Source organism: Neovison vison, chromosome X (assembly GCF_020171115.1).
Source record: "Neovison vison isolate M4711 chromosome X, ASM_NN_V1, whole genome shotgun sequence".
Taxonomy (NCBI): Eukaryota; Metazoa; Chordata; class Mammalia; order Carnivora; family Mustelidae; genus Neogale; species Neogale vison.
In genome coordinates, this window is record NC_058105.1 from 87,490,405 (window position 1) to 87,562,493 (window position 72,089).

The following is a 72,089-nucleotide window of genomic DNA, read 5'->3' on the forward strand; positions in this document are numbered from 1 at the left end:
GGGCCCCCTCTCTTCAGTAAACCCTCAGGGAAAAGCAATCTTCACTTTTGTGTACTATAGATTCCCGTGGTGCACACCAGTATGAATCCTCTTAGGGGAGGGAGGTGGCTTGCTGTGTTTCTGCCCCTTGCAGGGCCCCTGCGTGGACAGCAGTCAACAGATCATACCACAGTTTGTGGTTTATGGCAAACTGAGCTGAGAGCACACTCCTGGGCTCACTGACCATAGCCAGTTTTCCTGATCCAATGCTTGGGAACTCTGCCAGCTCAGGCACCCCCATTCTTTCTGTGACCATGGGGATCCAGTGTCCACATTGTCCCACCTATAATTCTACCCCACTTTTCCACTTGAGCACCTTTCAGGCAGGGATGTCTCTCATGGGAGCAGGCTCATAAAAGTTCCTATTTTGCAGTCTGGGGTTATATCACTTTCCAGTCACTGGCTTACAGAGGTTCCCTCCCCCATCATTTATCTTCTGATATATCCCCTCTGCTTCACTTCTCTGCATCTTTTACCTTGCAAAAAGTGGTCACTTTTCTATTTGTCAAATTTCAGCAATTCTTTTCTTCTTTCTCAGGTTGAATTCATAGGTGTTCAGAATGATTTGATGGTTATCTAGCTTAAATCCAAGGGAGCCGATGAAATAAGGTCCCCCACTCTTCTTCCGTATATTCTGTTATGAATATTTTTATGATATTCTGTTATGATTGTTTTAAACCACATATATCATAAAAATTGAACATACAAATTAATATAAGAAATTAGACTGTGTAATTCTTAATTTTTATATTTTTATACTTTATTGCAATATGCATAAAGTACATTTATACTCATAAAAACATTAAAAATGTAAAGAGACTACTTTTCTTTGGTTCATATTAAGCATGGCCCTAGGTCTCTAGAATTAAATCTAGAATTCAAATTCCTAAAGTAATAGGGCCTGTTGTTCTTGGTACCAATGTTATTTGCAGTTGTCTAGAGTTGTCTTAGCCTGTGGCATTTGGAACTTGACAAGGCAGCATGACAGACAACGAAGATAGCTCATTTGATGGGAGGCTAGTGTTCTTTTCCAGGCAGCTGACATTAGCTACAGTCTGCTTTATTTAAAAAGGAGGTGCCACAGGAGCCTCTATTGAAAATAAAGATCCAATCCTAGTATTGGAGACATTGGTCTCTATGATACAGGGATAGGTGGGGCAGGATATCAGGCCACAGAGAAGGGTCTTCGTGGGCCCCTAAAAGCTGCCTGATAAACCTAGAGCCCTACCCTTCTTGAGAAGTTTGGTCACTAGGGTGTTGAGTTTGAAGATGTAGATGTGAACCTCATAATCTAACTCTCCTCCAATAGATCTGTCATTTACTGTCTGGGCTTGCCACTTGAAAGTTATAATTACCTTGCCTGGCATTGTGTCCACCCATCAGGATATGAAGTGCACCAGAAGCTTAGGATTGGGTAAGAAGAATGCATCAAATGTGTAAGGAGGGCAATAATATCCTGATTAAGAGAACTGTGAGAGAATACCCCTCTTCTTATACATCTCTCTGGAACATTACATGCCTTAAAGACATGGGAGAATACCTTCTTTCAGGAATTTAACTGGTTTTCCAAATTTTTTAAAGGTGTATAATTGTCACCAGAAAATATTCTTTGCCTTTTTGCTTCCCAAGAATGATCAAAATCAAAATCTAAATTAAACAAAACAAGCACCTCCCACTATTATTATCTTAATTCAACTGTAATTTCACCAACTGAGTCCCCCCAGTTTAAACTGTAGAATTAAACTTTACTTGGAACGATGTCTGTCTTCTTGAAAATTTACATAAATCACAGTTGTTCCTTTGGTTATGTATTCATTCAACACTTCTTTAGCCCCAACTGTGTACCAGGCAATATTCTAAGCACATGTAACCGTGTAAAGAAAATTGACTGAAGACGATTCTTGTCTTGGGAAGGAAGGTGGACCAAGATCCTTTTAAGTTACATATTTTGGGATTGTATAAAGTAACCTCAGATCAATCTCTTTTATAAACCACAGTCTCTCACACTTTATTTGAAAAATCTATGTCTTTATATATTTTGCTTAATCATGGGCTACCTGCCTTTGTTCTTTTAGTAAAATGGAAAATATGTGTGTATGGGGGCACCTGGGTGGCTCAGTGGGTTAAGCCACTGCCTTCAGCTCAGGTCATGATCTCAGGGTCCTGGGATCGAGTCCCGCATCGGGCTCTCTGCTCAGCAGGGAGCCTGCTTCCCTCTCTCTCTCTCTCTCTCTGACTGTCTCTCTCTCCGTCTACTTGTGATCTCTCTCTGTCAAATAAATAAATAAAAAAAAATAAAAAAAGAAAATATGTGTGTATGTGTTTGTGTGCTATTAGACTACAATCTTAAGAGGTAGAAAGGACCTTAAGGTTCTCTATGCAATCCTACCCAATGAATAATTCCCTTCCACAACTCCCTGAGGTAGACATTTAATTTCTGTTTGAATATATCTGGTGACTCACTACTCAATACAGAAGCTCACTACTGTAAAAACATTTTGTTTTAAGACTGCTCTTCTCCTTAAAATGATCCTTGAAACTTACAACTAGAATGAAATTGTGAGTGTGTTGGGTTTTGATCTAGAAAATGAGGAGACTAGTAACTCGTGGCCAAGGGATGAACACTATGTAGAGGAGCTTCAAGAAAGGAAAGAGGGTACGGGGGAAGAAGACACTGAAGGTCAAAGAAACGTGTGAGTACATGGAGAGGTTGCTAGAGATTGGTGGAGGTTCCCTGGGTTTCAAGAATTTAGTTGGCTGACAGGGATGCCTGTGTGGCTGGAGCAGAATGAGAAGAGGAGCAGGCAAGAAATCAGGTCAGAAAGGGAGAAAGGGTCTGGATTATACAAAGTTTATAAACCTTGGTAAGGGATTTGGATTTTATTTTAAGTTTGTGGGAAGTACTTGGGAGTGTTTAAGTAGAAGTGTATTTTTTTCTTTTTCTTTTTTATAGTATATCCCCATGACTTACTTATTTTATAACTGGATTATGAAAGTTTTTTCCTTTTGACCTTTTTTTATTTGCTTTTAAAATATCACAATTCTATCTAGTAATTTTCTTAACATTCTTCCTGCCCTGTCACTTTATACTTCATTCCAGAAAACCTGAACTACTCATAGTCCCCTGACTATACCAGATGAAAGAAGCATATCATGTTTTCTTACAATTATATGCACATCCACTCCCCTATTTTTACAATTCCCTCTTCCTTGCCCTTGTCAATCTGACAAAATGCTTGCTTTGCCACCAGACTTGGCTCAACCATTACCTCTTCTAGGAAGTCTTGTACTTTCTCAAGCCAGTCTGGATGCTTTGTGTTTCCATTATTTCAGCTAGTTACAAACAGAAATTTATATGATGCCCCTGAGGGCCAGGGCAGTATCAGCTTATCTCTGAAGCCCAAGAATCTAACACTCTGTCTGGATTAATTAATCCACTGATAACTTGTTGGACTCTTATAAAATGAAAAAAAAAAACCACAACATTTTGGGAGCAGATATCCTCCCAAGTATAACTAGTTTACATGCAATGACACCATACAGTACATTTTTAAAGTTTTTCCTGGCTATATTTTGTAACTATTTCATCCTGGTGGTATCATCTAGAAATAGCAGAGTTCAAATAAATTGTTCTCTGAAAGCATTATGAAGTCTTTTCTAGAGCTTTGAGAAATGGCCACTCCCACCTAACTTAAAAAATGCCAGGTCAAAATCATCTGTGCCATTATTTAAGGTATAGAACTTCGGGGCCCTTGGGGTGCCTGGGTGGCTCATCGGTTAAACATCTGCCTTTGGCTCAGGTCATGATCTCAGGGTTCCAGGATTGAGCTCTGTGTCAGGCTTCCTGCTCAGCGGGAAGCCTGCTTCTCCCTCTCCCACTTCCCTTGCTTGTGTTCCCTTGCGGTCTCTCTCTCTGTGTGTCAAATAAGTAAATAAAATCTAAAAAAAAAAAAATAACTTGGGACCCTCACTAATTGTTTATATAGCTATAAAATGTAGACTTAACAAAAGTAACTGAAGAAAGTAACCAGGGTAAGGAGCTTTAGACCAGTAGCAATGGTCTTGGTGAGTAGTGGTAGGAAACCTAGTGAGGTCATGACCTCTGGAACCTCCATACCTAGGTTTGAATCCTACTCCTTCACAAGCAAATACCTCACTCTGCTGTGTATCAATTTCTTTGACTCTAAAAGAGGAACGATGATAATAATAATACTTAGCTCACAGGATTTTTATAAGGCTTAAATTAAGTAATTAGCCTAAGCACAATCCAGGCTATGGCTGGAGGGACATATACACTGTTCCAGAACACCTCAGAGAAGGGTGGGGCTGACTGCTGGGTTGGTCAGCTAGGCTTCTTAGAAAAACTTAGAAAACATCTGAGCGGGAGCTTGAAAGACTGAAAGAAGACTTTCCAAGGCAGGAATCATTCATTTCAAGATAACCTAAGCCAAAACTTTGAATTGTTTTTTCCAAAGGGAAAAATAAAGCCTACATTAAAGATGCCTTTTTCCAGGTGTTCTATTAATCAAATCCCTAGGTTCTAGTTTGTACATCAGCAAGATGGCCACCAGGTGGCAGCACAAAGTTATAAAATCTTGTATCCCAGCGACACTACAATCCCTTTGCTTACAGTGCTCTCATAAATCAGGATGCTTTAATTAATATAATGCAGGGGATAGGATCAGCTCTCTAGAATACTTGCAAAGTCCTGCTAACCAAGATGAGGCGAAGTGTAGCTTTACCCAGATTAGGTCTACAAAGGTCTGTGATGGAACTTGAGGCACTGACACCTATTCCAAAAGTTCCTGGGCTGGGAGATCCCGTAGAGCCTACTGGGTACAAGCAGGCAGAATGACAGATTAGTTGGACCTGTCAGTCAAGGCTTTTCAGATATTGGAAGCAGCAGGTACCCATGTCGAAAATGGCATTCCAGGGCAGTGGCACTAAAGGTGTATAACTACACTGAGGATGTCTGGTTGATAGAGCGGGCAGCAATGACTTTACCAGTTCCCTAAAGTCATAGGCCCATAGGATAGGAGAGCTGGACAGGGCCTCATCTATCAGAGTCCAGTCCTTCTATAGGAGATGCTGTAATACACAGTCCAAATACTCCTTCAGGGCTAAAGGAATTATTTCCCTAGCTGCTGAAAGTGCTACGTGAAGATAGCTTGTTGGGAATTGCCATTCACTGGAGAGAGCTCACTTGCCCAAAGCTGCATTCCCAAGACTGCCTGTATTTAATGACTGCTTTATGTGATGGGGCAAAAAAACAACCCTAACACCTGGTACCAATTCAGGAGGGTCATTCTAATTTTGGAGTTCCCTTACGGGGTTACCCAGACCTTTGTTGAGGCTGTATTGGAATGCAGCTTCTCTCTTTGCCCAATCCTGCTTCTTTCCTTCACCCCACAGTTGTCAATTCTGAGAGCATCTCCAATAAACTTCCTGCACACTAAGCTCTAGTTCAGGGGCAGCTTTTCTTGGAAACCCAATCCCACCTTTGTTTTACTTGGGGGAAAACTGAGGCAATTTTGAAAGTGATACACTGAGGAAGAAGTGATCACTTTCAATGATCAACAACCTCAAATCTAAGCAGAGTAGTACTCAAAGACATGCTGAACATGAAGTAAGCAAATCCCCAAGAGCAGAGGTTTGTCTTTTTCCCCACTATATCCTTAATGCCTTCACACAGTAGGCACACAATAGATATGTGTCCAGTGATTAAATGAATGAGCATTGGCCTTTAGATGGCAGATATAAGCAGAATTCCCTTAGGGCTCTCCAATAAGAAACTATTGAGACTATTGAGAAACTATTGAAACTATTGAGACTACATTATACTTCTCACTCTCTATGGCCAAGTGTTTTCTTCTTGAAATCCTATAGTTGGCCTCAAAGGAAATATTCCTCTCAGTCCCCATTGAGAATGGTAGGAAGCTGTAAATCAGCATGACTAACCCTATGTTGGTCTTTGGATACTTAGACAATATTGACTTCATAAGACCATCCAATTGAGAATAGATCCCCAAACAATCTTCATGAACCCTAAGCTGTAAAACTGCAAATATTAAGACAAGCTACATCTGTATTATTGAAGCCTGGAATAAAAACCAAGAGAAATTAATTTTATTATATCTTAGTCATTACAGAGAGCATTCTTCTGACATTGAGATTGACCTTGCTAGTCCACTCTTAATACTGTCATTTTTTTTTAAGCCGTGTACATCTGGGAAACAGAATGACCTAAGAAAAACAAAATGTTATAGACCAGAGAAGATTGATTATGAGCATTGTCTTGGCAATCAGATATGTCTTTGTTCAAATTTCATTACTGCCACTTTAGTGGCAGTGTGACCCTGAGCAAATCACTTAATCTCCCTTTACCTCAGTTTCCTCATCCATGAAATAGGGGAAAAAGCAATAATATCCCCCAAAATTTTTCTGTGAGGTTACTTGTGTTAATATATATACCATGCTTAGAGCAATGCCCCCAATACTAAGCATTTTATAAGGCTTAGCTATAATTTACATGTAGAATCCTACCTTGCCACATTTCTAAAGAGAATCTAGATACTGAATTGTGTATTTCAGGGAGCCTGTGGAGTCCTGGATGCCCTTTGCTTTAGGATTATCTGTCTCTGTGGCTACAGTTTGTGTAGCTGCATAATTTATTAGAAGCTGAGGTTTCTGGTTGGAAAATAAAGCAGATGCTTTATGTTAGCCACACTCAAATTACTGGTAAGCCGTGTTTTTTTATTGTAGTTCTAGAAAGCACAGGGTGTTTCTGCTTACAGTTACCTTCATTCTACAAATGCCTGCTGGAGATACTTACAACCCTGGTCCCAGTCCACTTCTTAGTTCTTGTGGCAAAAGGGTGAGGGTGGAATCTGTAGAAATTCCGCACAAACTGAATCCCCTCCTCAAGCAATTCTGGATGTAAGGAGATGTCCCCTCAAGTACTTCTGAATGTAGGGACATGTAGGACATTGGAATAAACAAACTTGTGTAATTATGTAATTATTGGCCCTCTGCAAGGTGCACTTACATGGAATCTTCTGATTGTTCAAGACCACTTGCCTGCTAGTTAAGATGAAATTCAGTTTTATATACTTCCCAAGTTTTCTTCAATGATCATCTGAGAATTAAGAAAAGTGGAAGGAGCACCTGGGTGGTTCAGTCTGTTAAGCACCTGACTCTTGATTTTGGCTCAGGCCACCATCTCGGGGCCATGAGCACTAGCCCCTCATCGTGATCTGTACTCAGTGGGGAGTCTGCTTAAGATTATCTCTCTGCCCCTCCCCACTCTCTCTCTCTCTCTTAAATAAATAAATCTTTAAAAAGAAAAAAAGTGGTGTTTTCCATTGAGCATCTCTCCTTGGATAGAAATACACATCCAATTCCTTCTTTTATTATCTTGGCATAGGAATACCTTAGGGAAATCAAAATTAAAACCACAAGAAGGTATCTTCTTACACTTGTTAGAATGGCTATCATAAAAAAGACAAGAGATAAGAAATTCTGACAAGGATGTGGAGAAAAGAGAATGTTTATCTACTGTTGGTGGGAATGTAAATTGGTGCAGTCACCATGGAAAACAATATGGAGGATACTCAAAAAAATTAAAAACAGAACTACCATATGATCCAATAATTCCACTTCTGGGAATATATCCAAAGGAAATGAAAACACTAACTTGAAAAGATATCTGTACTCCCATGTTCATAGGAGCATTATTTACAATATCCAAAACTTAGAAACAACCATTAATAGGTGAATGAATAAAAAAGTTGTGGTATGGGGTGCCTGGGTGGCTCAGTGGATTAAGCCTCTGCCTTTCGCTCAGGTCATGATCTCAGGGTCCTGGGATTGAGCCCCACATCAGGCTCTCTGCTCAGCTGGGAGCCTGCTTCCCCCCCCCACCCCGCCTGCCTCTATGCCTACTTGTGATCTCTCTCTCTGTGTGTCAAATAAATAAATAAAACCTTTTTTTAAAAAAAAGTTGTGGTATGTATGTATGTATGTATGTATGTGTATAATGAAATACTATTTTCAACCATAAAAAATGAGAATATCCTACCATTTGAGACAATGTGGGTGAATCTTGAAGGCATTATGCTAAGTAAAATAAATCAGAGAAAAACAAATATTGTATGATCTCACTTACACATGGAATCTAAAAAAAAAAAAAAGGTTAAAAAAAACTTACAGAAAAAAGAGATCAAATTTGTGGTTACCAGACGTAGGAGTAGATAAGGAGGAATAGGAAGAAAGGGTCAAAAGGTCCAAACTTCCAGTTATAAGATAAATAAGTATTAGGGATGTAATGTACAACATGATGACTATAGTTAACACTGCTGTGTGAGATATAGGAAAGTTGTTAGGAGAGTAAATCCTAAGAGTTCTCTTCACAAGGAGACTTTTTTCCTTTTTCCTTTTCTTTTTATTGTATATATATATGAAGATGGGTGTTAGCTGAACCTATCATGGTAATCATTTCACAATATATAAAAATCAAACTGTCATGTTACATGCCTTAAATTTATATAGTGATATATGTCAATTATTTCTCAATAAAACTGGAAGGAAAAAGGATCAGGGTAGAGGATGTTTCATATGGGAAAGCCTAGAAACTTTACCTCAACTAATGAATTTTCAAAAAGATGGAACACATTTTCTCAAAAGGGAGAGAAAAATGTCAGATATTAACATGTATATTGGGGCATAAACAACCTCCCCATTTCTAAGCAGATAGTCATAGTCAACATACCAAAAAAAGGAGAAAAGAAAAGGGAAGAAATGACTGTTTACAGTCTATGAGCTCCTACTGTTTACTGGAAACTATGCTAGGCTTCTTCTTTTTGTTTTTTGTTTGTTTGTTTGTTTGTTTTATTTCTTTTCATCGTAACAGTATTCATTGTTTTTGCACCACACCCAGTGCTCCATGCAATCCGTGCCCTCTATAATATCCACCACCTGGTTCCCCCAACCTCCCACCTCCTGCCCCTTCAAAACCCTCAGATTGTTTTTCAGAGTCCATAGTCTCTCATGGTTCACCTCCCCTTCCAATTTCCATCAACTCCCTTGTCCTCTCCATCTCCCCTTGTCCTCCATGTTATTTGTTATGCTCCACAAATAAGTGAAACCATATGATAATTGACTCTCTCTGCTTGACTTATTTCACTCAGCATAATCTCTTCCAGTCCCATCCAGGTTGATACAAAAGTTGGGTATTCATCCTTTCTGGTGGAGGCATAATACTCCATAGTGTATATGGACCACATCTTCCTTATCCATTCGTCCATTGAAGGGCATCTTGGTTCTTTCCATAGTTTTGCTACCGTGGCCATTGCTGCTATAAACATTGGGGTACAGATGGCCCTTCTTTTCACGACATCTGTATCTTTGGGGTAAATACCTAGTAGAACAATTGCAGGATCATAGGGAAGCTCTATTTTTAATTTCTTGAGGAATCTCCACACTGTTCTCCAAAGAGACTGCACCAACTTGCATTCCCACCAACAGTGTAAGAGGGTTCCCCTTTCTCCACATTCCCTCCAAAACATGTTGTTTCCTATCTTGATAATTTGGCCATTCTAACTGGTGTAAGGTGATATTTCAATGTGGTTTTAATTTGAATCTCCCTGATGGCTAGTGATGATGAACATTTTTTCATGTGTCTGATAGCCATTTGTATGTCTTCATTGGAGAAGTGTCTGTTCCTATCTTCTGCCCATTTTTTGATATGATTGTCTGTTTTGTGTGTGTTGAGTTTCAGGAGTTCATTAGAGATCCTGGATATCAGCCTTTTGTCTGTACTGTCATTTGCAAATATCTTCTCCCATTCCATGGGTTGCCTCTTTGTTTTCTTGACTGTTTCCTTTGCTGTGCAGAAGATTTTGATTTTGATGAAGTCCCAAAAGATCATTTTCGCTTTTGTTTCCTTTGCCTTTGGAGACATATCTTGAAAGAAGTTGCTGTGGCTGATATCGAAGAGATTACTGCCTATGTTCTCCTCTAGGATTCTGATGGATTCCTGTCTCACGTTGAGGTCTTTTATCCATTTTGAGTTGATCTTTGTGTACGGTGTAAGAGAATGGTCGAGTTTCATTCTTCTACTTATAGCTGTCCAGTTTTCCCAGCACCATTTATTGAAGAGACTGTCTTTTTTCCACTGTATATTTTTTCCTGTTCTGTCAAAGATTATTTGACCATAGAGTTGAGGGTCCATATCTGGGCTCTCTACTCTGTTCCACTGTTCTATGTGTCTGTTTTTATGCCAGTACCATGCTGTCTTGGTGATCACAGCTTTGTGGTAAAGCTTGAAATCAGGTAATGTGATGCCCCCATTTTATTTTTGTTTTTCAACATTTCCTTAGCGATTCGGGGTCTCTTCTGATTCCATAAAAATTTTTGGATTATTTGCCGTAGCTCTTTGAAGAATACCGGTGGAATTTTTATCAGAATAGCATTAAAAATATAGATTGCTCTAGGCAATATAGACATTTTAACAATGTTTATTCTTCTGATCCAAGAGCATGGAATGGTCTTCCATCTTTTTTTAAAATTTTTTAATACTTTTTTAATTTTTTATAAACATATATTTTTATCCCCAGGGGTATAGGTCTGTGAATCGCCAGATTTACACACTTCACAGCACTCACCAAAGCACATACCCTCCCCAATGTCCATAACCCCACCCCCCTTCTCCTAACCCCCCTCCCCCCAGCAACCCTCAGTTTGTTTTGTGAGATTAAGAGTCACTTATGGTTTGTCTCCCTCCCAACCCCATCTTGTTTCATTCATTCTTCTCCTACCCACTTAAGCCCCCATGTTGCATCACCACTTCCTCATATCAGGGAGATCATATGATAGTTGTCTTTCTCTGCTTGACTTATTTCACCAAGCATGATATGCTCTAGTTCCATCCATGTTGTCGCAAAGGGCAAGATTTCATTTGGACCATTTCCTTACACCACACACAAAAATAGACTCAAAATGGATGAAGGACCTCAATGTGAGAAAGGAATCCATCAAAATCCTTGAGGAGAACACAGGCAGCAACCTCTTTGACCTCAGCTGCAGCAACATCTTCCTAGGTCTTCCATCTTTTTGTGTCTTCTTCAATTTCTTTCATGAGTGTTCTGTAGTTCCTCAAGTACAGATCCTTTACCTCTTTGGTTAGGTTCATTCCCAGGTATCTTATGGTTCTTGGTGCTATAGTAAATGGAATCAATTCTCTAATTTCCCTTTCTGTATTTTCATTGTTAGTGTATAAGAAAGCCACTGATTTCTGCACATTGACTTTGTATCCTGCCACGTTGCTGAATTGCTGTATGAATTCTAGTAGTTTGGGGGTGGAGTCTTTTGGGTTTTCCATATAAAGAATCATGTCATCTGTGAAAAGAGAGAGTTTGACTTCTTCATTACCAATTTGGATACATTTTATTTCTCTTTGTTGTCTGATTGTTGTTTCTAGGACTTCTAATACTATGTTGAACAAGATGGTGAGAGTGGGCATCCTTGTCGTGTTCCTGATCTCAACGGGAAGGCTGCAAGCTTTTTCCCATTGAGGATGATATTTGCTGTGGGTCTTTCATAGATAGATTTGATGAAGTTCAGGAATGTTCCCTCTATCCCTAACCTTTGAAGCGTTTTAATCAGGAACGGATGCTGGATTTTGTCAAATGCTTTTTCTGCATCAATTGAGAGGACCATGTGGTTCTTCTCTCTTCTCTTATTAATTTGTTCTATCACATTGATTGATTTGCAAATGTTGAACCATCCTTGTAACCCAGGGATGAATCCCACCTGGTCATGGTGGATAATCTTTTTAATGTACTGTTGGATCCTGTTTGCTAGGATCTTGTTTGAGAATTTTAGTATCCATATTCATCAGTGATCTTGGTCTGAAATTCTCCTTTTTGGTAGGGTCTTTGCCTGGTTTGGGGATCAGGGTAATGCTGGCTTCATAGAAAGAGTCAGGAAGTTTTCCTTCTGCTTCAATTTTTTGAAACAGCCTCAGGAGAATAGGTGTTATTTCTTCTTTGAAAGTTTGGTAGAATTCCCCAGGGAATCAGTCAGGTCCTGGGCTCTTGTTTTTTGGGAGGTTTTTGATCTCTGCTTCAATCTCGTTATTAGATATCGGTCTATTCAGGTTGTCGATTTCTTCCTGGTTCAATGTTGGTATTTTATAGTTTTCCAGTAATGCATCCATTTGATCTAGGTTGCTTAGCTTATTGGCATATAACTATTGATAATAACTTCTGATGATTGTTTCTACTTCCTTGGTGTTCATTGTGATCTCTCCCTTTTCATTCATAATTTTATGAATTTGAGCTTTCTCTCTTTACTTTTGGATTAGTGTGGCCAATAGTTTATCGATCTTATTGATTCTTTCAAAAAGAATCAATCAGCTTCTAGTTTCATTGATACCCCTTTATTATTTTTGTCTCTTTGTAACAGTATTTGTTTTAAAGTCTAGTTTGATATAAGTATTGGTATTCTGGCTTTCTTTTGACATCCATTTGCATGTTACATGTTTCTCCATCCTTTCACTTTTCATCTGCAGGTGTCTTTAGATCTAAAAGGTCTCTTATATGCAGCATATAGATAGGTCTTGTTTTGTTTTTTTTTTTTTTAAATCCAAACTCTGTCACCCTATATCTTCTCACTGGAACATTTAGTCCATTGACATTCAGAGTAATTATTGATAGATATGTATTTATTGCTATTTCATTACTTGTTCTGTGGTTGTTTCTGAAGATTTCCTCTGATCCTTCCCTTTCTCTTTCATGTTGTGTTGATTTTCTTTCATAATATACTTGGATTTCTTTCTCTTTGTTCCTTTTACATTTACTAATGGTTTTAGATAAATGGTTACCATTAGGTTTGGATATAATATCTTCTGCAAATAGCAGTCTATACTTAGTTGATGGTCATTTAACTTTGAACCCATTCTTTTTTCCTCTCCTCCCCACATTTAGGTATATGGTATTATATTTTATAACTTTTTCTTGTCAGTTACTTGACTGATTTTTATAGAAATATTCATTTTTACCACTTTTATGTTTTTCCTACATTTATACTTTCACTTTTGGTCTCTCTTTATCATTCAAAGAGTCCCCTTTAATATTTCCTGCAGGGCTGGTTTAGTTGTCACAAGCCCCTTTTGTTTTTGTCAGGGAAACACTTTTTTTAAATAAGATTTTATTTATTTGACAGACAGAGATCAAAAATAGGCAGAGAGGCAGGCAGAGAGAAGGGGCGAAGCAGGCTCCCCACTGAGCAGAGAGCCCAATGTGGGGCTCGATCCCAAGACCCTGGGATCATGACCTGAGGGGAAGGCAGACTCTTAATGACTGAGCCACCACCAAGGCAACCCTTCCCTTCTATTCTTAATGATAGTCTTGCTGGGTATATATTCTTGGCTGGAGATTTTTCCCATTCATCACTTTGAATCTATCATGCTTCTTTCTTCTGACTTGCCAAGTTTCTGTAGAAAAATTTCCTGCTAGCCTTATGGGCTTTCTCTTGTGAGCTGCTGACTTCTTTGTCTTGTTGCTTTTTTTTCTTTTCTTTTTTTTTTTGATTTTTTTCTTTTCTTGTTTTTTTAAGATTTTATGTATTTATTTGGCAGAGAGAGAGAGAGAAAGCACACAAGCTGAGGGAGCAGCGACAGAGAGAGGGGGGAGAAGCAGTCTCCCCACTGAGCAGGGAGCCTGATGTAGAACTCAGTCCTAGGACCCTAGGATCATTACCTGAGCTGAAGGCAGCTGCTTAACCAACTAAGCCACTCAGGTGTCCCTAAGATTTTTTCTTTATTACTATATTTTCAAATGTAACTATCATATGTCTTGGTGTCGATTTGCTTTTGTTGACTCTGTTGGGGTTTTCTGTGCCTCCTGGATCTGGGTATCTTTTTCCTTCCCAAGATTACAGAAGTTTTCAGATATTATTTCTTCAAATAAATAATCTTCCTCATTTTCTCTCTCTTTTTCTTCTGGAACTCCTATAATACAAATATTTTTACCTTTGATGGAGTCACTGAATTCTCTGTATATTCTCATTTTGCATTTTTCTTTTCTCTCTCTTTTATTTTGGCTTGATTACTTTCCATTACTGTCTACTAGGTCACTGATTCCTTCCTCTGCTTCTTCCAATCTACGGTCCATTCCATCAAGTGTGTTTTTTTTTTTTAATTTCATTTATTGATCTCTTTATCTCTCCCACGTTATTCCTTTTCTCTGTGGTGGGTCTCTCTCATGTTTTCCACTGTTTTCTCAAGTACGGCAAGTATCCTTATGATCATTGCTTTAAATCCTTTATGAGGCATTTTACTTATATTTAGTTCACTTAGACCTCTGGCTCTGGCATTGTCTGTTCTTTAATTTGGGATAAATTTCTCTATTTTCTTGTTTTGTTGCCCTATTGTATCTATTTCAGTGTATTAAAGTCACTTGTGTCTTCTGTTCTTGAAAGTAGCAACTTTGAAGAAGTAGTTCCGGAATACCCTCTGTTCACCAGAATCTGGCACTTCAGGAAAGTATCCTATGTGTGTTGCTTATGTCCTATTTTTGTGTCTATGCCGCTTTTCCTTTCAGTGCAGTTTTTGGCACTGATTCTGTGTCTGCTGTGGACTGTGCTTGCTCTCTGTAGTATTCATGGGATCCAGGCAGGCCAGCTCTGGAGGGGGGAGGGTAAGCCGACCAGGGAATGTGGAAGTAAGATGGCAGTGTTACAAGATGTGTGCTGGGCCATTAATCCTATGCTAGATCCTTTGAGGTACTACAGTGCCTAGGGATTCATGCTGGGATCGACAGTTGTGTATGTCTGGGGGCAGTGCACAGCAGTGGCTGGGGCATGCAGCTGGGCATGGTGTGGTGTTTTGGCTCAGTGTGGTGGCTGGGCAAATCACAAAAGTGTGGCTGGGGGTAGGTGACTTGGTGCATTGTGCAAGGGCATCTGTGGGTGCCTGGCTGGGCATAGTGCATGATGGCAGCCAGGAGTGTGTAGCTGGGTAAGACACAAGGGTGTCTGGGGGCATACAGCTAAGCCAGGTGTGGTGGATGTGTGTGGTGCTCAGTGGCAGCTGTGCACCCAGCAGCTGTGCAGGGCACTTGCTAGGCTTTAACCAAATTTGCCCTGAGCCCAGGGCCAAGGTCAATAGATTTGGTGTGAATGAGTCCTCAGAACTCTTAGGGGGCACACTGTCAGGGGGTTAGGTAGCAAGTTTCGGTGCAGTCCTGCCTTCTGCAGATATTTCTGTGCTTATGCTGGAGGATGGGGGAAGATAATGACACCTACCAGCTCCTTGCTTTTTGGAGAGGTCCCCCAATGTGCTCCGAAATCAGTATGAACAGATTTGTCTCCCATTTATCCTGGGACGGTTATATTAACTGCCATTTTTATGTTGCCTGTCTCTTTAAGGGTGGCAACCCAGGTATCACGTGTTTTCTGAGTGCACCCATTGCTGAGTCAGGTGACCTCCAAAGCTCCAGGTTCCAGGGCCCACTGGTTTTTACAGACTCATGGAATTCAGGCTCTCTGCTAAAGCCAAAGGCTACAGGGATCAGTCTTCCTAGTGTGAGCTCCCTGATGCAAGTGCTCATTTCTCTGTCCTTTCCTCACACACAGCTCCCTTTCTTCTGTAGGCACTCTTACTCCATCTTTCTGACCTTCCTAACCCTTCAGATGTAGCTTCTTCTCTGTAGTTAGCTGTGGAGTTTGTTCTGCCAGTCTGGATGATGTTACCTAGTTGCAAATGTGGGACAGGGTGAGCTCATAGTCCTCCTATATCCACTATATCTCAAGCCCCTATTTGTGTTAATATTTTAAAGGTTTGCCACAATTCACTACTGAAGTCATCTGGTTCTGGGTTTTTCCTTTGGGGATGTTTTTGATTAGCACTTAAATCTTTTTTGCTTATTATAGGTCTGTTCAGATTTTCTATTTCTCAAGTCTGTTTTGGTAGTTTCTAGGAATATGTATATTTCACCTAGGTTGCCTGGCTGGCATACATTCTTTCATAGGGTTTTCTTTAAAGATTGTATTTATTTGTATGACACATAGAGAGAGAGAGAGAGAGAGAGAGACCACAAGCAGAGTGAGTAGAAGAAGCAGGCTCCCCAGTGAGCAGGGAGCCTGATGTGGGACTGGATCCCAGGACCCTGGGATCCTGACCTGAGCCGAAGGCAGATACTTAATGACTGAGCCACCCAGGAGACCCTCATAGTGTTTTCTTATAATTTTTTTTATTTCTGTAAGGTAAGTAGTGATGCTTTGCTTTCACTTCTGATTTTAGTTATTTGCATCTTTTCTCTCTTTTTAAAATTGCTCATTCTAGCTAAAGGTTTGTCAATTTTATTGAGCATTTCAAAGAACCAACTTTTTATTCCATTGATCTCCTCTACCATTTTTCTATTATTTTATCTATTTCTGGGCTAATCTTTATTATTTCCTTCCTACTACTAGCTATGGCTTCAATTTGCCTTTTTTAGTTCCTCAAGGTGTAAAATTAGGTTATTGATTGGAGATATTTCTTCTTTTTTAATGTGGTTGTTTACAGCTATAAATTTCCTGCTGAGAACTGCCTTTGCAGTCTCTGCTAGGTGTTCATATGTTGTCTTTTCTTTTCCATTTATCTCTAAGTATTATCCATCTTCTCTTGTGGTTTCTTCTCTCATCCATTAGTTGTTTAGGTATGTGTTAATTAATTGCAACATATTTGTCAACTTTCCATTTTCTGTTATTTCTACTTTCATTCTATTGTAGCTGGAGGAGATGTTTTGTGCAATTTCAGTCTTTTAAAATTTATTGACATTTGTTTTGTGGACTAAAATATGGTCTATTGTGGAGAATGTTCCATATGTATTTGAAAAGAATAAGTATTTGGCTGCTGTTGGGTAGAATACTCTGTATACATTGTTCTGTATAAGTGGGTCCACTTATACACAGAATTTTTTAAATAAATGAACTATAGTACCGAAAATGTATTCTTCTTATGATTTTGTTAATAACATTTTCTTTTCTCTGTTTATTGTAAGAATACATATAAGAATATATACTATACATATTACATACAAAATATTTGTTAATCAACTGTCTATGTTATTGGTAAAGCTTCCAGTCAATAGTAGGCTATTAATAAATAAGTTTGGGGAAAGTCAAAAGTTTTGTTTGGGTTTTCAGCTGTGTGGGTGATCAGCACCCCAACCCCTGCATCCTTCAAAGGTCAACTGTATCTCTGTTAGGTCTAGTTGATTCATAATGTTGTTCAAATTCTCTATTTCCTTCTTCACCTACTCTCTAGGTGTTCCACCCATAATTAAAAGTGTGGTATTGAAGTATCCAACTACATATAATAGAAAAATAGAACTATTTTTATTTGTTTATTTATTTTATTTTATTAACATATAATGTATTATTTGCTTCAGGGGTACAGGTCTGTCAATCATCAGTCTTACAGAATTCACAGCCCTCACCATAGCATATACCCTCCCCAATGTCCATAATCCAGCCACCCTATCACTAGAACTATTTTTAAGTGAGCATATAATTTTAGTGTCTTTTTGGTGGATTAACCCTTTATTCAATATATAATGTCTTCATCTCTTGTAGCAATTTTTGATGTAATCTATTTTATCTGATATTATTATAGCCAGCTCTCTAAACCTTCTCACTTTTAATTTATTTTTTCCTTTGAATTTAAAGTGTATCTTTTGTAGACAATACATAATAGGATTCATGTTTCTTGTATCCATCCTGCCCATCTCTGCCTTTAATTCAAAAGTGTAATGCATTTTACTTTTAAAGTAATTACTGGCAAGGAAGTGCTTACTTCTACCATTTTGTTATTTGTTTTCTGTATATCGTATACTTTTTGTTCATCATTCCCTCAATTACTGCCTTCTTTTGTGTTTTTTTTTAATATACAGTTTTATCCCCTTCTTACTTATTTTCCTGCATAATTTAAGGTTATTTTTTTAGTTAGCCTAGAGATTGCAATTAACATCTTAAATTTATAACAATCTAATTTACATTAATATCAGCATAGCTTCATTATTACACAAGAGCCCTGTTCCTATACAACTCTGTTCTTACCCCATTATGTTGTTATTGTTACATATTACATCTTTATATATTGTATCCGCATCAACAGACTTATAGTTATCATTTTATATATTTATCTTTTGAATAATATAGAAAAACTAGGAGTTACAAACCAAAAATACAATAGTACTAGCTTTTATATTTATCTACTGTATTAGATTCCTAGGGCTTCCATACACAAATTACCAGAAACTTAAATTTGTGTGACTTAAAACAACAGAAATTTATTCTCTCACAGTACTAGTGGCTGGAAGTTTGAAACCTGGGGCAAAGAGCTATAGTGCTTAATAAGGCTCTTTCTTCATCTGACACTCACCCTCAGCTGGATTCCACAGACAATTTTAGACTACTAGACTTGAAGAACACAATAAGGGCTACAGAAGTCACATACAGGTTTTCTTCCCAATCATTTACCCATTCCTGGCTTACAAGGGAATATGGAGAATAAGACAGCAGTGTGTGTATACTCTAGGAGGGGAAAATACACTCATCTCATTGGGAGATATAAAATCTGAAAAGCAGAGAAATATGGAGTATGATGGAGAGGTCTGCATTCTTGTGGAATGAGGAAATTTGTGAGCTAATGGTAAATGCATAGATCTAGAGAATTTCCATAGAACCACAGCCCTTCTTCCTCTCTGTGCTACCCAGCTACTGACAGATATAACAGACATGTGTATGCATTGGGTTGAGAGGTAGGGTAGACAAAAATATCTCTTCCACCTGGTTACACTAAAATATTCAAATTCAGAGCCATCTTCTGTTCATTGCAATGTTGTTTTGATAGGATCCTACTACAACTAAGACATAATCAGGGTGGTCCTGGGGTACAATGGACACAGACTGATAGAGACTAGTGGTTTGATCTTTTACTTATTTCCATATAATTCCTAGGCATACCTAACCTGATACAAAACATATAACATTCAAGTAAATTGTAATAAAATATGCTGTAGTCAAAAAAATCAGTAATGCCAGGAATTATTTAGGTCAATTGGTGCAGAAATTTTAAGACACCAAAGGAATTGCTCTGCACAAGTGGCTGTATCTCTTCTCATGCTTTTATGTCTACTTTTTCCATGGTCTCAATACCAAAGTTTTTGACTACACAGTATCCATTCCTAAAAAGACAAAACTGGGAGTCATCTGAACCCTGGGAATCCTGGAGTTAGTCACTTTAGCCATGAATAGGCAGAGACTGAAACAAAACTCTTACCTGCAGTATTTGGTTACACATTCCAAGTGCAGGTAATCCCAATAGGTTTGCAATGAAAGCTTCTCTAGGAATCATCCTAATCACCTGAAGATGACTGGCAGACCCATGCTATCTAATGATTTTGCCACAACCTCACTGACAGTTTCAGAAACAACAGTATCTTCAGCTGGGTAGGTAAGGGTCTAAAAAAAGGGGGGGAAAGAAATTAGACTCAATTTAATGTTCATTTCTCATCTCACTTATCCCCCACGCATTAGCACTGTAAAGTTCTATCTGACTTACCAACTGACGTGCCAGTAGCAATAACATCAGCAAAACATAGCTTGATTCCACTAAGGTACAATATGTAGGTAGTGCCAGAAAAGAATCCTGGCAGATATGAGCTGAACTGTCATTTTGGTGAAAAGTGGTAGAGGTAATAAGCCTCCTTATACTCTGTAGCCATTTTTGAGATTACTCCTTCTAACAGACATTAAGGATTTGATACATTTCTGGTGTGTGGGAATCCATTTCCTCTACCTCTCTGACCAAAACCCCCTGTCGTCTCGTTTTCTTTAGCATCTTTCTGTCGACACTCCCAGAGTGAGATAAAAGCACTAGGTTCAAGGTCAGTTTTCTGCTTACTGAACATAAAAGCACTCAAATCCACAAAGATGAGAAAGTGATAAAAAGCATTTAATGAGGCAACAACCCATTGTGTAGGGACACCATCTTTCTCCTCCACATTAACTCCAGTTGCCAAAAAACTCTACTTACAAATGAAATTGCATGTGGAACAGATGGAGGATAGATTGAGATGTATATACATTGAGGGTGGGGTGCATGTGTAAATACACACACACTCATACATACATACATACATACTCTGGTTCAAGGTCTGTTTAAAACTTTATAGGGTAGTGAGAAATAGTCTATTATTTCTGGAACTCCATTTATATCTGTTGAACAAAAGAATGAGCAGAGAAGGCATGGAGCTATGAATCTCTGGGACAAGTCACAGTAAAATGAAGCTTAATAGAGGAGCATTTCAGGAATGGTGGAGCAAGGACCACCAAAAATCAACTCCTCAATAAAATCAGTGAAGACAGCAAAAAACAAACAAACAAACAAGAAAAAAAAAAAACACTTTTTCAGAACTCGGGAATTAATCTAAAGCTTGCACCAATTCAAGGAGGATTTATTCAAGAAAAATGGCTGAACATCTATGACAAGAGTGAGCTTTGGGACGTTTTAGCTTGCCTTATTCCAATCTCCTCAGATCCACAGTAGCCTTGAAAAATAAGAGCCTGACAACACTGGTAGTTGTGAAAATCAGTAGTCTAACAGCCCCTGGAGGGCAAAGACCAGATTTGACAGTTTGAGGTTCCCCAAAAGTTACATTTCTAAAGAATTGTCACTGACTTGTATGGCAATTCTTGGAAACACCCACACCCATGACTCATCTTTATTTGACCTGCCTCAAAGTCACCCCATGTAAAAAGCCCTTTTTGTTTTGACAGACCTTATTATTTTAGAGCAGTTTTGGGTTTAGAGAAATACTGAAGAGTTAAGTACAGACAGTTCCCATATACTGCCATTCTTTCCTCTGCCCACTCCACAGTTTTCCTCTATTATTACATCTTGCATGAGTGTTGTGCATTTCTTACAATCAAGGAACAATACTGATATGTTATTATTAAAATCCATAGTTTATAAAAAGGGTTCTCTCTTTCAATTGAAAGAGAACATTCTGTGGGTTTTGAAAAATACATAATGTCATGTATCTACCTCTTTAGTATCATACAGAAAAATTTCACTGCTCTAAAATTCCCATGTGCTCTATATATTCATCCCCCCTTCTTTTCTTCTGATCTGATGACAATCACTGCTCTTTTTACTATCTGTGTAGTTTTGCCTTTTCCTGAACGTCATATGAATGGAATCCTACAGTATGTAGCTTTTTTAGATCAGCTTCTTCTCTTAGTGTTTGTTTCCTCCATGTCTTTCATGATTTGATAGATTCTTTTATTGATGAATAATATTCCATTGTATACATCTAATAAAGTTTATCCATTTAACTATTGAAGGACATTTTGGTTGTTTTCAAGTTTGGGCAATTATGAATAAAACTGCTATAAACATGAACATGCAGGGTTTTGTGCAGACATTACTTTCCAACTCATTTAAATAAATAAGAAGTGTGATTGCTGGATTGCATGGTGAGACTATATTTAGCTTTGTAAGAAATTGTTAGATGGTCTTCCAAAGTGGCTGTACTGTTTTGCATTCCCTTTCTGAACCAAGAAACTGTCTATCCCCAGACCCATCTAAGCAGACATACCCTCTTCCGCTAGCAAGTTATCTCCTTCATTCCAGAAGAATGTGTGAGGGGTGTGTGTGTGTGTGTGTGTGTGTGTGTGTGTGTGTATATATATATATATATGTATATATATATATATATATAAAATCTTAGTTCAGACTTGAGAAAGAATGCTGAGATGAACATAGTATTTCAAAAGAAAAGAGAACCCATAACATACCATCAGCCACAAATGACTCCATCCTGCCAGTGTTTTCCTTGGGTATTCTGACAACTCAAGGCTTAGTTGTCCGGGGAGGGGGGATAGGATACTTGGATGCGTATAGCCATAAGGCAAGAGAAGAGGAAGACTGTAGTGGAGAAAATTCAGAATCAAGGGTCACATGACTACAGGGACCAGCTCAGATGCACGTATGTGTACCTCTAGTCATATATCTTACTTATTTTTTAATTGGGTTGTTTTCTTACTGTTGAATCTTAATAGTTCTTTGTGTGCTTTGGATAAAAGTCCTTTATCTAATATGTATTTGGCAAATATTTCCTTCTACTCTGTGGCTTGTCTTTACATTCTCTTAACAGTGTCTTTTGCAGAGCAGAAGTTTTAATTTTAATAAAATCCAACTTAGCAATTTTTTCTTTCTTAGACCATGCTTGTGATGTTATATCAAAGAAGTCATCGCTACAGCATCAGACAGATTTTGATTAGGATCTGAATATCTACTCACTTGCTATGCTTTGTGACCCTAGGTAAGTCCAGAAACCTTTGTTTCCACAAATGTAAAATGAGATACTTGTTCAAGCCAAGATGAAATCTTTTTTTTTTATTTCTTTTCAGCGTAACAGTATTCATTGTTTTTGCACCACACCCAGTGCTCCATGCAATCCGTGCCCTCTCTAATACCCACCACCTGGCTCCCCCAACCTCCCACCCCCTGCCCCTTCAAAACCCTCAGATAGTTTTTCAGAGTCCATAGTCTCTCATGGTTCATCTCCCCTTCCAATTTCCCTCAACTCCCTTCTCCTCTCCTTCTCTCCTTGTCCTCCATGCTATTTGTTATGCTCCACACATAAGTGAAACCATATGATAATTGACTCTCTCTGCTTGACTTATTTCACTTGGCATAATCTCTTCCAGTCCTGTCCATGTTGCTACAAAAGTTGGGTATTCATCCTTCTGATGGAGGCATAATACTCCATAGTGTGTATATGAACCACATCTTCCTTATCCATTTGTCCATTGAAGGGCATCTTGGTTCTTTCCACAGTTTGGCGACCGTGGCCATTGCACTACTGGGTATTTACCCCAAAGATACAGATGTAGTGAAAAGAAGGGCCATCTGTACCCCAATGTTTATAGCCAAGATGAAATCTTATATGAAAATCCCTAAAATGTAAAACAAAATATATGGGGCAGGGTCATCACTAAGCCAAAAGTTACCTAGATTTTCTATATTATATTCTTAAAATGTTTTAGTTTGACATTTATATGATCCATTTTCAGTTAATTGTTGTGATGGGTATAAGGTCTTTGTCTAGATTTCTTGGCATGTGGTTGTACAGTTATTCCAGCATAATTTGTTGAGCGATTATCCTCTATCAATTGAATTAGCTTTGCATCTTAGTCAAAGGTCAGTTGACTATATTTGCGTGGGTCTATTTTGGGGCTATTCCATTCCAATGATCTGTCCATTTTTTTTTAACAATACCACACTGTGTTGATTACTGTAGCTTTAGAGTAAGTATTGAAGTTGGGCACCTATGAAAAATCATAGCTACCATCAAACTTACTGCTAAAAGACTGAATATTTTCCTCCTAATATTGGGAACTAGAATGTCTGTTCTCACTACTTCTATTATCTTTGAATTGGAGGTTCTAACCAAAGTAAAGAAAAAAAAGGCACCCAGAAAGAAAGAAAGAAAGAAAGAAGTAAAACTATATTCAACAGATAACATAAACTTGTATATAGAAAATTCTAAGAAATCCACCCAAACTGTTGAAGCTAGTAAAGGCGTTCAACAAAGTTGCAAGGTACAAGTTCAATATACAAAAATCTATTTTAATTCTATATACTAACAATTAATGGTCTGATAATGAAATTTAGAAAAATTCCTTTTATAATAACATCAAAAAGAATTAAAAACTTAGAATTAATTTAAAGTGTAAGACATATACTGAAAAATGACAAAATGTTATTGGAAAAAAATAAAGAAGGTCTAAATAAGTGAAAAGACATCCTGTGTTTACAGAGCAGAAGACTTAATACTACCCAAATACTACCCAAAATTATCTACAGATTCAATGCAATCCCTATCAAAAAAGAGGTGGTATCTTTTCAGAAATTGAAAAGGTGATCTTAAAAATCACATGGAAATACAAGTGACCCAGAATAGCCTAAACAATCTTGGTGAAGAAGAAAATATTTGGAAGAATTACATTTACCAGTTTCAAACCTTATACAAAGCTACAGGTATCAAGACAGTATTATATTCTGTTGTAAGAATAGACATGTAGATCAATGAAACAAAATTGAGAGTCTAGAAACCCCTTATATTTACGGTCCATTCTCTTTCTTTCTTTCTTTCTTTCTTTCTTTTTCAATTTATTTACTTTCCGAAAAACATTATTCATTATTTTTTCACCACACCCAGTGCTCCATGCAAGCCGTGCCCTCTATAATACCCACCACCTGGTACCCCAACCTCCCACCCCCCCGCCACTTCAAAGCCCTCAGATTGTTTTTCAGAGTCCATAGTCTCTCATGGTTCACCTCCCCTTCCAATTTACCCAAATTCCCTACTCCTCTCTAACGCCCCTTGTCCTCCATGCTATTTGTTACGCTCCACACATAAGTGAAACCATATGATAATTGACTCTTTCTGCTTGACTTATTTCACTCTGCATAATCTCTTCCAGTCCCATCCATGTTGCTACAAAAGTTGGGTATTCATCCTTTCTGATGGAGGCATAATACTCCATAGTGTATATGGACCACATCTTCCTTATCCATTCATCCGTTGAAGGGCATCTTGGTTCTTTCCATAGTTTGGCGACTGTGGCCATTGCTGCTATAAACATTGGGGTACAGATGGCCCTTCTTTTCACAACATCTGTACCTTTGGGGTAAATACCCAGGACTGTAATTGCAGGGTCATAGGGAAGCTCTATTTTTAATTTCTTGAGGAATCTCCACACTGTCCTCCAAAGAGGCTGCACCAACTTGCATTCCCACCAACAGTGGAAGAGGGTTCCCCTTTCTCCACATCCTCTCCAACACATGTTGTTTCCTGTTTTGTTAACTTTGGCCATTCTAACTGGTGTAAGGTGATATCTCAATGTGGTTTTAATTTGAATCTCCTTGAGGGCTAATGATGATGAGAATTTTTTCATGTGTCTGATAGCCATTTGCATGTCTTGATTGGAGAAGTGTCTGTTCATATCTTCTGCCCATTTTTTGATGTGTTTGCCTGTTTCGTGTGGGTTGAGTTTGAGGAGTTCATTATAGATCCTGGATATCAACCTTTTGTCTGTACTGTCATTTGCAAATATCTTCTCCCATTCCATGGGTTGCCTCTTTGTTTTCTTGATTGTTTCCTTTGCTGTGCAGAAGCTTTTGATTTTGATGAAGTCCCAGAAGTTTATGTTCGCTTTTGTTTCCTTTGCCTTTGGAGACGTATCTTGAAAGAAGTTGCTGTGGCTGATATCAAAGAGATTACTGCCTATGTTCTCCTCTAGGATTCTGATGGATTCCTGTCTCATGTTGAGGTCTTTTATCCATTTTGAGTTGATCTTTGTGTACGGTGTAAGAGAATGGTGGAGTTTCATTCTTCTACTTATAGCTGTCCAGTTTTCCCAGCACCATTTATTGAAGAGACTGTCTTTTCCACTGTATATTTTTTCCTGTTTTGTCAAAGATTAATTGACCATAGAGTTGAGGGTCCATATCTGGGCTCTCTACTCTGTTCCACCGGTCTATGTGTCTGTTTTTATGCCAGTGCCATGCTGTCTTGGTGATCACAGCTTTGTAATAAAGCTTGAGATCAGGTAAGGTGATGCCGCCAGCTTTATTTTTGTTTTTCAACATTTCCTTAGCGATTCGGGGTCTCTTCTGATTCCATACAAATTTTAGGATTATTTGCTCCAGCTCTTTGAAGAATGCCGGTGGAATTTTGATCGGAATGGCATTAAAAGTATAGATTGCTCTAGGCAGTATAGACATTTTAACAATGTTTATTCTTCCGATCCAAGAGCATGGAATGGTCTTCCATCTTTTTGTGTCTTCTTCAATTTCTTTCATGAGTGTTCTGAAGTTCCTCAAGTACAGATCCTTTACCTCTTTAGTTAGGTTTATTCCCAGGTATATTATAGTTCTTGGTGCTATAGTAAATGGAATCGATTCTCTAATTTCCCTTTCTGTATTTTCATTGTTAGTGTATAAGAAAGCCACTGATTTCTGTACATTGACTTTGTATCCTGCCATGTTGCTGAATTGCTGTATGAATTCTAGTAGTTTGGGGGTGGAGTCTTTTGGGTTTTCCATATAAAGAATCATGTCATCTGCGAAGAGAGAGAGTTTGACTTCTTCATTACCAATTTGGATACCTTTTATTTCTCTTTGTTGTCTGATTGCTGTTGCTAGGACTTCTAATACTATGTTGAATAAGAGTGGTGAAAGTGGGCATCCTTGTCTTGTTCCTGATCTCAGAGGGAAGGCTGCAAGCTTTTTCCCATTGAGGATGATATTTGCTGTGGGTCTTTCATAGATAGATTTGATGAAGTTCAGGAATGTTCCCTCTATCCCTATACTTTGATGCGTTTTAATCAGGAACGGATGCTGGATTTTGTCAAATGCTTTTTCTGCATCAATTGAGAGGACCATGTGGTTCTTCTCTCTTCTCATATTAATTTGTTGTATCACATTGATTGATTTGCGAATGTTGAACCATCCTTGTAGCCCAGGGATGAATCCCACCTGATCATGGTGGATAATCTTTTTAATGTGCTGTTGGATCCTGTTGGCTAGGATCTTGTTGAGAATCTTAGCATCCATATTCATCAGTGATATTGGTCTGAAATTCTCCTATTTGTTAGGGTCCTTGCCTGGTTTGGGGATCAGGGTAATGCTGGCTTCATAGAAAGAGTCTGGAAGTTTTCCTTCTGCTTCAATTTTTTGAAACAGCTTCAGGAGAATAGGTGTTATTTCTTCTTTGAAGGTTTGGTAGAATTCCCCAGGGAATCCGTCAGGTCCTGGGCTCTTGGTTTTTGGGAGGTTTTTGATCACTGATTTAATCTCGTTATTAGATATCGGTCTATTCAGGTTGTCGATTTCTTCCTGGTTCAATTTTGGTAGTTTATATTTTTCCAGGAATGCATCCATTTCATCTAGGTTGCTAAGCTTATATATATATAACTGTTCATAATAACTTCTGATGATTGTTTCTACTTCCTTGGTGTTAGTTGTGATCTCTCCCTTTTCATTCATAATTTTATGAATTTGGGCTTTCTCTCTTTTCTTTTGGATTAGTGTAGCCAGTGGCTTATCGATCTTATTGATTCTTTCAAAAAACCAGCTTCTAGTTTCATTGATACGTTCTACTGTATCTCTGGTTTCTACCTCATTGATCTCAGCTCTAATCTTGATGATTTCCCTTCTTATGTGTGGAGTTGGTTTGATTTGTTGTTGATCTTCCAGTTCTTTAAGGTGTAGAGACAGCTGGTGTGTTCTGGATTTTTCAATTTTTATGAGCGAGGCTTGGATGGCTATGTATTTTCCCCTTAGGTCCGCCTTTGCTGTATCCCATAGGTTTGGGACCGAAGTGTCTTCATTCACATTGGTTTCCATGAATTGTTTCAGTTCTTCTTTGATCTCCTGGTTGATCCAAGCATTCTTAAGCAAGGCGGTCTTTAGCTTCCAGGTGTTTGAGTTCCTTCGGAACTTTTCCTTGTAATTGAGCTCCAGTTTCAAAGCATTGTGATCTGAGAATATGCAGGGAATCATCTCAGTTTTTTGGTATCGGTTGAGTCCTGATTTGTGACCCAGTATGTGGTCTATTCTGGAGAAGGTTCCATGTGCACTTGAGAAGAATGAGTATTCTGTTGTTTTAGGGTGGAACGTTCTGTATATATCTATGAGGTCCATCTGGTCCAATGTGTCATTCAATGCTCTTGTTTCTTTATTGATTTTCTTCTTCGATGATCTGTCTAATTCTGAAAGAGGCGTGTTAAGATCTCCTACGATTAGTGTATTCATATCAATATGACTCTTTATCTTGATTAACAGTTTTCTTAAGTAATTGGATGCTCCCATATTGGGAGCAGAGATATTTACAATTGTTAGATCATCTTGGTGGATAGTCCCTTTAAGGATTATGTAGTGTCCGTCTGTATCTCTGACTACAGTCTTTAGTTTGAAGTCCAATTTATCTGATATGAGAATCGCTACCCCAGCCTTCTTTTGAGTTCCACTGGCATGAAAGATGCTTCTCCATCCCTTCACTTTCAGTCTGCGTGTATCTTTAGGTTCAAAATGGGTCTCTTGTAGAGAACATATGGATGGGTCCTGTTATTTTATCCAATCTGCAACCCTGTGACGTTTTATGGGTGCATTTAGGCCATTCACATTGAGAGTGATTATTGATAGATACGTTTTTATTGACAGCGAGTTACCTTTGAAGTCTTTCTTTCCGTAGACTGTCTCTATATTTCTGTTCAATGCTATTCTTGGGATTTTTCCTCTTTTATAGAACCCCCCTTAATATTTCCTGCAGTGTCGGCTTGGTGGTTGCATAGTCTTTTAAGCCTTGCCGGTCTTGAGAACTCTCTTCATCCATTTTGAATGTCAGTCTTGCTGGATAAAGTATTCTTGGCTGCATGTTCTTCTCATTTAGTGCCCTGAATATATCTTGCCAGCCTCTTCTGGCTTGCCAGGTCTCTGTGGACAGCTCTGACGTTATTCTGATGGGCTTCCCTCTGTAAGTAAGGAGCCTCTTTGCCCTGGTGCCCTTCAAGAGATTATACCTACAGTTATAATTCCTCAATTTGACTATCAGGTGTCGTGATGTTTTTTTGGAATGTATAATCTTTAGTGGAGACCATTCAGTCTCTATTACATGAACGCTGGTTTCATTTGCGAGATTCGGAAAATTTTCATGAAGGACTTGTTCCACGATATCTTCTAGACTTCTTTCTTTCTCCTCCCCTTCAGGGATTCCAATAATTCTGAAGTTGGAACGCTTCATGGCATCATTTATTTCCCTGATTTTGTTTTCGTGGTTTCTAAGCTGTTTGTTCCAGGCTTCCTCCTGATCCTTTCTCTTTATCTATTTGTCTTCCAGATCACTAATTCTATCTTCTGTCTCAGTTACCCTAGCTTTGAGAGAGTTTAGATTAGATTGGAACTCATTGAGAGCATTGAGAACCTCCTTCCTGGTAGCTTTAAGCTCCGCCCTAACATTGTGAACATCCTGTCTGGTCGCTTTCAGTTCAGCCCTAATCAATTCTGTTTGGTCATCCATGGCTTTCTCCAACCTAGCTATTGCCTGGATAATTGTTAGCCTGAATTCTCTTTCTGACATATTGTCTATGTTGATAGCCGTTAGCTCTGTTGCAGAAGGTCCATCCTCTGTATTTTTCTTCTGTTGGGCATTCCTCCTCCTAGTCATTTTGGTGGGAGAAGACTGAACAGATGTAGCTGGATGTATCAACTCTGGTGCAGTCAAGGTGCACCCTGGAACACTTCTGAGCAATCAGGATTCCCCACCCAAACGAGAGACAAAAGAAAAGTAAAAGAAAAAGAAAAAAAAAGGAAAAGAAGAAAAAGAAAAAGAAAAAAGAGAGAGAGAGAGAGAGGAAAGAAAGGGAAGATGAAAAAGAAGGTTCAGTCCAGATGGGCCGCAAGGTAAGATATATGAAGTAGACAAACAAAAAGAGATAAAAAGACTGATACAAGTATATGGCAAGAGAAAAAATATATATATATGCAAATAAAGAAAGAACCTCGTCAAAAAGAACCACAAGTGTAAAATTTATATGCTATCAGGACAAACACAAAAAACACAGAGACACTGGTGGAAGAAGATGGGAGAGTTCTTATAAATTCTCAGTGTGTGCGAGGAAGGTTGTTTTGATTCTTCCTGGATGTATCTTGATATCTTCGTTAAAGGACTCAACTTTCCTAAGATAAAGGGGATTAAAAATTGGTTTACCTATAAGGGTAGTATTGACTGGGGAAAGGGGATTACTTTGAAGTTAACTCTATATGAATATTAGAGGATAAAAATAAAAAGGAATATACTAAACTAAACTAAAATTTTTTAAAAAGGAATTCAAAAAATAAAAATGCAAAAGAAAAACATAGGTGTATGTATCAAAAAGTTCAGGTTAGAAAGGTATTATGGAATTTGATGTACTGCACAGCTCGCTGTGATGGTAAATAGGTTAAAAAAATTACCTATATGTAAAAAAAAAATATGAACCGGAATAGTGGAAACGAGTGAACAATACAAGTTTTCCTATGAAGTAGTGGTGGTTCTCTTGTAGTCCTTTTTTTTTTCTTTCTTGGTTTGTTTTCTGGAGGAGGGGCCTTCCACGTGGGTTGTCAGTCAATGATGTTTCCTGAGTTGAGTCCCCCCGCCCCCCTCAAGGGGGTGGCCTCTGGGGAAACTGTTTTTTTTCAGGCTTTTGTTCTCTGGCGGTTTTTTTGCTTGTTCACTTTTTTCCCTCTCACCTTGACCGCCTTTGATGGTTTTTGTAGTATTAGAAGAAATCAAACTGCACCCTGATCTCCGTCTCAGAGAGAAGCCTCAGTCTTGGTGCAGAAGCTGAATAAATTCCCCCTTGGCCGCTGGCAGCGCAGGTTCCAAGTTGCAGACCCTGGGGGCGCAGGATCTTTTGCTCGTCCCCAAAGCCAAGGCAGTGGCGGCTGTCTGGGAGCTCCCTACCGCCAGAGAGGTTCCAAGCAGTGATTGTACACTGAGATTTTGCCGCCGGCCCGCGCTGGGAGTGCCCGTCTTGCGCGCACCTCTTTTCAGAGGCGGCTATAGGTCGGGCGCGCGTCTGGGGCACTGAGAACGGGGCGCTGGTCCGTAAGCCCCAGGCTGGGCTTTTGCGCGCCTGTCAGGGGAAGAGTTTCGTGCCTGCACGGCTTAGGCTTTGAAACAATGGCGCCGGTCAAGGACCGCCGGCCAGGCCTCTGTAACTCAGGGGAGCTTGAGGGACGTGCGCGCATATCTCGAGCTTTGTGGTAGGGCTAGCACGCATTCTGCAGACCGGCGCGGCTCCCATCCCCTCACAGGAGCCAGAACCCACGCGCTCTGGGGCGCGCTGGCGGCTTAGGGACCAGGAGCTGGTATCTCCGCCGCACTCTCTCTGCCTCTGCGCCGGTGAGGCCATCTGGTACCGGGGACTTAAGCCCCTGTCCCTAGCCACCCCAATTCCCACAATTTCCCCCCGCGATCCTTTGCTCTTTTGGAGTGCTTTCAACCAGTCTCCAAGTTAATGCTGGTCCCCAGATGCAGGGCACTCTCGCTCGTATTGGGGTATTACTTTCCCACCGGTCGCCACTGGTGGCTCCCTCCCCCTTTTGTTTATCTTCCGGTATCAGTCAGCCGTTCCCATTCTGCTTTACCTGCCCACTGGCGTCTTCTGCCCCTGTAGAGGTCCAGACGTGTATAATTCTGATCTCAGGCTGATTTCATGGGTGATCGGAGTTCCCTAGGTAATCAGCTCACTTTGGGGTACCAGCTGAAAAGGCGCCTCTTCCTATTCCCCCGCCATCTTGTCCCTTCCCCCTATGGTCCATTTTCAACCAGAGTCCCAAGACAATTCAATGGGGGAAGATTAGTTTTTTCAACAAATGATGCTGCAGCAACTGGATATTCAGGAGCAAATGAATGAAGTTAGACTTTCCCCCTCAAACTATATTTATAATTAACTAAAATGGATTAAATGCTACAGCTCAAATTATCACAAACTTAGAAAAAGACATCAATCAGTGTTCATCTTCAGGGCCTTGATTATTCAATATTTTTAGATGACACCAAAAGCATAAGCAACAAAAGATGAAAATAGTTGACTTGTTTTCCAAATTAAAAACTTTTGTCTTTCAAAGGGCACCATTAAAAAAGTTAAAAGAAAATCTGCAGAATTAGAGAAAATGTTTGCAAGTCATACTTCTGATAAGGGACTAACATCTAGAATATTTAAAGCCTTTTACAATTCAACAATAAGAGATAACTCAATTAAAAACTGGGCAAATGACTTCAATGGACATTTATTGAAAGAAGATATGCAAGTCTCAAATAATAAGTACATGAAAAGATTCTCAACATCATTAGTTATCAATGCAATGAAAACCACAATGAAATACCACTTCACTTCCACTAGCACAGCTAAAAAAAAAAATCAATAAGAAGTATTGGTGAAGATGTAGAGAAATTGAGACCTTCATACATTGCTGGATTATAAAATGGTATAGCCAATTTGGAAAACAGTTTAGCAGTTACTCAAAATGTTAAAAAGAGTTACCATAGGATTCAGCATTACTACTATATATTCATATATAGATATATTCATATATATATATATGAAGATTGAAAATATAGGTCCACACAAAAACTTGCACAAAAACATTCATGACAGCATTATTCCTTTTTTGTTTTTCTTCCAAGTTTTTAATTCCAGTTAGGTAACATACAGTGTAATATTAGTTTCAGGTATAGAATCTAGTGATTCAACACTATATACAACACCTAGTGCTCATCACAACAATATAGCATCATTATTCACAATAGCCAAGAAGTAGAAACAACTCAAATGCCTATCAATTGTTGAATGGATAAAGAAGATGTAGTATATTCTACAGTAGAATTTTATTTATCAATTACAACACAAACGAAACTTGAAAGCATTATATTAAATTGAAGTCAGTCACCAAAAGCCAAATATTGTATTATTTGACTTATATAAATATCTATAATCCATAGACAAAGAAAGTGGATTAGTGCTTACCAGGGCCTAGGGTTGGGGTAGAGGGATGGAGATTAATGGCTACTGGGCAAGGGCTTTTTAATGTGGTAAAGTTGATTGTAGTGAATTTTACCCAACTTTGAATATACTAAAACCACTGAATTAAACACTAAAATGGTGGCTTTAATGGTATGCAAATTATATCTCAATAAAACATTTCTATTTTTTTTCTTTTTAAATGGGGTGAATACCTCCTGTTTCACAGTGCTGGGAGAATTAACTGAAGATATAAAACCTTCTTTTACAAAATGAAGTACCCAAGTATTTGGTGGAACTGAAGATAAATTTCATGTGCTTCCAGCTTGGCCCATTGGATACAACATACTACCAAGGTAAATGCAACAGACCTCCAGGATCAGAATTAAGCTTAAATGCCTGCTCCTTTTACAACCATACATTGAATGAAGTTCTGATCTATTCATAGGGAAAGCTGGGACAAGGTGGGCTTTACTCCCTGCTTTCCCTCTCTGGCCTAAGTAACCATTTCTTCCCACCCACCTGGGCTGAAATACTCCTACATGCCTTCCCCCACTAGTAAGTTATTTCCTTCCTTCTGAGAGAACGTTTGAGTATATATATATATATATATATATATATATATAGTGTATATTTTACTTCAGACTTGAGAAAAAAATGCTGAGTTGAAAGCAGTGTTTCAAAGGAAAAGAGAATCCATAACACCAGCCACCAACGACTCCATCCTGCCAGTATTTTCCTTGGGTATCCTGACAACTCAAGACTTAATGGATAATGTGGCCAGTTAACCCTGAGCCTTCCGTAAAAAGACTAAGTTTCAGATGTATTTAGGACTCATAAAGCTAGCGGACCATGATTTTCTGGAAATTCTGAGCACTGAAATGCTGAATTCAGAATCTGGTCCTGAGAACAAGGTCTGTCTTCAGGCCTGTTAGGTATTTGTGTATACCCCAAGCAGGCTAGGGAAATATCTAGACTGGAAGCGCACATTTATTCTGTCAACTTGCCACATATTACAATGATTCTGAAACTGCCTCATTCAGGAACATAGTTGTCACATTCTATTGCAACTTGGTTGATGGTTTTGAAATAGTGGGGTATAAAAATAATCTTTATGTACAAGGGATATCATATTACACTTATTCCAATGGAAAATGAATGAAATGTGAGCATTAAAATGTTTGTTAGGAAGAGTGGATCACAGAAAGAGTCACTGTCTTATGTTTATATTCCTTGAAGACCTACTATGTGCCAGGATCCAGTAATATGGAAATGGGTAAAACAGTTTAAAATCCCAAAAGCACTTCACCTTTGGCAACAAATACAGTTACACTAGAATGTGTTAAAAGAAAGCAAATAGTACTTATGTGAGTACAGAGGTAGGGCACGTACCCAAGTCTGGAGTGTCATGAGGGACATTCAGGAAATAAAAAAAACATCTGTACTGATTCCTAAAGATATGATAGATGGATGAAAGGATGTTTAAAAAACAGCTCCTCCAGAAGAATAAAATTTCTATATTTATAGATGTGTAAGATATTTTATCTAGCCAGAACCAATTATTGAGAAGGGAATGGTAAGATGAGTTAATCTGATAGATAAATGAAAAAAATGGTGATGGTGGGGAAGGGGTTTACATTTGGCAAAGATACGCACCTACCCTAAATCAGTTCCATCCCACTGTGAATGGTCATAAGACTAGTCAAGGAAAAGTTGGGCAGGGTAGATGCCTTACTGGGCTTCCTCAAAGAGACCCCTTGGGAAGGGCTGATCACTAGCAGTTTTGCCTTTAAGGAGAACCTCATAGGAGTCTGCAGCCCCACCCTTGGAGATTAGGATTGAGCTCCAGATCATAGTTAAAGGGAACAAAGGAAATAAATTCCTTCCACCCACTCCCAATCCTTCAAACATTCAAGATTCTCTTCAACAACAAAAGATTTATTTGTAACACAGCCCAGTCTCCATCACTTCAGCACAGTACAGGAGTAGAAAAGAGTCACATTGCAAGCATCATTTAGTTTAAAGCAGGACTTCATGCCTCCCCAAACAGCAAGCCCATCTCCCCACAGAGATCCAGCCCAGAGCCAAATTGAACTCACAAACAGGCAAGGCTAGAATGAAGTTGGTCTCAGGCTTCAGAACATCTCACCCTTCCCCCAAAGCCCTTCAAGCTTCTGGGATGAAACCTTCTACTCCTCCACCCCTGACCAGGCCAACTCCTAGCCTCTGAGCCACCAGGGAGATTTTTTTAATGATAATTAACAGAGATTTAAGTATTATATAAAACAATGCACTGTGAAATCCATTGTTCCCTAGAAAGCTTAAAATGACTCCCCCATACATAATCCTAAATGATAACTCTTCCTCTCACCATAAATGCAGGTGGTTTTGAAGTGATTATCCTCAGGTCCATATTCAAGTTCTCCTATCAGTCTTATCAAAGGCTGTTCTCCTTACCCCAGAAAAGGGATCCCATATACTTTCCCCAGGTTCAGAGGCTGAGAGGAAAATCCCTGATATTTTAGAAACACTGTTTCCTGCCAAAGATTTCAATGGAGATTATTACCTAAACATTTTTTAATCCATCTGAGAAAAGTTAGTTTTAGATTCAGAGGGCAATGCAAACACAGATGCAGGCAGTCTTTCTGATGACATACTAGTTTTGAGGATACAGGAGGCAACATAAAGGAGTAAAATCTCAAGTGGCTTTCTTAAACCATGGTCTTCTAGAAAGCCTCAAAAAGATGACTACTAGGAAGATTTAATCTTTGCAGACCTTGGTAGGACAATTCCAGAAGTTCTACTATCATGGATTAGTGACTTTTAACAAAGCCAACATAAAGAAAAAAAAAGAGAAAAGAAAGCTGGGTATCTCCAAAAGAACATCTTTAAGGGCTCTGACTAGCGGTCAAACTGTACTAATGTTTGGTATCAGAACAGTTTGTATAAAGTGAGGACCTCATACATGGGGAGAAGAGACTTAAGTAACATTTAGGGCAAGGAATGGAACCCAAAGAATTGGTAGATGACCACAGGTAGAACACTTGCAGCTTTAACACGGATATTTGTTTTGTTATGTTAAACATTCTTCCAATTTCTCAGAACCTGAGCTAGATTTACTTTTGCTATCACCTGCATGTACAGGACTGAGCAATCATATCCTCATACTCCTTGTACAAGATACTCCCATTTGCCTCAACCAAAAGGATGCTAATGGGAACATACTTATTAGGAATACAGGAGGGCTGAGGGACACTCTGGTCCACCAGCTCATTGACAAGGTTCTGGATGATGGCATGATTGGGAGAATTGAGACCATAGTGTAGTACTCGAGGGCAGGATCCTTTACAGTAGTTTGGGGTATATAGGTAGGGAGCAATAATCCAGTGATCCCAGCCCAGCTGGTGGAAGCTGACCTGGAAACGTTGGAGGGAACACTTTTTACTTTGAGTCCTATCATGTTCCCCAGAGAGGCCAGGGACCCCAGATATGATACTGTCTGCTTGGCGGGCCCTCCGCAAGAGAAGAGAAGAGTCCCTTTCCATGAATTTCTCCAGACCTCTGGGGTGAAGTTTGGCCTTCTGAACACTCTCATGAGTGTCATTGAAAGAGAGTAACAAAAAGGCAGTGTCCAAGGATGAAGTGCCATGCCACTGAAGTTCAAGAATCTCACTACCTTTTTGATGCTGGCACATGAAGCGGAGTCGTAGAACCCTGCGTCCTTTGGGATTCCAGAGCCTTTGGCGAACATGTTGTGTGATATCCACTTCAGTCCAAGCTTTGGACAGAAATGAAGGCTTTGAGAAACCTCTTCCTGAAGAAGGAAAGTGATTGGTTTGGCTTTTCTGGAGCCAGGGTTGCATGTGGCAGAAGAGATGGAAATGAGCTCGGTGGAGTTCATGGCGGTAAACCACAATGGCTCTGACTAGCTGGTATGCTACTCGGTTTGGTCTCAAAGGAAAATCCAGGGTCTTTATATGCCAGGGGCCTGCATAGGAGGGGACAAGAGCAGAAGATTAGCTTCTTACCTGGAGCCTGAATCTCCCTCACGACTCTGCTCAATACAAACTAACAGCTGTAAGCAGCCCTTAAAATAAAGCAAGACCATAATAATCACTATCATTTGTCAAGCATTTACTATTAGATGTTTTAAAGCATTAGCCCTTTAATCTGAAGTAGCCTTATGAGATAGTAATTATCACCACTTTGCAGACAAAGAAATTGAGGCTCAGAGAAGTTATGCCAGAGTACATACAAAGCCAGTATATGGTAGAATCAAGATTTGAGCCCAAGTAGGATTCCCTTAAAAAGATATCGTGTTCCATTTTTAGATCACTCACAACAGAGGATGAGAGAAAAAAAAACCAAATATGGAATTATTTTGTGTGTATGGAAGAAGATCAGTATTAGTTGACTATTAAAAGTGATCAATTAAGAGAATTGTTGAGACATGCATGAATTAAGAATGAGTTCTCCTGTCATATCATTATACAGATGAAACTTTGAAGTAACAGCCCAATATTGGGGGCTATCTATGGCCTGCCATCACTTCAAATCTGGGACCACGATGCCACAAAATAATTTTGTCTATTTTTCCCTAGTGGGGGCAGCTGTTTTGCCATTTCCATCTTCTACATTAAGAATTGCTTCTTGAGCAGCTGTTCCTTCTTAAACCATTTTCCCCTTAACCCTCAGGCTCTCCTTGTTCATTTCTTACTGGAAATGATTATTCATGTGCATTCATTGTACCACCAGGCCCCTAAATACCATTTTCAACAAGGCCTTGTTCAGATAAATATTTTGCCTGCTAAGAATTCTACCAGAAGCTGAAAGCCTCTTGGGGATTAATCCAGACTGTAATGCTGACACCCAGTGGCCAAAAGGTTGGAGAGCTGGGTCCACAGTGCTCTGAATTTCTGCACCCTCTCCTGAAAAAAAAGGTCCAGAGCAAAGATAACAAAAAACAGGCATTGCAAGAAAATGGCTGCTTTTATCTTCAAACATCTTACTGCTAAACATTTGCGTGTTAATTTACATATTATTTACCTAACCTTCCTCCTTCACTGAATACACAAGCTTGGATTTTTCAGTAGGCCTGGACTGGTCAATGTAGAAGTGCTTTAATATCTTGAGTCATCAGGATATTTTTTCATAGCTCAGATTCAACTTATGCTAAATACACCCTCAAGTTTGGGTCACTAGACATCATTCACACAGAGCCCAAGCCAAACTTGTATTTGCTTTCTCAAGTTACTCTACACTCCCATCCTATAATCTTCTTTCCAAGAGGCCCACCCATATACCTGCCCCACCCTGCCTGAGAAAGAGCCCAACCCAACCTCTAGCAGACTGTCTGGTGAGGAACTGCCCTTTCCTTTCAGACCTTGACATCACATATTTCCAGAAGCAGGGTGGAGTGGCTAAGGATCAGAGCCAGGAAGGGTCTGCTCAGAATTTTTCAGGGAAATGGCTGACTCACACATCCTGTGTCATTGAACCTGGCATAGCTCTCCAGGCAAGTTCAATTCAGCTGGGTCATCTCCTAATGGAGAGATCTGTCCCTGTACTCTTGTCATCCATTTCTGGATCCTTTCCAGAGTCCCTAGATGCCAGTATGTTCAACAGTCAGACCAAGACAGTGTTGTAATTCTAGGCATCCTCCTTTCTAGCCCCTTATCATCTCTACAAACTGTGCAAATAGTGCACAGCTTTCTACTGCACTCAGAATGAAATCCAGATTCCTTACAATGACCTGTAAGTCTCTGCCTCTCATCAGCCTCGTTTCCTGCCACGCTTCACAGTGCTCAATACACTTCAGCCATACTGATCTTCCTTCTAATCTTCAGGTCAGACACGCTTGTTTCCACCCTCTAGGCCATAGCACACATAGTTCCCTCTGCCTAAATCAGGCTTTTCTCTACTCTTCTCATGCCTAGTTACTTATCTTACAGGTCTCAACTCAAACGTCACCTCTTCAAAGATGCATTCTCTGACAATCCCACGTAAAGGAAGGATCCAGTTATTATCTATCAAAATCAATTTCATTCTTTGATAGCACTTACCACAATTCGCAATTACCTGCTTTTACTTATCTGTCTCATCCATGAAAACCATGCCTGTCTTGATCATATCTGTATGCCAGCACCTAAAATAGTGCCTAGCTTTCAGTAGGTGTTAAATATTTGTTGAGTGACTCTCCACTAACCCCAAGCTATTTTCCCTTTCCTCAGTCAGAATGCCTGTCTCTCCCTCTACACATAGTCTCTTTACTCCTTCCTCAGGGTCCAGCTAAAATATTAGCTCTTCAATGAAGTATTTCATTATCTCCCTGCTTCCCTTCGCTGGCTTTAAACAGTGACCTATTTCTTCTTTCATGTCCTGGGAGCCCTACTGCTTATCCTTGTCAAATGTCAAAGCATCGGTCATGCTCTAACACCGTTACCTATCTGTCCATTATACCTTAATGGGAGCTTCTAGAGGTCAGGGGAACCATTATTTGCCCTTTCAGACCTAACCCAAACACTGTGCCTGGTGCGCAATTAAAATCTGTTGAGTCAGCACAGCAGGATGATTAAGAGCACTGGCTCTGGAGCTTGAAAACCTGGGTTTGACACCCAGCTCTACCAATTACTAGCTGTGTTAGATTGAGTAAGTTACTCTGAGCCTCAATTTCTTCACCTACAAAATGATTATGTTAATAGTACCTACCTCCTATGCTAGTGGTGAGGATTAAGGAAGATGTTTGTGAAGTATTTTGCCCAATGCCTGGCACATGGTAAACTCACATAAAGGTTAGCTAGGGGAATATTGGTTGCTTCATTTAAGAGAGAGAGTATAAACTAGCAAAGACCCAAAATTAATCTCACCGGGTTCCCAAGATTTCCTTGAAGTTGATGACTTTCTGCATTCCCTAGAAAGCCCTGTACTTCAGAAGCCTACTGGTTTTCTGAATCAGTATCTAATGAAGACTTTTTTAAAATCAAGCACGATGGGAACAAAGAAAATCCTAAAATACCATTAGTACCAAACTAGCAATATGGACAATACTAGCAATTGCTATTACCAAACTAGCAATATGGACAATAGAAAAACTGCTTGGTATACAAGGATATCAACATACTATATCTAAACACTTGAGAAGTTATGGAAACTTCAGAATCAGGCAGACTTAATCTCTCTAATACTATCTCTGCCACCCACTGTCTATGTGAATGTTGCAAGTTATTTGACTTCTGTGCTTTAGTTTTAACTTTAAAAATTAGGCTAATTGCTCCATGAGAGCTAACGGTAGTCATCGTCCTTAAGGATTATATACAATAGCAGGTGTTCACCGAACCAGGTATACGGAACTTCTGATATTAATTTGTTTCTGTCTACTCTCGCAAATTTCCCCAATTCAGTATCCTGTGCTCTTTGCCTTATAAGAATACAACCACACATAAAGAGGCCCCCCCAATGAGAATACATAAGAGTGTTTCTCAATTATAGTTTTCAGTGACATAAAAAGCAATAAGACTTTCTTAGAAAGACAGGAGCTGACACATCATTCAGTTTTCCTGAGGCCTGAGAGAGATTCCTCAGGTAGGTCCCAAGGCAATCTGTTCTCAAATTGGGACGCTAAAGGGAAATAGCCTTGGAGCCATCTTCTTCCAACTTTTCCATCATTTGAAATCTAAGCCTGAGAAAACAACTCACCCACTAGGTAATGAAGCCTGACAATAAACTCACAGGTTCCCTTTCTCTACACTCTTTTTCCCCCACTTCTCTTCCCGACAGGACAGTATGGTATGATAACTCACCTCTGAGAGGCCTTGCTACATTGGCCAAGGGTCTCACCAGCCTCACCATGGTGGCCCCAATGGTGCGGTTCTCCCTAGGGTGCCCACGTGCATCAGCTGAACGCTGGTACAACTCCAGCATGTACCGCAAAGGGTGCCCGAGGACCTGGGGCTTCCTCTGCTGCTGGCCAGGAGCTTCTTCTAGCAGCTCCCGAATCAGGGGCAAGGAAGAGTCATCAGCCATGAAGGCAATAGAGGGCTGCCCTACCATTTGGACCCTGTGTTCCATAAAAAGCAACAGTCCCCAAAGAAGAATTCTAAGGATGCTGAGGAGGACCATCTTGAAAGGTGTGGTATTCAGCAAGACACTCCAGCCCAAACCCAAAGGGTGTCACTCTGAGCCTTTCCTTTCACATAGGTAACTGCATATGGCTCCACAACCACAAAAGACGGGGCAAGAAAAAATGAAAGGCAAGCAGGCAAGCCCTATATCAATTCCTCTGGGAGAATCTTCTGGACAAAAGGAGGTCTCTTAACTTGGCCTCTTCACATCAAAACAAACGGAAACAACAGGTGGAACAACACAGCATATCCTTCTTGCTCTTCAGGGTTAGGAACAAGATAACACTTACTCGGATGCTGAGGTATCCTTAAAGGAGAGGTCCATTCCAGGACCTGCTCCCTTACCTTATCCACTAGGATGAGAAAAAGCAGCCCTTGCTTGCTGTGCTCCATAGCTTTAAAGGTAGTTTCTTAATTAGTCCTTAAAGGGCCAGAGACCTTTTACTTCCATCTCACTTCCATGTAGCCCTTCCCTTAGTGCAGCATTTCCCTGAATGTGATCGGCTATTGACTTGCAGTGAAACTATCTGGGGTGATTGTTAAGAATGCAGACTCTTGGGTCCAAACCAAAACATGGACTTTCTAGAGGTGAGGTCCACAAATCTGAATCATAACAAATACTCCAAGAAGTTTTCATGAACACTAAAATGTGGAAACCACTGTGCGTATGGCTACTGGAACTTGAAGAAGATGTTTTAACAGTGGTTCTCAATCTTGGCTATACATTATAATCATCTGGGGAGCTTTAGCTATTATGGATGCCTGGGAATTGTCCTCAGAGATTCTGATGTAACAGGTCTGGGCTTTTACTAGGGCATCAAGGCTTTTTTTTTAACTTCTGCAGGTGGTTTTAATGTGCAGTCAAGTTTGACAGTTCTGATTAAGAATTTCTGTTTTACCATGGAAGGTGTTGAGATCCTGAGTGGGCTTTTTCAGAGAAGTCTGGAGGCAGTAGAAGATGAATCTGTGGAAGTTGGCTGGGAACTCATCTCGTTTGACTGGTTAATGGGAGGCCGTGTGCTGGGCCAGTTAGTTAAGGCTGCCTCAGACCAGGATTCTACAAAAAAAGAAACAAAAAAGGTAGGTGTGGTCCTGGCCATCTCCACATAGAAGCAGTTCGTTGGGGCTCTAAGAAGAAGGTGAAGCAGGAGGTCAAAACATGGCTCTAGGAAATGAGGCAGATATGATTTGTGGGAGGCCTTTACCTCATACCAAGAATATCTATGGACAGGCACTATTGTGAACCTGCATGGACTTTGGAATCACACAGACCTCTGTTTGAATTGTGATTCTGCCTCTTCTTGGCTATAACTTAACCTCTCAAATGCAAATCTTTCCTTTCCCTGAGCCTCAGTCTCCTTACCTGTAAAATGAGGATAACATGTTTTATCTCACAAGTTTTCGTGAAGACACAAAGAAATAACCTACGTTAATTACACAAAACCTAATTAGACACATAGCATATTGTTATATGCTTGATCTTATTTGTTCCCTTCTTCTGTTTTTACGAGCATGGCTTGGTCCCTGGCATGTATTATAAAACAAAAGCCATAGGCTAATAGGTCCCCTGGGTCTGGACTCAAATGCCAACTCAATAACCCATTAGCTTAGTGACCTTAAGCAAGGTTTCTGCCAGCCTGAGTTTCTTCATCTGTACTGCTGGCTCCTTCAAAGAGTTGCTGTTGTTGTATGTTGTATTGTATACATTTGTATTGCATGCCATAATATACAAGAAAAAGATATAAACAGATGGTTCTTGAAGGGCAAAATCTGAATACTCAAAATATATGAAAATATGTAATAGAAATCAGAAAGATACAATTTAAAACCACATAAGATATGATTTCACACCGTTTGGATTGGCAGCATATTAAAAGCCTGACACTATTAAGTTCAGGTGAGGATATAGAACACAGGTTTCTCTCACACTGCTGGTGGGAATCTGATTTGGTAAAATTGTTTTAGAGAGTAATTTAGCATTATCCTTCAGCCTAGACGCTGAAGATGTATAATTCAGCAATACTATTGCTAGAGCAGTAGGTTTTAGACACTTTTATCTGTGACTCACAGAAATAAATATATTTTACATTGCAACGCAACACAAATATTAGTGCACACACTCACACACTCAATATATACCCAAAGTAAATATTTCCTAAAATAATGCTTATCCTTACAACATATTGAGAGGGGTAATATAAAATGATGGGTAAGAACATGGCTCCGGAGCCAGTATCCTAAGTTTAAATTCCATCACTTATTAACTTGACCTTGGGCAAGGTATTCAACTCTATGTCTCAGTTTCCTCATGTGATCATAGCCACTTCTTTGGTTCAATTTTCAAATATGTAAAATGTGATTAATGATAAGATTTGCCTCATAAGTTTTTTTTTTTTTTTTAGGAGTAAATGAGTTAATACATGTAAGTCACTTAAAACAGTGCCTGGCACAAAGTATTAGACAGAGGTCAATTATTGTACATTTGATGCAAGTTTTTCTCTCCAGAAAGCTGGGTTCACCCTGGTGGGCTAGTTTTGATATATGAGCAATAGAGAGGCAGTCAAAAAGCCTCTCTGTTCTCCATGTCTATACAACTCCTCCTTTCTCTATTACCCCCTTCTCTGCCTCCCAAACATTCCCTTTGGCTCTTGACCTCTGTTACAACTTTAAACTTCCTACCTTTTTTATCCAACATAACTAAATAAAACAAATTGTCAGGACAACTGGAAAAGGGTCCATGTAAGGGTTTGGGGCACAATTTTCTTAAATGCTTCAGTGGTATTGCACTGGGATTACATCTGTCAAGAACATTTTTCTGACATCTTTTAGTAGTGAAATGTAGATACAGGGCCAAAAGAAATAAAAAGAGACAACATATTACACTGAAAAGAACATGATTTGTGTTTGAATTTCTGGTTCTGCCATTTTTTGTCCATTGCTTAACCTCTCTAAATTTCAGCTTTCTTAACTGTAAATTGGAGATACTCTTTACCTTCTAGGATTGTAGTGAGATTTAAATGAGACAATGTATAGAAAGTATCTAGCACATAGATAATCTTAAATAAATGGTAAATTTTATCATAATATCCTATGATTTTGAAGTATATGTAAAGTGCTCCTGACCAAAGGAAATGTCTGCTCAGCATCCTTCTAAAGTTCAGCTGAATTTTTATTCCATTTCTCTATCCACCAGAGCTTCAGGAGACTTGCCTGATTGAATAAGTCAGCTTTCCTATTTTCCAAAAAAGATTCAATTTCTTATTTCAGAAAAAGATCCAAAAATCAACTCTATTCTTACCAGCAAATTGAAAGAACTTGACATGATTATTTCTTGGAAATGCCCCCGCCCCCCCCTCCCCGCACCCCGGTGTGCTCAATGTATGCTACTGCCCCAAATGCCCAGAAGAGGGCACCAACAGTCTTTCTAGCCTTATGGTTGGAGCTAACCTGAGTTTGGTGGTAAAAGAAAGTCTTTAACAACTTGTTTCTGTGCTTTCAACTCTTTTTGAAAAAAAAAAAAAAATCACGATTACCTATGTTAAGAAGTCTTTGTGATTCTCTCCACCCCTAAAGATGCCAGAAGCCCCAGAAAAAAGGACCTGCTTTCCCGTGCATGGGTACCAAGTGTCACGGCTCACACCACTTGCAAATGGAATTGCACCACCCTCCCTAGCCTGAAGACCAGGGAAGTTCAAACTCAATTGTAATTCATTCAGACTGAAACTCAAAGGTAGCCAAATCAGCCTTGGGTCATGGACCATACACTAAAACAAACTCATCAAACCTCAACAGTGTACCAAGCATTGTGTATGAGTGTATGATAGTGGAACCCAGTATATCAAGGAAAACATGCGCAAAGATCCTGAGGGTGCAGAAGAACTGTTAAGCCAGAACACTGAGAGAGAATGAGGGAAATAATTCCCGGTAAGGATGGTATGATAGGTAGGAGCCAGAACATTCATGGCCTTGTAGGGACTGCTGCCACTTTTTCTGCATCTTTCTGACATTTAAAACAAGAATTCACAAATCAAAAAAAGATAGTTTCTGGATGGACACAGCTCTATGGTTTAGCAAGCAGAGCATGGGCTGGATTTTAGCTCCGTTAACAAGGCACTTTATGTAGAACATTAACTGCACAGCTATTTGAGACTGCCCTATTTGTAAGGGTTTTGGCCTTCTCTGTGCTTTAGCCACACGATGGCTTTCTGGTTATCTTTCAGTGTTTCCAACAGACCACGCTATCTCTGCTTCAAGGCCTTTATATATACTGTCTCCTTTGTTCAGAATGCTTTCTCCCCCTCATTCCCTGGGGTACTCCCACTCAACCTTCATATCGCAGCCCAAATATCACTTCCTTGAGGAAGTTCCCTGAGTCCCTAGATTGTATCTAGAGAGCACTTAATGATTTGCAATGAGAATGATTTCGATTAGGTTCTGAGTTATGAGTAGGATTTTTGTAGGTGGAGAAAAGAAGATATGACATTTCAGGATCAGTTCAGAATTTTTCAAATATTGCCCCCCAAATCTTTAGAAGGATGGATTGAAGGCAACTTGAAAGATTCCTTAAAGCAGGACCCAAGGAACGGTGTCCTCCCTTCCATGGTATATGTAGGAAGAGTTAGGAAGTAGTTACAAGGAACACATTCAGATACAAGCCTTACATAGTGAGTCTCTACTGGATCCTTTCTGCATGTGTTATTTCATTAATTACAACTTTCTGTTTTATAGAAAGAGAAACTGAAGTTCAGAGCAGTTAAATGATTCAACCTGGATCTCATAGCTATAATGAAAGGCAGATTTGCATTCAAACCTCCTGACTCCAAGTCCAGGGCTTTTATCTACCTTTGAGGAGTCTACTTACCATCTACCATACCTTAAGGCTTGGCTTCCTACTCTGGGTCTCCAGAACTTGGGTTTTGGTGCAGGGATAGGGAAGCTTCTATCTAAATGATCTCTATAAGAGCTCCCAGTGGTGGTCCTATGATCTTTGGTCTTCAGGGAATGTCTAAGAGAGAATCTCTGTGGACAGTAATCTGAAGTATAACCTTCTAAACCTTAGCATAAGGTGTATAGAACTTTAACTCTTATCATTGGTTATAAACCATATCATCTGTAGGCAACCAGAATATTATGTTACCTTTTAACCAGGTTCACAAACAAGAACTAAACAACAGCTAAGCACAATATACTCTGAAAATCTTTTTGGCCTCAGAGATAGCATTAGCTGGTGTAGCCATTGGGAGTTTTCAGTCATTTATGGACACAGCACTATATCACCAGTAAATCAGTGACCATTCTCTGACTGACCTCCCTCTGGTCCTAGTAATCACTTGTACTATCAAAATGTGATGCTAAAGCAATTATTGAAAATGATGTTATAAACAATGAGGTGCATGTATACTTTTGAATTAGTATTTTTGTGTTCTTTGGGTAAATACATAGTAGCACAATTGTTGGATCATAGGGTAGTTCTATTTTTAACTTTTTGAGGAAACCCCATAATACTGTTTTCCAGATGACTACACCAGTTTGCATTCCAACCAACAGTGTAAGAGTGTTCCCCTTTCTCCACATCCTTGCCTATACTTGCTGTTTCCTATGTTGTTCATTTTAGCCATTCTAACCAGTGTGAAGTGATATCTCCTTGTAGTTTTGATTTGCATTTCTCTTATGATGAGTGATGTTGAGCATCTTTTCATGTGTCTATTGGCCATCTATATGACTTCTTTGCAAAAATGTTTATTCATGTCAGCCCATTTAAAAAAACTTTTTTTATTGTGCTATGTTAGTCACCATAAAATACATCATTAGTTTTTGATGCAGTGTTCCAAGATTCATTGTTTATGTACAACACCCGGTGCTTCATATATGCCTTCCTTAATACCCACCACCAGGCTCACCTATCCTCCCACCCCCCTCCCCACTGAAACTCTCAGTTTGTTTCTCAGAGTCCATAGTCTCTCATGGTTCATATCCCCTTCTGATTTCCCCTAATTCAGTTTCCTTTTCCTTCTCCTAAAGTCCTCCATGTTATTCTTCAATTTCCACAAGTAAGTGAAACCATGATAATTGGCATCCTCTGCTTGACTTATTTCACTAAGCATAATCTCCTCCAGTCCCATCCATGTTGATGGAAAAGTTGGGTATTCATCATTTCTGATGGCTGAGTAATATTCCATTGTATATATGAACCACATCTTCTTTATCCATTCACCTGTTGAAGGATATCTCAGCTCTTCCCACAGTTTAGCTATTGTGGACATTCCTGTTATGAACATTGGGATACAGATGGTCCTTCTTTTCACCACGTCTGTATCTTTTGGGTAAATACCCAGTAGTGCAATTGCAGGGTCATAGGGAAGCTCTATTTTTAATTTCTTAAGGAATCTCCACACTGTTTTCCAAAGTGGCTGCACCAACTTGCATTCCCACCAACAGTGGAAGAAGGTTCCCTTTCTCCACCTCCTCTCTAACATTTGTTGTTTTCTGCCTTATTAATCTTTACCATTCTAACAGGTGTAAGGTGGTATCTCAATGTGGTTTTGATTTGAATTGCCCTGATGGCTGATGATGATGACATTTTTTCATGTGTTGCTAGCCATTTGTATGTCTTCATTGGAGAAGTGTCTGTTCATTTCTTCTGCCCATTTTTTAATGTAATTATCTGTTTTTTGAGTGTTGAGTTTGAGGAGTTCTTTTAAAGATCTTGGATATCAGCCCTTTGTCTATGTATTATTTGCGAATATCTTCTCCTATTCCGTGGGTTGCCTCTTTGTTTTGTTGACTGTTTCCTTTGCTGTGCAGAAGCTTTTTATCTTGATGAAGACCCAAAAATTCATTTTCACTTTTGTTTCAATTGCCTTTGGAGACATGTCTTGAAAGAAGTTGCTGTGGCTGATGTCAAAGAGGTTACTGCCTATGTTCTCCTCTAGGATTTTGATGGATTCCTGTTTCATGTTAAGATCTTTCATCCATTTTGAGTTTATCTTTGTGTATGGTGTAAGAGAATGGTCAAATTTCATTCTTCTATACATTCTATACATTCTTCTATACATAGATATATACATGTCCAATTTTCCCAGTATTGGAAGAGACTTTTTTGTTTTCACTGGATATTTTTTCCCACTTTGTTGAAGATTATTTGACCATAGAGTTGGGAGTCCATATCTGGGCTCTCTACTCTGTTCCACTGGTCTATATATCTGTTTTTATGACATGATACCTTATGTGGAAAACCCAAAAGACTCCACCCCCAAATTACTAGAACTCATACAGTAATTCAGTAATGTGGCAAGATACAAAATCAATGCACAGAAATCAGTTGCTTTCTTATACACTAACAATGAAACTGCAAAAAGGGCAATTAGAGAATAGATTCCATTTACAATAGTGCCAGAAACCATAAGATACTTTGGAATAAACCTAACCAAACTGGTAAAGATCTATACTGAAAGAATTACAGAACACTCATGAAAGAAATTGAAGAAGACACAAAAAATGGAAAAACATTCCATGCCCATGGATCACAAGAATAAACATTGTTAAAATGTCTATGTTGCCAAGAGTAATCAATATTTTCAATGCCATCCTAGTCAAGATATTAGCAGCATTTTTCAAAGTGCTGGAACAAACAATCCTAAAATTTTTATGGAACCAGAAAAGACCCCAAACCTTCCAGGAAATGTTGAAAAATAAAAACAAAGCTGAGGCATCACGTTGCCCAATTTCAAGCTTTGTTACAAAGCTGTGATTACCAAGACAGCATAGTACTGGCACAAAAACAGACACATGCCTGCTCATTTTTAATTGGATTATTTGGTTTTGGGGTATTGAGTTTGATAAGTTCTTTATAGATTTTTGAATACTAACCCTTTATCAGATATGTTATTTGCAAATATCTCCTCCCATTCTGTAGGTTGCCTTTTAGTTTTGTTGATTGTTTCCTTTGCTTTGCAGAGGCTTTTTTTTAAATGTACTCCTAATAGTTTCTTTTTGCTTTTGTTTCCCTTGACTCAGGAGACATCTCTAGAAAAACGTTGCCATGACCAATGTCAAAGAAGTTACTGCCTGTGTTCTCTTCTAGGATTTTTATATTTTCCTGTTCCACACTTAGGTTTTCACCCATTTTTAATTTACTTTTGTGTATGGTGTAAGAAAGTGACCCAGTTTCATTCCTTTACAGCTTGCTGCCAGTTTCTCCAAAACCATTTGTTGAAGAGATTATCTTTTTTCCATGAGATATTCTTTCCTGCTTTGTCTACAATAGCTAAATTATGGAAACAGCCTGGTGTCCATCAAAAATGAATGCATAAAGAAGATGTGTGTGTGTATGTGTATATGTGTGTGTGTATATAATAGAATATTACTCATCCATAAAAAAGGATGAAATTTTGCCACTTGCTACAACACGGTTAGAGCTAGAGAGTATAATGCTAGTGAAATAAGTCAGAAAAAGACAGGTACCATATGATTTCACTTATGTGCAATTCAAGAAACAAAACATATGAACAAAAAGAGAAAAAGAGAGAGAGGAAAAGCAAGATAAGGACTCTTAAATATAGATAACAAAATGTTAGTTACCAGAGTTGGGGGGGTGAGTTTAATAGGTGATGGGGTTAAGGAGTGCACTTGTGATGAATACCAGGTGTTGTATGGAAGTGTTATACAGCTGAAACTAATATTACATTGTATGTTAACTAACTGAAATTGAAATAAAAACTTTAAATAAATTGATACTAAAGCAAATAAGTAGGTAATTGCCTTCTCACATTAGAGATAGGGAGACTTTTCCCCTAAAAATCCTACCATTTTCTATTGGACGTCAGCTTCCCAGGGGTTGGGCATAGGTGGATCCTGGATCCTGGGCCAGAACAACTTAGTACAAGGAAGACATTCTGATACTTGGGACAGAAAAGTAGGAGCTTAAGAGTAGCCTCTTCAAAGACTCAGAAGCTATTCTCACACTGTACAGATCTATGAGCCCTGTCCTTGTCACAAAAACCAGTGTAGAATTTGGTGTTTAAAGGAAAAAAATTTAATTGGCAAAGAAGAAGTCAAACTTTCACTCTTCACAGATGACATGATACTTTATGTAGAAAACCCAAAAGAGTCCACCAAAAAGTTGCTAGAATTTAGCATGAATTTAGAATTCATTACATGAATTTAGCAAAGTGGCAGGACATAAAATGAATGAACAGAAGTCAGTTGCATTTCTGTACACTAACAGTGAGGCAGAAGGAAGAGAAATCAAGAAATTGATGCTATTTTTCAATTACACCAAAAACTGTAAGATATCTAAGAATAAACATAACCAAAGACATAAAGGATCTGTACTCTGAACTATAGAATACTTATGAAAAAAATTGAGGAAGACACAAAGAAGTGAAAAAACATTCCATGCTCATGGATTGGAAGAAAAAAATATTATTAAAATGTCTATGCTATCCAGAGCAGTCTACACATCCAATGCAATCCCTATCAAAATACCATCAGCATTTTTCACATAGCTGGAACAAACAATCCTAAAATTTCTATGGAACCAGAAAACACTCCAAATAGAAGAATGTTGAAAAAGAAAACAAAAGCTGGTGGCATCAGAATTCCAGATTTCAAGATGTTATATAAAGCAGGAATCATCAAGACAGTATGGGACTGGCACAAAAACAGACACATAGATCAATGGAACAGAACAGAGAACAGAGAAATGGACCCTCAACTCTATGGCCAAGTAATCTTCAACAAAGCAGGAAAGAATATCCAATGGAAAAAAGACAGTCTCTTCAACAAATGGTGTTGGGAAAATTGAACAGCCACATGCAGAAGAATGAAACTAGACCACTTTCTTACACCATACACGAAAATACACTGAAAATGGATGAAAGACCTCAATATGAGACAGGAGTCCATCAAAATCCTAGAAGAGAATGCAGGGAGAAACCTCTTTGACCTCAGCTGCAGCAATTTTTTGCTATACATGTATCCAAAGGCAAGAGAAACAAGAGCAAAAATGAACAATTGGGGCTTCATCAAGATAAAAAGTTTTGCACAGCAAAGGAAACAGTCAACAAAACTAAAAGGCAACCTACAGAATGGGGAGAAGATATTTGCAAATGTCTTATCAGATAAAAGGCTGGAATCCAAAATCAACAAGAACTTCTCAAATTTAACACCCCCAAACCAAAAAATCCAGTCAAGAAAGGGGCAGAAGACATGAACATACATTTCTCCAAAGAAGACATACAAATGGACAACAGATGCATGAAAAAATGCTCAACATTACTCGGCATCAGATGAATGGATGAAGAAGAAGTTATACACACACACACACACACACACACACACACAATGAAATATTACTCAGCCATCAAAAAGAACAAAATCTTGCCATTTTCAATAAAATGGGTGGAACTAGAGGGTATTATGCTAAAAAAAATAAGTCAGTCATAGAAGGACAAATATGATTGCACTCATGTGTGGAATTTAAGAAACAAAACAGGGCTCCTGGGTGGCTTAGTCAGTTAGGCATCAGCCTTCAGCTCAGGTCATGATCCTGGAGTACCAGGATTGAGCCCTGCATCAGGCTCCCACTCAGTAGGGAGTCTACTTCTCCCTCTGACCCTCCCCACTATACTGCTCTCTCTCTCTCTCTCTCTCTCTCTCTCACACATAAATAAATAAAATCTTTTTTTAAATTAATTTATTTTTTTCAGCATAACAGTATTCATTGTTTTTGCACCATATCCAGTGCTCCATGCAATCCGTGCCCTCTCTAATACCCACCACCTAGTTCCCCCAACCTCCCACCCCCACCCCTTCAAAACCCTCAGATTGTTTTTCAGAGTCCATAGTCTCTCATGGTTCACCTCCCCTTCCAAATTCCCTCAACAACCTTCTTTTAAAAAGAAACAAAATATGATCATAGGGGAAGAGAAAGAGAAATAAAATAATAAAAACAGAGAAGGAGACAAACCGTAAGAGACTCTTAACTATGAGAAACAAACTGAGGATTGCTGGAGGGGAGGTCAGTGGGGGAAAGGGATAGTTGAGTGATGAACATTAAGGAGAGAACTTGATGTAATAAGCACTGGGTGTTACATGCAACTGATGAATCACTAAATTCCGTCTCTAAAGCTAATGAAAAAATTAAAATCTCTATTTTACAAAAAAAAGATAATAAAAAGCAATAGATTTTGTACTTCGACCTAAGCCAAGCCCTTGAGACCAATATGGTGATGTATGAGGTATTACTTTTTAAATGGTCACTTTCTGTCTCCAAACAAATCCTTGACACTGTTCTGCTGTATAAGGGCTAGAAATGCTTTGGCTTACTTTTCACTTCTGACATCAGGAGGAAAATGCACAGGTTGATGTTTCTTCTCATTGTCCATAACAAGCATTTGCTTCCCCTACTACTCTGGCAAGACTTCTAAGAAAGACCAGTACATTAGCCCCCATGGACCTGGGAGCCCAAATCAGGGACACAACCACTGTGGGTCAGAAAGCTTTGAAGTATGGATTTCTTGTCTCAGTTTTTCCACCTTAGGCCCTGAGTTTTACTGCTTCATTTGGACCATGAGGAGAATCCAGTTCCATCTCACACCGAAACTAAAAGTTGAAAAAGTAAGTAGCCTTGTGAGAGACTGAATTAGCCCCAGATAAACTGGTTGCATAAACTTGATGGCAATCTAAAACTTTGGCCAAATCTCTAAGCAGACTGCAAATCTTCTGGATTCTCAGGAAAATCTAGTGAACATTTTTATGGTGTTTTTCTTTTTGTCATTTCTCAGGTTTAAGAAAAGCTTGTGGAAGTCCCAAGGAGAGGACTTGGGGCAAAAAGAGAGTAAGAGTATAATACCTCCAACTTGGGAAATAATTGTAAAATTGTTTGGGAAGTTTGTTGAGAAGTTCACTGAGTTTTCAAAGACACTTGTCAATCTTTTTTTTTTAATAAGATTTTATTTATTTATTTGACAGAGGGAGAGAGATCACAAGTAGGCAAAGAGGCAGGCAGAGAGAGAGGGGAAGCAGGCTCCCCGCTGAGCAGAAAGCCCGATGTGGGGCTCAATCCCAGGACCCTGGGATCATGACCTGAGCTGAAGGCAGAGGCTTAACCCACTGAGCCACCCAGGCGTTCCCAGTTCTCAATCTTTTTAAGTATCCATTTATCAGACCCTGAAGAAGGCCCCCAAAATCAGAAGGTTCTTCCTCTTTAATAGAGAAATGTATGATCTGTAAAAGACTTGTACTCATTTACTCATTCATATATGCACTAAATGAATATACATTAACTACCTTCTATGTGTCAGTTTTCAATGTAGAGTACACCAAAGAGAAGAGTGAGGTAAGTGCTCTTGTCTTTGTGGAATTTACAGTCAAACAGGGGAGACAGTCATTATGTAGAACCTCAAAAATGAAAAAATATTTAAAATTGTATTGTACATTGGGGAGGGTATGTGCTTTTGGGTAAATTGGAAGGGGAGGTGAACCATGAGAGACTATGGACTCTGAAAAACAATCTGAGGGGTTTGAAGTGGTGGGGGGGTGGGAGGTTGGGGTACCAGGTGGTGGGTATTATAGAGGGCACAGCTTGCATGGAGCACTGGGTGTGGTAAAAAAATAATGAATACTGTTTTTTTCTGAAAATAAATAAATTGGAAAAAAAATTGCATTGTAATACTATGAAGGAAAATTATGGCCCACACTGGGAGCACAATCCAACAGGAGATAAAGGTAGGTTGGAAGACCAACTTAATCAGATGTGTCCAGGAAGGTACATCTAAGAAAGTGACATTTATGTTGAGACATAAAAACTAAGTAGGGGTTTACCAGGTAAAGATTTGGGAAAAGAACATCCCAGAAAATAATATACTAATATAAAGATTCAGGGGAAAAAAAATCTGGGTATCCCCAAGTTTGAAAGAAAACAAGTTTGGCATAAAGAACATAAGATGAGGCTGGAGAATTCAGCATGGGTCAAACCATGCAATGGCCATTTAGATTATATCAATGATTTTGCATTTGGGAGAAGAAGGTTTCAAGAATAATTGAACTCTGGTATGTTCCACTGGTGGTCCTTGTTACTGAGTTGTAGAGTGCTGGAAGAAGACAGTTTGGAAAGGAGGAGAGATAATGAGTTTGATTTTGGATAGTACAACTTTAAATGCATGTCAAGTAAGTGATGGATATATTATTTTGAAGTTCAGAAGAGGAACCTAGAAATACAGAGCTATAGTTGTTGGCATATACATGGTTATTGAAGATATGGGGGATGGTTGAGTTCATATGGAGGAGAAAGTACAGAGTGAGAAAATGAGAGGGTTTAGGGTAAAACTTAGATGGGTCCAATATTTTAATACTGAGTAGAGGTAAGAGGGCCAAAGAGGCAGGAGGAGAGCCAGGAGAGTGCTTATCCCAGGAACTAAAGAAAGATCAGGTTTCAAGAATGTAATAAAAATTAGGGTGGCTGGGTTATGAACATTGGAGAGGATATGTGCTATGGTAAGTGCTGTGAATTGTGTAAGACTGATGATTTACAGACCTGTAACTCTGACACAAATAATACCTTGTATGTTGATTTTAAAATTTAAAATAAATAAATAAATAAATAAATAAATAATGTAATAAAAACTGTATAGTATTATGCATGGAAATAAAGAATATGAGAACAATCGAGTGACACTTGCATTTAGCATCAAGGTCATTGATAACTTTGGTGAGAGTTGTTTAGTGACAAAATGGTAGCACTAATCTGTTTATATTGAGTTTGAGAGTGAATAGGAAGTGAGACAATGGAAAAAGTGAGACTAGAGAATCCTTTCAGAAGTGTGGTTGTAAAGGAGAGAAAATAGATTAAGTGGTAGCCAGAGGAATGTGTGGGATCCGGGAAATTTTTAAATGGAAGAAACTTATGACTGCTGATGGGAAAGTATCATGTACCACCAATTCCATTTTCAGGATCTAAGGACCAGCAATAGTCAAGGTCAGGCCATAGATAGAGTGTTTGGGCTCACTGCCAACAAAAGCTGATTCCCTTGGGGTATCCTGATCAGACGCAAGTACACTGCTCTCTTTTAAATAAGCTATACTTTAGTTTCTCTGATGTCCCCTTTAAGAAGAGGGGTTTTTTTTGTTTCTATAACATTTACAGGCTAAGGCTCTGTTTTTCACTTGGATGTTATCTTGAAGCTGTGTTTAGTTTTGCTTAACATTGTTCATGCTCTACCCGAGTAACTTTTCTATTTTTTAAAAAGACTTTTTAATTTATTTTATTTATTTGACACAGATAGAGTGAGCGAGAGTGAAAGATAAAGCAAGCACAAGCAGGGGGAACCGCAGGCGGGGGAGAAACAGGATCCCTGCTGAGCAAGGAGACCAATGTGGGGTTCGATGGGTTTGATCCCAGGATCCTGGGATCATGACCTGAGCTGAAGACAGATGCTTAACTGACTGAGCCATCAAGGCACCCCTGAGTAACTTTTCTAAAACACACATCTAATCATGTTGCTGTCCTACTGAACATATTTCAACTATTCCCCATGAACTTTAAGATAATGTCGCAGACCCCTCAGAATGACAAGCAAGGTCTTTTTTTTTTTTCATTTGAGTAAAATTGACACAGGATGTTACATTCATTTCAGGTGTACAGCATAGTGATTCAACAAGTTCATACATTATTTTATGCTCACCACAAGTATAACTACCATCTGTCACCCTACAATGCTATTACAATATCCTTGACTAGATTCCCTATGCTGTGCCTTTCATTCCTATGACTCATTCATTCCAAAACTGGAAGAAGCAAGGCCTTTTCTGATTTGACTCTGTATAACTATTCTTCAAGTCTCATCTATATTCACATGCACATTTGTATCCTACACTCCATTTAAACCCAACTACTAATAGTTCTTTGAACTAGCTGAGCTCTCCTTTAACCCCCTCTGCCTTTTCTCATACTGTTTACCTTACCTAGCTAGAATGCGTTCAGATGAGGAGCTCAACAAAAAGTTATTAAATAAATGTAAGTGTATGGATGAATGAATGCATGTATGCATTTACTTTAGTTTCATTGGCCATTTTTGGGCTAAATGGCTGTACATGGTAATGTGTGAGGTATTTATGTGGAGTAGTTGGAGGATACTTATGTGATAAGATTTTGGGAAACCATTGAGATCCTCATTGCATTAAACCATCACTCCTTTTAGCATATCCCTGGACCTTATCCCATCAGAGTTTTATTTCCCTGAACAAGGGCTGGGTGTTACTGGAAGTCCCTGAAGGAGGGAGGAGTGCTAAAAAGGGAAAAGGGGGCCGGACAGAGAAATTGGAAGTGGGAGGTAGCTGTTGGGAATTAGCTAACAGTACCACTTTGCCCAGAAGTGATGTTGTGATGGCACAGAAACAAAAACAAGCCAATCTGAGATATAACCAAGTGCAAGGAAAAATTGATTTAGAGCCTAAAACATACTTGAAGCAATTTTATTAATTATATTGTTGAACTAAAAAGCATATCAAATTCACTTGTACTACCCATTTCAGATGCCCAAAGTAGAGAACTCAGTGGAATGCAGTGGGAATTCAGGTCATTTCCGGAGATAGATTATTTCCAATAGAGCCTTTGGGTTAGAGAAAGAGGGGGTAGGTAGGCTAAGATCCCCTAGCAGAGCCAAATCAATGAGAAAAATTGCCCTCCAAATTCCAGGATTTTCAAGTCCCTGTAGAGGGATAAGAAAGGCCTTGGTTACGGATATCACAAACTTGGTTACGGATATCTCTTCTGGGAACTTCAGACTTACCCATAAGAAGATCAAGCCCACCCAGTCTTCTGGGCTTTTCTGGGATGGCTAGGATTGGTGTTTCTGGGAGTTTAGTATCTCAGTTCAAAAGATTTCTATTCTTCACGAGGTCCTGGACTACAAAAGGAAGTAGGAAGTAAGAAAATCATGCTCCATTGTACTTTCCCTTTATATTATGCTTTCGGTCAGCTATCAAGCATAACTGTCTTCCATAGGTCAATTTTATTAACACTTTGAAGAAACAGAAAATTGGATAATTGGATAGGAGACAAAGCTAGGGAAAACATAGGATCAATGGGTAATATGGGCTTGCTTAGAGGTGCCATAGAAGTATCAAAGCATAGTAGAAGGAACGCAAGACTTAGACTCACTTTGTTCAAATTCCACCTTTGCCAGTTTATTAGGTGTGTGACTTTGGAAAAGTCCCTCATTGAGACTCAATTTTCCCACCTGTAAAATGAAGTTAGTAGTGCCAATGTCATCTATATGTGGATTGAATGCCTAGAGCCTAAGAAGTAGTCAATCAATGCTAATTAATTTCCCCTATTTGTGGGAAACACCTGAATGGTAGATGAATCTTGTTTTAAGAGACAAGGATTTTGAAATCCCAGGGTCTGAGTTGAACAGAAAGAGCCTAGTTAAGTGCTCAGATCCTATAGATGGGGTATGTAGAGGGGAGGGTCATTGGATGGATGAGGTACAACTGTAGCTGGGGATTATCTGAGTACTTTCTTTATAAGTAAGCTGAGATTGAGGGTAATTGAAGAGGGATGGTGATACCATAAAATCTGGACATCTTACCCTGTCTGGCTCAGCTTTACTTGTGTTGTCTTACATAAGCCACTCTGTTTCCCCAATTCTAACCACTTCCCGTTCTTTCCTACCCTGATTCCTACCATCAAATAAAGATGTAATACAGGGTAATTACTATTTAAAAACTATGAAGCTGTGGATGTTTTGTGGAAAAAATTAAAGGAGGATAAAAATTGATATATAGTGAGAGAGAGGGCAGGGGCAGGCAGGTGTCATCATCAGCAAAAAAAACAACTAGAAAGATGTTCTTAAGATGTTTTGCACAAGAAGGGGTAACTTGTGGAATTTAAGACCAAGATTTATAATTATCTCTTTTTCAAGAATAGAATTGGGTTTGAAGAGCCTTGCTTTGCATCACCTAATACAAAGGTTGAGAACATGAACTTATATTGTATAACATGGACATTTTTACAGGATTGATAAGGGTTTTGTGGTATGAATAGAGCTGGGGAGCACTAGAAAATAATATTTGCTATGTTATCATTTGGGTGATTTTTGTATTAATCACTTGTGTAAGGAATTCTACAAGTAGCCATATTAAACATGCTAGTCTCTCAACCTTTCTACTCCCTGGAGATATAGTTCTATTTATTTCCCTCCTTTCACCATTAAATAGCTTCATAATTCATAATTGTACACTGACTTCTACTCTTGCTATTCAACCTATACTATTATCTGAGATGTTTCAACAGACTCTGTGTCATCTAAATATCTGTTCTCCTCTTTTGTGATTTTCTAACATTGTTGATTTCTTCCTCTTTGAAGCTTTTTCCCCCTTGGCTCTCATGTGCCAGCACATGTCAGGTTCTCTTATTACCTCTCTGACAGCTCTTTCTTTGCCTTTTAAGGCTCCATTTTTCCTCTGGCCCACTCAGAGCAGGTTTTCGTCATGATTCTCTTTTTTCTCTTTCTGCAAACTCTCTCTTTGCCACCACATTTCCACAATATTAATTATCCTCTCTGAGTGATTTTGTTCTCTTCATCTCAGTCTCAGCCTCTAGTTAGTATTTCTAATTGCTATCAGGACATCTCTACCTGGATTTCCTACTGCTACCTGTTACTCTTATCCTAACAACACATACCTGCTTTCCCAAGACAGTTCTCCATCATGTACTCCCTTCTATTATTGCCACCACCTCTTTCTCTGCCAAAAAACAAGTCATTTTTGACTTGTCTTTCTCCTTTAGCCTTCATATTTGGTCCCCATATCCTATTTATTCTACCTTTCAGAAGTGCCTTAAATATGTTCTGTCTTTGCCATTCCCATTGACATCACACTAAGTCTGGTTCTCATTACCTCTCTGCTGAACAATTACAATAACCTCTTTATACATTTCATTATTGCTACAACCGTTTGTTTCTTCAACAAACATATATGGAGTCAATTAACAGCATGCTGGGCACTGGGTATTCAACAGTGTATCTGATTTCAAGGAACATGCAGTCCAGTAGGAAAAACAGACAACTAAAAAGGAAATAACCTTAACAGAGATAAGTGTCAAAATAGATGTAAATACAGGAAACTGTGGGACACAGAAGGGTAACCCCTAACTGAGAATGTAGGGTTAAGGAAAGCCTCACAGAGAAAATGGACTGATAAGTAAAGGGGTTTATCTAGCACAGGAGAATTAATACAATAGCCCAAGCAGAGGGATAAGCATGAGCAAATGCATGGGAAAAAGAGAGAGTACACTTTTGGGAAATGTGAGTTATTAAAAATGAGTAAATAGAGTGCAGCAGGATAGGAGGTTGGGTAGGAGGCTACATTAATTGACAGGGGTTAGATTATGAGAGGTCTGATATCCCAGCTCAGGAGTTTAAAAGAGCTTGGCAAACTACGAAAAATATTTTAATCAAGAGAGGAAATGTAACTGATTTGTACTTGAAGAAGTTTGCCTTGGCAGTAGCGTGGAGACAGAACTGGACAAGGCAATTCCAATGAAAATCCTAGTAATAACTTTGAGAGTCCAAAATATACACTTGGAAAAGTAAATGGCAAAATAACTAAGACAACTATACAAAAGGCCAATTAATGGGTGTGAAGGAAGGCAGGCACTGGTAAAATAACTACATGGTTAAACCCTTTGTGATGTTTACCTTTGTGTCAATTTGACTGGCCCATAAGGTGCCTAGATATTTGGTCAAACATTTTTCTGGGTGTGTTTGTGGGGATAATCCTAGATAAAACTAAGATTTGAATTGGTAGTCTGAATACAGCAAATTGCCATCTCTAATGTGAGTGGGCCCTATCCAATTCACCAATTTACTGAAGGCCTGACCCTCCTGTGAAAAAGAAGCTCCTCCTGCCTGACATGGGTCTTTTCCTGCTTTTGGATTTGAAATGAAAAATCAACTCTTTTGGGGTCTTGAGCCTGCTGGCTCTCAGATTGGAACTTATACTATTAGTTACCTGTTTCTCAAGCCTTCAGACTAGGACTAGGACTACACTGTCAGCTCTTCAGGGTCTCAGCTTGCCTACTACAGATATTGGGACTTCTTAGCCTTCATAATTAAGTGAGCTAATTCCTTATAATGGCAGATTTTATATATATTATATATATGTTTATAAATATATAATACATAAATATTATATATAAAAATATATAATATATAAATATTATAAATATAAAATACATATACATATATATGTATGTATGTATATGTGTGTGTATGTGTGTGTGTGTGTGTATATATATATATATATATATATATATATATATATATATATACACCTTCTGTTGGTTCTGTTTCTCTGGAGAACCCCCTCATTAATATTGATTTTTATACTTAGAAGGAGGGTACTGATGCAACAAATACCTGAAAATGTGGAGGTGGCTTTGGAATTAAGTAATGGATAAAAACTGGAAGAGTTTTGAGGTACATATAGAAATTTGCACATTGAAGGCAAGTCTGGTGAGATCTCAGACAGAAATGAAGAACAGGTAATTATTGGAAATAGGAGGGAAGGTGATCCTTGTTAGAAAGTGGCAGTGAACTTGGCTGAATTGTGTTCTACAGTTTTGTGGAAGGTAGAACTTGAGAGTGATAAAATTGGTTATTAGCAGAGAAGATTTCTAAGCAAAGTATTGGAGATGTAGGTTTGGTAATCCTTACTTTTTAATAGTAAAATGTGAGAGAAGAGAGATGAATTTAAGAAGGAATTATTAGCAAAAAGGAACCAGAACTTGGATATTTGGAGGGTTCTTAAGCTATCTCATTCTTAGTATTCTATATTCTCAGTATATTCTATTTATTCTATTTTTTATTTATTCTATTTTTAAAAATCAGGAAACTTGTCCTGAAGAGAACACTAAGGGTGTGGCTGAACAATCATCTGATAAGGAGTTCATGGGTGTGACTCATAAACTGATTAGCCATCTTAGTTGAAGCTGAAATAAAGATGGCATTACACCAACAGAAATACTGACAGCTGGGACTAAAAAGGACAGAAAAAAAAAAACCCAAGACAAAATGAAGGAAGGCTATCATACTTGTTAAATTCCACAGGACTGAGCTTTAGAGCTCTTTGATTTTGAACATGCACTATTCTTCAAGAAAAGGGAAGAATGACCCCTTGGGGCTTCTGGGTCACTCAGTCGCTTAAGCACCCAACTCTTGATTTAGGCTCAAGTCCCGATCTCAGGGTTGTGAGATTGAGTCCTGGTAGGGCTCCGTGCTCAGCGCAGAGTCTGCTTGGGATTCTCTGTCTCCCTCTCCTTTTGCCCTCCCCCCACTCTAAATACCTAAATTAATTAAATCTTTTAAAAAAGAATGTGTAATTCAGAGATGATCAGGTCTGTTTCCTTGTTTTCAAAGACTGGGACTGCCCTTCAGTTATTTGACAAGCCAGATGGCCTTTGACTACAACTGTGGGGGACAAAGCTACCTAGGGTCTTGGGTGGTGGGACTACCATCCCTGTGTATCTGGAAGATGGGTCATTCAACCCAAGAGAATTATAAGCAGAATCAGACCTATAAATACAGAGAATAAACTGATGGTTACCAGAGGGGGGGTGGGGGAATGGGTAAAATGGATAAAGAGGAGTGGAAGGTACAGGCTTCCAGTTATAGAATGAATAAGTCATGTGGATAAAAGGTACAGAATAGAAAATGTGGTCAATGATATTGTAATGGTGTTGTATGGTGACAGATGGTAACTGCGCTTATGGGGAGCATAGCATGAGATATAGAGGTATTGAATTACTGTTATATATCGGAAACTAATGTAACATAGTGTATCAACCATATTCACATAAAAAAGAAAAAAATTGGGGTGCCTGGGAGGCTCAGTGGGTTAGGCCTCTGCCTTCGGCTCAGGTCATGGTCTCAGGGTCCTGGGATCGAGCCCCGCATGGGGCTTTCTGCTCAGCAGAGAGCCTGCTTCCCCCTTTCCCTCTGCCTGCCTCTCTGCCTACTTGTGATCTATCTCTCTCTCTGTCAAATAAATAAATAAAATCTTTTTAAAAATCACATTTTAACATCTAATGGAATTTACCTTGCTAGGTCTTGGGCTTGTTTGGGACCCTTTGCTTCTTCCTTCATTCCTTTTTTTTTTTTCTTTTCAATTGGGAATGCCTATCTTATGCCTATCCTACATTTAAGAAGCACATAACTTGGTCTGATTTCACAGGTTCTCAACTGGGGAGGAATTTTGCCTCAGGATGAATCATACCTTGAGACTTATCCACACCTGATTTAGATGATATTTAGATAAGACTTTGGACTTAGACTTTAGAGTAATGCTGAAATGGGGGCTGTTATGATGGAATTAATGTATTTTGCATGCAATAAGGACATGAATTTTGGGGGACAGGAACAAAATGTTATGGGCTGAATTTTGTCCCCCTAAAGTTAAGGCTAAACGAGGTCATAAATGTGGAGCCCTGATCCGACAGAACTGGTGTTCTTAGAAAAGAGGAAGAATCACCAGAGATTTCTCTCTTTGTCTACTATATGAGAGCACAGCAAGAAAGCAGCTTCCTGCAAGTTAGGAGAGCTCTCACCAGAAGCTGAACTCTGCCAGAACCTTGACCTTTACACTTCCAGGGTCCAGAACTGTGAGAAAATAAATTTATGTTGCATAAGTCACCCTGTTTGGTATTTTGTCATTGCAGACTGAGAAGACTAAGACACCCCAGACTCTGACTGCTGCATTGCTTGAGTTCAATTTCCAGCTTTACCACTTACTGACAGGGTGAACTTGAATAACTGACTTCGCATTCCTGCGCCTCAGTTTCCTCACCTTTGACATATAGTGTTATGTTTCTGTACAGTTTTCATAATTATCACCTGAAATTTGCAAAGTCTTTACCATGTTGTTATGTTTTAGGTGTTTCTGTGGTCTTGCTATTATAAAAATATTTTACATGTAGCTTTTTTGTCTCTTGAATTATTCTCTTAGGATTGACTCAGGAATGAAATTACTAGGTCAAAGAATAAAACTATTTTAGGAAACTAAATTGGCAGGGAAGAAGAAAAACTGTCACTATTTATGATATTATATATAGAAAACCCTAAAGATTTCACTAAAAACTATTAGAACTGATAAACAAATTCAACAAAATTATAGAATGCAAAATTAATATACAGAAATCTGTTGTATTTCTATAGACCAATAATGATGTAGCAAAAAAAGAAATTAGGAAAACAATTTTATTTGTAATTGCACCACAAATTATAAAATATCTAGGAATAAACTTAACCGAGGTGATGAAAGACCTATATTCCAAAAACTATAAAACACTAATGAAATAAATTGAAGATGACACAAATGGAAATATATTCCATGCTCATGTATTGGAAGAAAAAATACTGTTAAAATGCCCATATAGCCTAGCAACCTACAGATTTAATGCAATCCCTGTCAAAATATCAATAGCATTTTTATAGAACTAGAACAAATAATACTAAAATTTGTATGTAACCAAAATAGGCCCCCAATAGCCAAAGCAATCTTGATAAAGAAGAACAAAGCTGGAGGTATCACAATTCCAGATTTCAAAATATACTACCAAGCTGTATTAATCAAAACAAAAAGGTACCCAAACAAAAATAGAGACATAGATCAATAGGACAGAAGAGAGATCTCAGAAATAAACCCATGTTTATATGGTCAATTAATCTACAAGAAAAAGGAGGCAAGAATTTACAATGGGGAAAAGATAGTTTCTTCAGCAAATGGTGCTGAGAAAACTGGACAGTTACACGTGAAAGAATGATACTGGACCACTTTCTTACATCATACACAAAAATAAACTCAAAATGGATTAAAACCTAAATCTGAGACCTGAAACTATAAAATTAGAAGAGCAATTGCTAGGTTGTAGGTTAGTTCTATTTTTAACTTCTTGAGGAAACTTCATACTGTTTTCCAGAGTGGCTGCACCAGTTTGCATTCACACTAACTCTCTCCTTATCCTCACCTACATCTGTTGTATACTGAGTTGTTAATTTTAGCCAGTCTGACTGTCACACAGTCTGACAGTGTGTGTGATGTGGTATCTCATTGTAGTTTTCATTTGCATTTCCCTGATGCTGAGGGATGCTGAGCCTCTTTCCCTGTCTGTTAGCCATCTGGCTGTCTTCTTTGGAAAAATGTCTTCTGCCTTTTTCTTAACTGGACTATTTGGTTTTTAGGTGTTGAGTTTGATAAGTTCTTTACCGATTTTGGATACTAACCTTTTATCAGATATGTCATTTGCAAATATCTTCTCCCATTCTGTAGGTTGCCTTTTAGTTTTGTTGATTGTTTTCCTTGCTGTGCAGAAGCTTTTTGTCTTGATAAAGTTCTAATAGTTAATTTTTTCTTTTGTTTCCCTTGCCTCTAGACACGTGTCTAGTGAGAAGTTGCTATGGCTGAGGTCAAAGAAGTTGCTGCCTGTGTTCTTCTCTAGGATTTTAATAGTTTCCTGTCTCACATTTAGGTCTTTAATTCATTTTGAATTTATTTTTGTGTACAGTGTAAGAAAGTGGTCCAGTTTCATTCTTTTGCATGTTGCTCTCCAGTTTTCCCAACATTATTTGTTAAAGAGACTTTTTCCCATTGATATTCTCTTCTGTTTTGTCCAAGATTAGTTGACCATATAGTTATGGGTCTTTCTATTCTGTTCCATTGATCTATGTGTCTGTTTTAGTGCCAGTCCCATACTATTTCAATGGCTATAGTTTGTAATTTAGCTTGAAGTCCAGAATTCTGATGCCACCAGCTTTACTTTTATTTTTTCAGGATTGCTTTGGCTATTTAGGATCTTTTGTGCTTCCATACAGATTTTAGGATTGTTTGTTCTAGCTCTTGAAAAATGCTGGTGATAGGGATTGCATTAAATGTGTAGATTGCTTTGGATAGTATAGACATTTGAGCAATGTTTGTTCTAACCCATAAGCATGGGATGTTTTTCCATTTCTTTGTGTCCTCTTCAATTTCTTTCACAAGTGTTCTATATATTTCAGCATACAGATCTTCTACGTCTTTGGTTAGGTTTATTTCTAGGTATCTTATGGTTTTTGGTGCAATTGCAAATGGGACTGATTCCTTGATTTCTCTTACTGCTGCTTCATTATTGGTGTGTAGAAATGCAAGAACTTTCTGTACATTGAATTTGTATCCTGCAACTTTACTGAATTCATGTATTAGTGCTGGCAATTATTTGGTAGACTTTCAGGTTTTCTACATAGAGGATCATGTCTTCTGGGAAGACCAAAAGTTAGGCTTCTCCTTTGCTAATTTGGATGCCTTTTATTTCTTTTTGTTGTGTGATTGCTGAGGCTAGGACATCCAGCACTATGTGAAATAATAGTGGTGAGAGTGGAAATCCCTGTCATTTTACTGAAAAACTCTCAGTTTTTCCCCATTGAGGATGGTATTTGCTGTGGGTCTTTCATATATGCCCTTTATGATATTGAGGTATATTCCTTCTATCTCTATGATACTGAAGGTTTTTATTGAGAAAAGATGCTGCTTTGTCAAATGCTTTTCTTACATCTGTTGAGAATATCATATGATTCTTATCCTTTCATTAATGTGGTGTGTCACATCGATTTGTAGATATTGACACACCCCAGCAGCCCAGGAATAAATCCCAGGAATAAATCCCACTTGATCGTGGTGACTAATTCTTTTAATGTACTGTTGGATTCACTTTGCTAGTATCTTGTTGAGAAGTTTTACATTCATGCTCATCAGGGATATTAGCCTATAATTCTCCTTTTTATTGTGGTCTTTGTCTGGTTTTAAAGTCAAAATAATTGGTCTCATAGAATGAAGCCTTCATAGAATAGAAGGCCTTGTAGAATGGAAGTTTTCTTTCCATTTCTATTTTTTGGAACAATTTGAGAAGGTTAGGTATTAACTTTTCTTTAAATGTCTGGTAGAATTCCACTGAGAAGCTCTATGGACCTGAACTTTTCTTTGTTGGGAGATTTTTGATTACTGCTTCAATTTCCTTGGTGGTTATTGGTCTCTTCAGGTTTTCTATTTCTTTCTGTTTCAGTTTTGGTAGTTTGTAGGTTTTTAGGAATTTATTCATTTCTTCCAGATTGTCCAATTTGTGAACAAATTATTTTTCATAGCATTTTCATATGGTATATCTTTTTTTAAGATTTTATTTTATTTATTTCAGAGAGAGAGCAAGTAAGAGAGAGAGCAAGCAAGAGAGAGAGCATGAGCATGGAGAGAGGTGAAGGGAGAGAAAGAAGTAGATGCCTGACCAAGCAGAAAGCCCAATGCAGGGCTCAATCCCAGGACCCCAAGATCATGACCTGAGCTGAAGGCAGACACTTAACCAACTTTGTCACCCAGGCACTCCTTATTGTTTGTATTTCTGTGGTGTTGTTTGTGATTTTGTTTATGTGGGTCCTTTCTCTTTTCTTCTTGACAAGTCTGTTTACTGGTTTATCAATTTTATTAATTCTTCCAAGGAACCAGCTCCTGGTATCATTGATCTGTTCTACTTTTCTGTTTATTTGTTTCTATATAATTTATTTCTGCTCTAATCTTTATTAGATCCCTTCTTCTGCTGGATTTAGGCTTTATTTGCTGTTCTTTTTCTGTCTCCTGTAGTTGTAAAGTTAGGTTGTATATTTGAGACTTTCCTTGCTTTTGGAGGTAGGCCTATATTACTATATACTTCCTTTTTAGGACTGCCTTTGATGTATCCCAAACGTTCTGGACTATCCTATTTTCATTTTCATTTGCTTCCATGTATTTTTAAAATTTCTTCCTTATTTTTCTGGTTAACCTATTCATTCTTAAGTAGGATTTTCTTTAACCTCCATTTATATCTGGTATTTTCAATATTTTTTGTGTGCTTGACTTCAAGTTTTATAGCGTTGTGGTCAGAAAATATTCATCGTATGATCTCCATATTTTTGTACCTGTTAAGGGCTGATTTGTGACCCTGTATGTGATCTATTGTGGAGAATGTTCCAGGTGCATTCAAAAAGAACGTATCTGATGCTTTAGGATAAAATGTTCTGAATATACCTGCTAAGTCCATCGGGTCCAATGTGTCATTCAAAGCCACTGTTTCCTTTTTGATTTTCTGCTTAGATGATCTTTCCATTGCAGTAAGTAGGGTGTTAATGTCCCCTACTATTATTATATTATTATCAATGAGTTTCTTTAAGTTTCTTATTAATTTATTTATACCATTTGGGTGCTCCCAAGTTGGGTGTATATTTATAATTATTAGATCTTCTTGATGGATAGACTCCTTCATTATGATATAGTGCCCTTCTTCATCTCTTGTTTTAGTCTTTGATTTATTTTTTTTTAGATTTTTATTTATTTGACAGAGAGAGATACAAGTAGGCAGAGAGGGAAGCAGAGAGAGAGAGGAGGAAGCAGGCTCCCTGCCGAGCAGAGAGCCCGATGTGGGACTCGATCCCAGGACCCTGAGATCATGACCTGAGCCGAAGGCAGCGGTTAACCCACTGAGCCACCCAGGCGCCCCTAGTCTTTGATTTATAAATCACATGTTTTTTTGTTATAAGTATGGCTACTCTGGCTTTCTTTGACATCTATTAACGTGACAGATAGTTCTCCATCCCCTCTCTTTCAATCTTCAGGTATCTTTAGGTCTGCAATTAGTCTCCTGTAGGCAACATATAGATGGACCTTGATTTCTTATCCATTCTGATACCCCATGTCTTTATTTTTTTTATTTTTTTAAAGGTTTATTTATTTTATTTATTTTTTAAATTTTATTAAATTGATTTATTTATTTTCATAAAAACAGTATTCATTATTTTTTTACCACACCCAGGGCTCCACGCAATCCGTGCCCTCTGTAATACCCAACACCTGGTACCCCAACTTCCCACCCCCCCGCTATTTCAAACCCCTCAGATTGTTTTTCAGAGTCCATAGTCTCTCATGATTCACCTCCCCTTCCAATTTACCCCAACTCCCTTCTCCTCTCTAACACCCCTTGTCCTCCATGATATTTGTTATGCTCCACAAATAAGTGAAACCATATGATAATTGACCCTCTCTGCTTGACTTATTTCACTCAGCATAATCTCTTCCTGTCCCATCCAGGTTGCTACAACAGTTGGGTATTCATCCTTTCTTTATTTTATTTTATTTTTTTCCAATTTATTTATTTTTAGAAAAACAGTATTCATTATTTTTTCACCACACCCAGTGCTCCATGCAAGCCGTGCCCTCTATAATACCCACCACCTGGTACCCCAACCTCCCACCCCACCGCCACTTCAAACCCCTCAGACTGTTTTTCAGAGTCCATAGTCTCTCATGGTTCACCTCCCCTTCCAATTTACCCAAATTCCCTACTCCTCTCTAACGCCCCTTATCCTCCATGCTATTTGTTATGCTCCACAAATAAGTGAAACCATATGATAATTGACTCTCTCTGCTTGACTTATTTCACTCAGCATAATCTCTTCCAGTCCCGTCCATGTTGCTACAAAAGTTGGGTATTCATCCTTTCTGATGGAGGCATAATACTCCATAGTGTATATGGACCACATCTTCCTTATCCATTCATCAGTTGAAGGGCATCTTGGTTCTTTCCATAGTTTGGCGACTGTGGCCATTGCTGCTATAAACATGGGGGTACAGATGGCCCTTCTTTTCACGACATCTGTATCTTTGGGGTAAATACCCAGGAGTGCAATTGCAGGGTCATAGGGAAGCTCTATTTTTAATTTCTTGAGGAATCTCCACACTGTTCTCCAAAGAGGCTGCACCAACTTGCACTCTCACCAACAGTGGAAGAGGGTTCCCCTTTCTCCACATCATCTCCAACACATGTTGTTTCCTGTTTTGTTAATTTTGGCCATTCTAACTGGTGTAAGGTAATATCTCAATGTGTTTTTGTTTTGTTTTGTTTTGTTTTGTTTCCAATTTATTTATTTTCAGAAAAACAGTATTCATTATTTTTTCACCACACCCAGTGCTCCATGCAAGCCGTGCCGTCTGTAATACCCACCACCTGGTACCCCAACCTCCCACCCCCCTGCCACTTCAAACCTGTGGACTCTGAAAAACAGTCTCAATGTGGTTTTAATTTGAATCTCCCTGAGAGCTAATGATGATGAGCATTTTTTCATGTGTCTGATAGCCATTTGTATGTCTTGATTGGAGAAGTGTCTGTTCATATCTTCTGCCCATTTTTTGATGTCTTTGTCTGTTTCGTCTGGGTTGAGTTTGAGGAGTTCATTATAGATCCTGGATATCAACCTTTTGTCTGTACTGTCATTTGCAAATATCTTCTCCCATTCCGTGGGTTGCCTCTTTGTTTTGTTGACTGTTTCCTTGGCTGTGCAGAAGCTTTTGATTTTGATGAAGTCCCAAAAGTTCATCTTCACTTTGGTTCCCTTTGCCTTTGGAGACGTATCTTGAAAGAAGTTGCTGTGGCTGATATCAAAGAGATTACTGCCTATGTTCTCCTCTAGGATTCTGATGGATTCCTGTCTCACGTTGAGGTCTTTTATCCATTTTGAGTTGATCTTTGTGTACGGTGTAAGAGAATGGTCGAGTTTCATTCTTCTACATATAGCTGTCCAGTTTTCCCAGCACAATTTATTGAAGAGACTGTCTTTTTTCCACTGTATATTTTTTCCTGTTTTGTCAAAGATTAATTGACCATAGAGTTGAGGGTCCATATCAGGGCTCTCTACTCTGTTCCACTGGTCTATGTGTCTGTTTTTATGCCAGTGCCATGCTGTCTTGGTGATCACAGCTTTGTAATAAGGCTTGAAATCAGGTAAGGTGATGCCGCCAGCTTTATTTTTGTTTTTCAACATTTCCTTAGCGATTCGGGGTCTCTTCTGATTCCATACAAATTTTAGGATTATTTGCTCCAGCTCTTTGAAGAATGCCAGTGGAATTTTGAACGGAATGGCATTAAAAGTATAAATTGCTCTAAGCAGTATAGACATTTTAACAATATTTATTCTTCTGATCCAAGAGCATGGAATGGTCTTCTATCTTTTTGTGTCTTCTTCAATTTCTTTCATGAGTGTTCTATAGTTCCTCAAGTACAGATCCTTTACCTCTTTAGTTAGGTTTATTCCAAGGTATCTTATGGTTCTTGGTGCTATAGTAAATGGAATCGATTCTCTAATTTCCCTTTCTGTATTTTCATTGTTAGTGTATAAGAAAGCCACTGGTTTCTGCACATTGACTCTGTATCCTGCCACGTTGCTGAATTGCTGTATGAGTTCTAGTAGTTTGGGGGTGGAGTCTTTTGGGTTTTCCATATAAAGAATCATGTCATCTGCAAAGAGAGAGAGTTTGACTTCTTCATTACCAATTTGGATACCTTTTATTTCTCTTTGTTGTCTGATTGCTGTTGCTAGGACTTCTAATACTCTGTTGAAAAGAGTGGTGAAAGTGGGCATCCTTGTCTTGTTCCTGATCTCAATGGGAAGGCTGCAAGCTTTTTCCCATTGAGGATGATATTTGCTGTGGGTCTTTCATAGATAGATTTGATGAGGTTCAGGAATGTTCCCTCTATCCCTATACTTTGAAGCGTTTTAATCAGGAACAGATGTTGGATTTTGTCAAATGCTTTTTCTGCATCAATTGAGAGGACCATGGGTATTCATCCATTCTGATGTAGGCATAATACTCCATAGTATATATGGACCACAACTTCCTTATCCATTTTCCATTGAAGGGCATCTTGGTTCTTTCCATAGTTTGGCGACTGTGGCCATTGCTGCCATAAACATGGGGGTACAGATGGCCCTTCTTTTCACAACATCTGTATCTTTGGGGTTAATACCCAGGAGTGCAATTGCAGGGTCATAGGGAAGTTCTATTTTTAATTTCTTGAGGAATCTCCACACTGTCCTCCAAAGAGGCTGCACCAACTTGCATTCCCACCAACAATGGAAGAGGGTTCCCCTTTCTCCACATCCTCTCCAACACATGTTGTTTCCTGTTTTGTTAATTTTGGCCATTCGAACTGGTGTAAGGTGATATCTCAATGTCGTTTTAATTTGTATCTCCCTGAGGGCTAGTGATGATGAGCATTTTTTCATGTGTCTGATAGCCATTTGTATGTCTTGATTGGAGAAGTGTCTGTTCATATCTTCTGCCCATTTTTTTTATATGTTGGCCTGTTTCATGTGTGTTGAGTTTGAGGAGTTCATTATAGATCCTGGATATCAACCTTTTGTCTGTACTGTCATTTGCAAATATTTTCTCCCATTCCGTGCGTTGCCTCTTTGTTTTCTTGACTGTTTCCTTGGCTGTGCAGAAGCTTTTGATTTTGATGAAGTCCCAAAAGATCATTTTCGCTTTTGTTTCCTTTGCCTTTGGAGACATATCTTGAAAGAAGTTGCTGTGGCTGATATCGAAGAGATTACTGCCTATGTTCTCCTCTAGGATTCTGATGGATTCCTGTCTCACGTTGAGGTCTTTTATCCATTTTGAGTTGATCTTTGTGTATGGTGTAAGAGAATGGTCGAGTTTCATTCTTCTACTTATACCTGTCCAGTTTTCCCAGAACCATTTATTAAAGAGACTGTCTTTTTTCCACTGTATATTTTTTCCTGTTTTGTTGAAGATTAATTGACCATAGAGTTGAGGGTCCATATCTGGGCTCTCTACTCTGTTCCACTGGTCTATGCGTCTGTTTTTATGCCAGTACCATGCTGTCTTGGTGATCACAGCTTTGTGGTAAAGCTTGAAATCAGGTAAGGTGATGCCCCCAGTTTTATTTTTGTTTTTCAACATTTCCTTAGCGATTCGGGGTCTCTTCTGATTCCATACAAATTTTAGGATTATTTGCTCCAGCTCTTTGAAGAATGCCGGTGGAATTTTGATCGGAATGGCATTAAAAGTATAGATTGCTCTAGGCAGTATAGACATTTTAACAATGTTTATTCTTCCGATCCAAGAGCATGGAATGGTCTTCCATCTATTTGTGTCTTCTTCAATTTCTTTCATGAGTGTTCTATAGTTCCTCAAGTACAGATCCTTTACCTCTTTAGTTAGGTTTATTCCAAGGTATCTTATGGTTCTTGGTGCTATAGTAAATGGAATCGATTCTCTAATTTCCCTTTCTTTATTTTCATTGTTAGTGTATAAGAAAGCCACTGATTTCTGCACATTGACTGTATCCTGCCACGTTGCTGAATTGCTGTATGAGTTCTAGTAGTTTGGGGGTGGAGTCTTTTGGGTTTTCCATATAAAGAATCATGTCATCTGCAAAGAGAGAGAGTTTGACTTCTT

General features: G+C 38.7%; 1 protein-coding gene and 1 long non-coding RNA gene across 2 annotated transcripts; one reads left to right on the forward strand and one right to left on the reverse strand.

Moving 5' to 3' along the window:
* Positions 1 to 29,471: 29,471 nt before the first annotated feature.
* On the forward strand, positions 29,472 to 41,735 carry LOC122897108. Its single transcript, XR_006382469.1, has 3 exons — positions 29,472 to 29,557; positions 32,891 to 33,017; positions 41,689 to 41,735. It is a non-coding gene; the product is annotated as an uncharacterized LOC122897108 (long non-coding RNA).
* BMP15 (bone morphogenetic protein 15) lies at positions 35,790 to 40,800 on the reverse strand. The gene is made up of 2 exons (XM_044235264.1): positions 40,461 to 40,800; positions 35,790 to 36,649 (listed from the first exon to the last, which is right to left on the reverse strand). Exons 1-2 carry the CDS (start codon positions 40,777 to 40,779, stop codon positions 35,790 to 35,792), a joined length of 1,179 nt encoding a protein of 392 aa, XP_044091199.1. The 5' UTR covers positions 40,780 to 40,800.
* Positions 41,736 to 72,089: the final 30,354 nt, after the last annotated feature.

Excerpts from the sequence above, each read along its gene's own strand:
- BMP15 (XM_044235264.1), bottom strand. The coding sequence starts at position 40,779 with ATGGTCCTCCTCAGCATCCTTAGAATTCTTCTTTGGGGACTGTTGCTT. Across the intron at positions 36,650-40,460 it reads TGTAGCAAGGCCTCTCAGAG|GCCCCTGGCATATAAAGACC; the intron begins GTGAGTTATCAT and ends CCTCCTATGCAG.